Source organism: Salvelinus namaycush, chromosome 4, assembly GCF_016432855.1.
Source record: "Salvelinus namaycush isolate Seneca chromosome 4, SaNama_1.0, whole genome shotgun sequence".
Taxonomy (NCBI): domain Eukaryota; kingdom Metazoa; phylum Chordata; class Actinopteri; order Salmoniformes; family Salmonidae; genus Salvelinus; species Salvelinus namaycush.
The window spans coordinates 20,406,660-20,478,748 of NC_052310.1; the positions used below are offsets into that span (position 1 = coordinate 20,406,660).

Here is a 72,089-nt window from a genome sequence, read left to right on the forward strand (position 1 = left end):
ATGATTTGTGGTGTTGTGTCTGAAGAATGGTATAGCTGAACATTATATTGACAATAACTGGGAATGTAAGAAGACAGTGCTGGTTTCACATACAAACAAAGACTCCACACCTCTTTACCAATAGGTAATTTCAGAGTTGGAGTCCTGATCTAGGATCAGATTCCCCATATCCATGTAATCTTATTCATTATGATCTGATCCTAGATCAGCAGTCCTACTCTAATACGCTATGGATATCGGGCAATGTGCGGTACATAGAATCATAATATACACCAAAGCTGACGTAAAAACATTTAAGCATAATTTTTTGGCATATCTGAGAGATATGTTGCAAGTCAATGTCAACAGCTGAAGGAAACTGTTGATCTGTGAAATGAGAATGCGAGAGAACCCAAAGGCGTTTTTCTGTTTTAGCAAAGTGACAGATCGCTAAACCACACGTCTCAGAAATGTTATTTGGACAATGTGCTTATCATGCCAGACTCTTACAAACAGGAAATGACAACAAGCTGATGAGTAAGCGATGTCATGCGTATGCTATGAGTATCATTATCAGTCAATCAATCAAATGTATTTATAAAGCCCTTCTTACATCAGCCGTTGTCACAAAGTGCTATACAGAAACCCAGCCTAAAACCCCAAACAGCAAGCAATGCACAGTGGCTAGGAAAAGCTCCTTAGAAAGGCAGGAACCTAGGAAGAAACCAAGAGAGGAACCAGGCTCTGAGGGGTGGCCAGTCCTCTTCTATTCTATTTGTCCTTCGCTTCTCCTCTGTCACTAAAGAAAGTAATGTGCCTTACTTGAGTCACGTCTACTGTCGTACATTTATCTCTCAATGTAGCCTACTCTACTTTCATTAATGGACAGCCTAAGTTATATTTATGGATTTTGATAGAACTTGATGGTAGTTAATGTTGAAATGCCTCCGAAAAACATATTTGGTATCGTTTAAATACATATGTACAACAAACCACTACACAAATATTACATCTTCGTCTTGTGACAGTAGAGTCAGCACATGAAATCGTAACATTCCAGAGGAAAGTGAAAGAATCCAATGGGATGCAGTTATTTTAATGATCCTTCAAATGATGCAGTCATTTCAGTGATCCTTCAAATGATGCAGTCATTTCAGTGATCCTGGTTTCCATCAGTCCTTGTTGCCTCTGTATGTGATGTTTGTGAAGGTTGAGGTGGCTCCTTTGTACAGGGGGTTATGGCCCTACAATTCAAAACAGAGAGTTTCAGAATGAATGTTATGGGGTCAACTACAATTCAGCTCAAGTCAATTCAGTTGATGAACTGAAATTAATTTCAGGAATTTATTAAAGTGCATTAGAGTTCAAGATCCACCCATTCCTGAATTGACTTGAACGTGGGTCGTAAGTTGAACGTGGGCCTCAATTCAGGAGCTCTATGACGAGTTCTGAACAGTAGCCTTACTTCAGACACATGGTACATGCCACTCCTGTGGCTCACATGCTGCCCGGCACTCGAGTTACAACAAATTGAGCACATTTAAGCAAGGAGGATTATGGGAGATCTGGCATCCCATGCGCAGGATTAGGGACTCCAGATGAGGTCAGGACGGGACGTCTGATGGGAAGAGTGTGTGTGTGTGAGGCAGCCCCTGCCACTGCCTGTAAAACCTAAGTAGCGTTAGCTAATTTCAGTGCCAACCAAGCCACCCCTGGGGAGTGGAGGCTGCCTTTCATTTCTGTATAGGGAGGAACATTGCAGCAAAAAAAAATCATAAAAAGCATAATGAGAGAGAGAGAGTAGGAGAGAGAGAGTGAGAGAGAGACTCGACCTATGCTTCCAACCAAACAATAGAAGTTTCAACAACACAAATGAACAAATATGTATGATATTCTTGCCTTCTTTAATACATTGCCTTGTATGGTAGGGGAGCAGTAGACACCATGGTATACCTGGTAGTTCATAGCCTTGCACTGTGACACCTTCAAATTCAAAATTAAGTATAGAAAGCTGGCTGATTAATTGAATCCCACATCCGATGAATCTACTTGTGTTCTAAATGGAAGATTGTGCCCAGTTGAATGGTTGCAGCTCCCCAGGACTGGCGTTGTTGGCCACCCATGGGCTATGGGTTGGTTTCAGCCTAGCAAGCCAAGAGTGTGTGTGTGCACAATATTGTGTGTGCATGTGCCCTCTTTTTTTTCTTTCTTTTAATTTAACCTTTATTTAACTAAGCAAGTCAGTTAAGTACAAATTCTTATTTACAATGACGGCCTACTCCGGCCAAACCCGGACGACGCTGGGCCAATTGTGCGCCGCCCTATGGGACTTACGGCCGGATGTGATGCAGCCTCTTACCGTATCCCACTTGGCGCGAGCACGCTCCTCCTCGAACTTGGCGAACTCACGGCGGTCATGAATGGTGACCAGCAGCTTCCAGATGAGCAGGCCGACCAGACCCAGAACCAAGATGGCCCCGGCTACGGACAGCAGCACCACCAGGATGTCTGGACCCTTAGGGCAGTCTGGGGGAAGAGGGGCAACCAAGGGATGTACATTTTATTTATCCTTTATTCAAGTGAAATCCACCCCACACTTTGCTATGAGACTCGAAATTGAGTTCAGGTGCATCCTGTTTCCATTGATCATCCTTGAGATGTTTCTACAACTTGATTGGAGTCAACCTGTGGTAAATTCAATTGATTGGACATGATTTGGAAAGGCATACACCTGTCTATGTAACAGTATAAATTTAGAGCAAGGGGAACCACTACTTCAAGGTCTCAAAGCGAGTGACATCACCGATTGAAAGGCTATTAGCGCGCACCACTGCTAACTAGATAGCCATTTCACATCCGTTACACTCACCCCCCTTTCGACCTCCTCCTTTTCCGCAGCAACCAGTGATCCGAGTCAACAGCATCAATGTAACAGTTTAACTTTAGTCCGTCCCCTCGCGCGAACCAGGGACCCTCTGCACACATCAACAACAGTCACCCACGAAGCATCATTACCCATCGCTCCACAAAAGCCGCGGCCCTTGCAGTGCAAGGGGAACCACTACTTCAAGGTCTCAGAGCAAGTGACGTCACCGATTGAAAGGCTATTAGCGCGCACCACCGCTAACTAGATAGCCATTTCACATCTGTTACATCTATATAAAGGTCCAACAGTTGACAGTGCACGTTAGAGCAAAAAGCAAGCCATGAGGTCGAAGGAATTGTCAGTAGAACTCTGAGACATTGTGTCGAGGCACTGATATTGGGAAGGGTACCCAAAAAATTCCTGCAGAATTTAATGTCCCCAAGAACACAGTGGCCTCCATCATTCTTAAATGGAAGAAGTTTGGAACCACCAAGACTCTTCCTAGAGCTGGCCGCCCGGCCAAACTGAGCCATCGGGGGAGAAGGGCCTTGGTCAGGGAGGTTACCAAGAACCCGATGGTCACTCTGACAGAGCTCCAGAGTTCCTTTGTGGAGATGGGAGAACCTTCCAGAAGGACAACCCTCTCTGCAGCACTCCACCAATCAGGCCGTTATGGTAGAGTGGCCAGAAGGAAGCCATTCTTCAGTAAAAGGCACATGACAGCCCACTTAGAGTTTGCCAAAAGTCACCTAAAGGACTCTGACCATGAGAAACAAGATTCTCTGGTCTGATGAAACCAAAATTGAACTCTTTGGCCTGAATTCCAAGTATCATGCCTGGAGGAAACCTGCCACCATTCCTATGGTGAAGCATGTTGGTGCCAGCATCATGCTTTGGGGATGTTTTTCAGCAGCAGGGACTGGGAGACTAGTAAGGATCGAGGGAAAGATGAATGGAGCAAAGTACAGAAAGATCCTTTATGAAAACCTGCTCCAGAGCACTCAGGACCTCAGACTCGGGTGAAGGTTCATCTTCCAACAGGACAACAACCCTAAGCACACAGCTAAGACAATGCAGGAGTGGCTTTGTGACAAGTCTCTGAATGTCCATGAGTGGCCCAGCCAGAGCCCGGACTTGAACCCGATCGAACATCTCTGGAGAGACCTGAAAATAGCTGCGACGCTCCCCATCCAACCTGACAGAGCTTGAGAGGATCTGCAGAGTTGAATGGGAGAAACCCCCCAAATACAAGTGTGCCAAGTTTATAGCGTCATACCCAAGAAGACCTGAGGCTGTATTCGCTGCTAAAGGTTCTTCAACATAGTAAATATTTCTATAAATGTGATATTTCCATTTTTCTTTATAAATGTGCAAACATTTCTAAAAACCTGTTTTTGCCTCATCATTATTGGGTATTGTATGTAGAATATTATATATTGTATTTTAGAATAAGGCTGTAACGTAACAAAATGTGGAAAAAGTCAAGGGATCTGAATACTTTCCGAATGCACCGTATATCCTTCAAACACCAGCTTCTTAGGCATTATCACTTAAATAATGCACGGTCTAATTCAATGGCTGTGAAGTTCATTCTTTTGTTTGAGCTGCTTTTGAAAGCCAAAGTTGAATCGAAAACATTATGGGCATTGTTGAATTATATTTTCATAACAGTAAACTAGGATTTATGGTTTGGTTAGCTAAACTAGCAAGTCTGTTTGTTTGGTTACCAAGGCAACTACTGTAGCGATCTAGTAAACTTGCAAGTTAGCTACTTCAGTGGATGTTGAACACATTTCTACCGGCAACTGAACACATTTCTAGCAGCAAATGTGTTAAATTATACCCGGGGATAATCAACTCGTGGCTCTATGCGTTCTCTGGAAAATAATGCAACTCCGTGGAAGGTTTGTGCCACTACGCTAGCGCCTCGTGGAACACACCTTCCACGTCGTACATGATTTTCCATAGAACGCATAGCCCCTCCTTGATTATCCCTTACATAGCGAAACGGCTGGTGATGAACATGAGGAAGGGATGACCTATACCAGATGAGTTATACCTACTCTCCCTCATTCTGGTCTCTCGTTTGGGTCCATCCGTGTGTGTGTCTGTGCGTTTGTTTGTGGGTGTGTGTGTGTGTGTGTGCGCGCGCGTTTGTTGCGCAACATTCCCGAGGAAGCAGGCATGGGTGTACTTTTACAGCTACATCAAAGCAACTTCTTTGCTCCCACCTTTCCGATTTCCCTCCCCTCTATGCATCATTCTTCTCATTCTATACCTCCCTCGCTCTAACTTAATTTCCTGTCGCTCTACCTCTCCTACTCACTTCTCTTATCTCACTGCTCTATCCATCATCCCATCTTCATGGTCTAATAAGATGAGCCTGGACATTGTTAGGATATGATTATAGGATATGATTTTAAATATTGGACATAGTTACACTGGTTAAAAGTTATTTTTTTGTTGTGCCGCGTCACGACTTAAAGAAGTAAGTCTTACCCCATTCTAGCATTTCAAGTGTCTTTGTATGGCTTTGAATGGGTGATATGATCCCCGACTCCTCATCAGAATACATTTTGATTCCACAAGTTGGTTTTATTTAGCCTGGTCTCAGATCTGTCTGTGCTGCCTAGTCAACTCCTACACTATTGACATAGGCGTTGCTACACAGCACAAGCAGATCTGGGACCAGGCTCGGGTTTCATTTGTGTCTGTTTATAAAACGTATGAGTCTGTACCGATTGTGTATGGGATGATGTTTCAGATTGTAAACACGCCTTGTTTATGGCAATATATACCGTATGAGTATACAATCTTAGAAAAAAAGGGTTCCAAAAGGGTTCTTCTGCTGTCCCCATAGGAGAACCCTTTATGGTTACAGGTCGAACTGTTTTGGCTTCCATGTAGAACCCTCTGGGGAAATGGTTCTACATGGAACCCAATAGGGTTCTATCTGGAACCAAAAGGGTTCTACCGGTAACCAAAAAGGGTTCTTCAAAGGGTTCTCCTATGGGGACAGCTATAGAACCCTTTTAGGTTCTAGATAGCACCTTTTTGAGTGTACACATAGAAAGTGAAGGATATAGTAATTTTGTGCTAACCAAAGGTTTGTTTATTCTACCTCTGCTTATGTGAGTTGGACTTCAGGAATTCCAGTTCTGGCAGGCCCTACACATCAACTAAACCTAAAACAACCCAAAATACTTTTGACGACTATTTGAGGCAGGTTCAACATGGCTGTTTCTGTTTAGTGTTTTCCATTTTGCTCTCTCTCTCTCTTTCTCTCTCTCCTACCACTACCCCCCCCGCCTCTCTCTCTCTCTCTTTGTCTCTCTCTCCCCCTCCCTCCCTCCCTCTCCCCCACCACTACCCCCCCACCCCACTTCTCTCTCCCTCATCCCTCTTTCCTCCCCAGAGGATTGTGAAGCGTCAGCGAGTTCCTCTGGAGCCGGGTGCTTGTTTACGAGCGCCTTTTTACAAGGTAGGGTCCACACGTGGGTCCACTAAAAGCAGGCCCAGGGACAGGCTTTCTCTGCGGGCTCTGGCTGTTAACAGCTTTTTGCAACCGACGACTCTTTCAACATGGCCGCTTAACAAGCAGATGGATGGATGGGGATGGATGGCGATGGATGGGGGTAGGTGGGATCAAAAGGGAGCACTGATTCAACACGAGGCTCCAAAGAGAGTGGGCCTGGATGTGTTGGTTTGTGGTTGTAGTGTCTTGTGGTGACTTTTACATTTGGTAAATAAAATAATACATAAAAAACATTTGTTTTTTAGGTCAAACACACTTCTACTAAAATCTGAAGTTTAGCATTTTGGAAAAAAACATTTAGCATTTTGTGAGCACAAAAGATGTCCTCAAATATGTGTGTGTGCATGTGTGTGTGTATGATTCTTACCAGGCTCTTTGACCACAAATAGGATGGACTTGCCACTGGCGTCCTCATAATACTGGAAGCGCTCCACACAGTCATCCTCATCCTTATAGGTGCAGTTCACAGCATTTTTATCATGGAACTCTGGGAGGCAGAGAGAAGGAGTAGGGAATCATCTTGATACAATGTCAGCCATCTTGACTGTAAATAGTGTCATGCTAGTGACAATCTCAAGACAGCGTCATGATGTTCATTTGGGTATTCGTGTTGGATATTCAACAGAGGTGGTTTGAAGCGTGTTTTTCAGTCAATGATTTGGTGTCTTATTTGCCTAAATGGACAACCATTTGGCTTTGTTGGTCACATATGCTGTGAACTGTGTGGACTAGCCGGTCATTTGTACTCCAAACTTCGACCTGGCACAGTCAGAGGAGGATGGGCCCCACCTCTGAGTCTGGTTCCACTCATGGTTTCTTCCTTCTAGGGAGTTTTGCCTTACTACTGTGCTGCTGCTTGCTTTGGGGGTCAAGGTTGGGTTACTGTAAAGTACTTTGTGAATGTAGGGATATTTAAATCAAATTGGATTTGAAATGAATTTGTCTTACCAAGGTCGTCCACTAGCTGAATCTCGTCTCTGCAGATGCGGGTGCAGGTGTTGTCATCAAACAGCTTCCCTCGCTTGAAATGTTTACATTCCACACACTCTCTGTACCAGTCCACACACACACACACACACACACACACACACACACACACACACACACACACACACACACACACACACACACACACACACACACACACACACACACACACACACACACACACACACACACACACACACGCGCGTCAGCATCTATTACTCACGTTCTTCTCAACACGAGGCAATTACATTATTACAATTATTCAATGACTCAACTGTCTGTGAGTCAGTTTAGTCTGAGTTGAACTGTGCAGTACTTTTTCTTAGGTACAACACTGTAGACCTTTTCTTTGTGTGTGTGGATACCACACTCACTTCTTCATGGTGCAGGCATCGGGGCAGGTGGGGCACTTGTCGCACGTGGCCCCGTAGGCCCCCGGCTGGGTGCACTCGCAGGCCCCGCACACACACTGGCCCCGGCCACTACACAGCAGGCCAAGGCTGGACATACAGGTGTCAGTACGGCGGGAGCAGTTACAGTTCTCCCCCTGCCAGTCCGAGTCACACTGGCAGAACCCACAGTCACAGGTGCCGTGGCCTGGGGAGGAGAGAGCGAGAGGGAAGGAAAGAAGGAAGTAAGGAAGAGGGGAGGAGGACAGAGAGGATGCAGAAATATGGGTGATGGGGGTGAAGGAAGAATAGAGGGAAGAGAAGAAGAAGAGGGTATAGCAAAGACAGGAAGGTGAGAGAGGAGAGTGGAGAAAGGTGAGTAGGGTTGAGGGAGAAGGAAGGGTGGAAAGTTGAGAGGGGCGGAGAAAGTCAAAACATGGGTAATCGTTCAGGTGACTATAGTCTCAAATGTGTTCTTCCTATAATATATTTACAGAAGTTTATAATATTTCTGTGCACTTTTTGATGAATCCCAGTGAATGTGACATTAGAGATTGGTACGAATGAACACTATTTCTGAACCATGTTGAATACAGTCATTTCATCAACAATCTATTTGCATTTCCAATCTCTTGACAACATATTTGATAAATCATTGATTACATAAGGAGATTTGCCATACATTCCACACACATTGTCTATTTTCCAAATGGCACCCTATTCCCTATATAGTGCACTACTTTTCATCAGAGCCCTATGGGCCCCGGTCAAAAGTGGGCACTGGTCAAAAGTAGTGCACTCAATAGGGAATAGGGTACCATTTTGGACGAAGTGTATTGAACCCTATAAAGCATACTTGGGTGTTATCAAAAATCGCTCATCCACCCTAAATCCGTCAGGGGAAAAAAGGGATTGGAATGGTGAGGAATTCCAGGAATTTTAAGTCAAATACTGGGAAGTAGCAAGTCCTGTTTCTGTAATAGTTGGAGCACTGGAAGTGGAACTAATTCCATTGTTGTATCTCTAGAACATAAAATATGGTGTGTCAGCGGTGTCTGGGTGCTTTTTTAGCCTGTGTGTGCATGCGTGTGCGTGCGTGCATGTATATGTGTGTGTTTTTTTGGACCCAGTGCCAGTAAGACAGTTACAGTGCAGAACATACATCTGCTGTTGTTGGTTTATCACCACAAACCAGACTCCAGATAAACAATAGGACAGGAAAACAATGGGAGCAAGTGAGTGAACCGCCTGGATAACAAAATGACTTGTCAAAAACAAACATTAAGGAAACCACAAGCCTTCCAACCACCACTCTCCTGTCATTATGCCATTCTCTAACTGCTTCTCTCTAAAACTATGTTATGTGGGCATTGTTTCCCACTCTGAACAATACATAACACACACACACACACACACACACACACACACATCAACTGCATTTCCAGCTCGTTACCTCAGGCCCCTTTTACCAGACCAGGTTTATTTTTAGCTCTATGACAGCATCAGCCAATGACAAAGCAGAGAGGTATTTTCTCAATCATCATTGCACTTTGGGGAATAGAGCAAATAAGGTTGTGAGAATTGGATTGGAGAGGGTGAATGTACAACTAAGCAGGCAGGGTACATGTCTTGCAGTGATGATGTTGGTTATGAGGGGATACAGGAATATGGGATACAAGCTAGTGACATAGTGCTTGTGAGTGGATTTCAGTGAATGTAACGCTTTGAATTAAGAGTTATCAGAGCACTAAGTGAATAGATTTACAGTACCCAAAATCCAGCATTACAGAAGGCCTTAATCCACTATTTGACAGGGGCACAGATAATGTAGGCTTTACATGTGTTCCCTGTGTTCAGCAGCCTTGTTGCCTTACCTCACAAGGCACCCACTCTGGCATCGCTTACAGTTAATGACCTCTAGCATTAGAGCGAAACTCTAAGGATGGTCATACACTAGAAATTTGCTTTCGCTGAACCACCCAAACTTGAGCTCAAATTCACACCACACTAACTACTTACTGTAAGAACTACTGTTAACACATTATTTAAAGCTTACTTAAACTTGTGGTGCAGTTATAATGTATACATAAGCATGTAAGACCCCCTGATTAGCCTTATTAGCTAAAACTCAACCCACACTAACTACTTTCACACAAACAATATACCTTTAACTACTTGTTCTTTCTCCGTGACATATGCAAAGTCGGAGCTTGGCAGGCACTTGTTCTATCATTACCTCAGTAGCTCAGCTCAAACACAAACACACCAGTCGAACGCATGTCTTAGCCCACACAGCCGCAGCTCACAGCACAGAGCCACATGTTTGTTGTGAATGGAGCTAGCCCTTAGCCCTGGGCAGAACAGGGGCAGACAGAGAGAGAGAGTCTGGCTGGCTGTTATTGTTGGTAATTCCTCCCATATGAGGTCTTCAGTAAGGTGAGGATTGAGGATGGCTAGTACTGGCCTGGAAAAAGCTCACAGATTTTCCCCCAGAAACTCTGACAGAAACAACTGAATTTGTTTTGAGAAGTTAATCTTGGGGGGGAAAAAGTGTTACAGAAGTTGTCTAAAGGTAATTATTAAAGGTCAGATTGTGATGAAAGATTGTAGGCCACAAACACTGAAATACCTATACATTTATAGAACTTGCCAGAAATTAATTTCCCAGCTAACTGAAATGTAAACACGTGGCCAGACCACACCAGCAACAAGTCTGGGCTGTAGTTATAGGCACTAAGCACTTTGAAAACCCTCCCTCCCTCCCTCTCCTCTCACCTGAGCACAGCTCGCCCTTGTAACGCAGGCAGTTGAAGTCATCGCACTCGCACAACTTGCCCCACACCTTGCCAAAGTCGCTGCTGTGGCACACGCATTGCCCGCACACGCAGTCGCCCCTCCCAGTGCACACCGCTGCCCCAGGACCCCCTGCACCCCCAATGCCCACGGTGGAGGGGACACTACACCGGTCCTGTTCCGTGGTGCTGTAGTCACCCTCGGCACACTCGCACCGCGGCCCCAGTCGCCCCGGGTCACACAGGCAGATGCCACACTCGTAGGTGCCGTTGCCATTGTTACAGACAGGGCTGAGTGGCTCGGCGTGGGCCTGGCACTTGCACTCGCACTCGAAGGTGACAGTGACGGTCAGAGAGTCCTTGAAGCCCACAGGCTTGATGACGAACGTCTTGCGCTTGTCCTTGGGGCAGCCGCGCGCCCGCGCCTCCACGCTGAAGGAGACCTGGGTGGAGGAGTAGAAGGGTGGAGGTGTGGAGGTAGAAGAGGTTAGTGCAGTGAGTAGATGGGTAGCACACAGGAGGAATGTGTAATGTGAATATGTGGTTCTAGAGAAGGGGATGTAGGTCAGTAAAGTATGTGTCTTGGGCAGGGTTTTGGTAGGTTACTTTCTAAATGTAATCAGTTACTAGTTACCTGTCCAAAATTGTAATCAGTAACATAACTTTTGGATTACCCAAACGCAGTAACGTAATCTGATTACATTCAGTTACTTTTAGATTACTTTCCCCTTAAGAGGCATTAGAAGAAGTAAAACATTTATGTTATCAATTGAACCACATCTATTGCAGGATAAATCAATTTTAAGTTTACATAGCTGGCCATATATGGATGCTAAATTTGGAAATATGGATGTATAGATTAGCCAAATTGTTTTACCTGAGCATAACCCCAAAACTAAGGATTTGTGTATTCAGCCAGCCTCTGTTGTTTATGATTTTGTTGTCATGGAGGACAGATTAGGCTCATTGATTCGAGTTGAAAAATAAATGCTGTGCTCATGGAATGGCATGCTTTGAGCACTACTGAAAGTGCTATTTACATGTGAAAAATGAATGCCATATGCTACATTTGCAATAGGCCTGTTGTTAACCTTTTTGTTGGTGACACTTTGATATCTTGATAATATGCAGCTGTTTAAAGGGCAAATCCACAGATGAAACGATAACAAAACGGACACCCTGCCTGTTTTGATAAATGCTGAGGGATGGGCCTGGAGAAATGTAACCACTCAGATTAATAGATAGAGCTATGGATGCAAGGACTGACCATCCATGATATTAAAATGATTGTTTTAACCATGTTATGAGGCTATACAGAGTTTGTTTACATTTACAATGTTTACAAACATTGGAGAAAAACAAGCTTACATTTTGGGTTCTTATGGAGTGTGACAGTTGAACTAAAATCATGAGGCATTTCTAAGTTATATTCTTCAAGAATCAATGGAGATATATATATATATAGTTGAAGTCGGAAGTTTACATACACTTTGGTTGGAGTCATTAAAACTAGTATTTCAACCACTCCACAAATGTCTTGTTAACAAACTATAGTTTGGCAAGTCGGTTAGGACATCTACTTTGTGCATGACACAAGTCATTTTTCCAACAATTGTTTACAGACAGATTATTTCACTTATAATTCACTGTATCACAATTCCAGTGGGTCAGAAGTTTACATACACTAAGTTGACTGTGCCTTTAAACAGCTTGGAAAATTCCAGAAAATTAGGCTAATTGACATAATTTGAGGCAATTGGAAGTGTACCTGTGGATGTATTTCAAGGCCTACCTTCAAACTCAGTGCCTCTTTGCTTGACATCATGGGAAAATCAAAAGATATCAGCCAATACCTCAGAAAAAAAATTGTAGACCTCCACAAGTCTGGTTCATCCTTGGGAGCAATTTCCAAATGCCTGAAGGTACCACGTTCATCTGTACAAACAATAGTACAATAGTACAAGTATAAACACTATGGGACCACGCAGCCATCATACAGTATAAACACTATGGGACCACGCAGCCATCATACCGCTCAGGAAGGAGACGCGTTCAGTCTCCTAGAGATGAACGTACTTTGGTGCGAAAAGTGCAAATCAATCCCAGAACAACAGTGAAGGACCTTGTGAAGATGCTGGAGGAAACATTTACAAAAGTATCTATATCCACAGTAAAACGAGTCCTATATCGACATAACCTGAAAGGCCGCTCAGCAAGGAAGAAGCCACTGTTCCAAAACCGGCATCAAAAATCCAGACTACGGTGTGCACCTGCACATGGGGACAAAGATCGTACTTTTTGGAGAAATGTCCTCTGGTCTGATGAAACAAAAATAGAACTGTTTGGCCATAATGACCATCGTTATGTTTGGAGGAAAAAGAAGGAGGCTTGCAAACTGCAGAACACCATCCCAACCGTGAAGCACGGGGGTGGCAGCATCATGTTGTGGGGGTGCTTTGCTGCAAGAGGGACTGGTGCACTTCACAAAATAGATGGCATCATGAGGTAGGAAAATAATGTGGATATATTTAAGCAACATCTCAAGACATCAGTCAGGAAGTTAAAGCTTGGTCGCAAATGGGTCTTCCAAATGGACAATGACCCCAAGCATACTTCCAAAGTTGTGGCAAAATGGCTTAAGGACAACAAAGTCAAGGTATTGGAGTGGCCATCACAAAACCCTGACCTCAATCCTATAGAACATTTGTGGGCAGAACTGAAAAAGCATGTGCGAGCAAGGAGGCCTACAAACCTGACTGAGTTACATCAGCTCTGTCAGGAGGAATGAGCCAAAATTCACCCAACTTATTGTGGGAAGCTTGTGGAAGGTTACCCGAAATGTTTGACGCAAGTTAAACGATTTAAAGGCAATGCTACCAAATACTAATTGAGTGTATGTAAACTTCTGACCCACTGGGAATGTGATGAAAGAAATAAAAGCTGAAATAAATAATTCTCTCTACTATTATACTGACATTTCTTAAAATAAAGTGGTGATCCTAACTGACCTAAAACAGGGAATTTTTACTAGGATTAAATGTCAGTAATTGTGAAAAACTGAGTTTAAATGTATTTGGCTAAGGTGTATGTAAACTTCCGACTTCAACTGTATGTACAAAAATGGATGTCACAACTACAGATTGCCCCTTTAAGTGTGCGAGTTTGAGCATGTGTCCGTTAGGCCTATGGATGTCATTTGTTTGTCAGCATGAATTAGATTGAGCAATAAAAGCCACAATTTTATTCCATAGGCTGGGTTCCGCACTGTGCATCTGTTGCAAGAGTGTATTTTTCACTGGCTGTCCACTGGTTTCAAAAACAATGATTGATAGGCAGCTTAAACTTCTTGAAATCAACCACTATTGGGTTCAAATACACATTTAGATTTGTGAACAGCTATCCACAACAACCACAATCCGTAAGGGGCAAATAGCTAAATGAGAGAGCAGCAGTGGGATTCACACCAATTTGCAATGTAGATAACAATAATAAGTGATATCCGTATCTCCGTAGACTACACCACTGCTGTCATCCTTACCTCCAAGCGTTTATTCAAGTTGGATAATATTTGGATGCTGACAGCAGTCGTACCATTGGAAGACATAGCTTGGACTGTAGCCTACAAAAGCCTATTCCTGCTCTTTGCCCGCGATTGATCAAACCCATTTGGTGTGTCACTATAGTGGTCTCTGACTTGTTTGAGGAAAACAGAGAAGTGTCAAACCTCCTTTCTGAATTTAAAAGTAATCCTCAAAGTAATCATCTAGTTTTTCAAAAGTATCTGTAATCTGTTTACAATATTTTTGCTGGTAACGTAACGGATTACAGTTACCGTTTTTTTGTAATCCCTTACATGTTATGGATTACATGTAATTCGTTACTCCCCAACCCTGGTCTTGGGTGCGGGACTGAGGGTGTCTATGAGTATATGAGCAGTGTGTACACACACATTTCTTTTTTCAGATGTTTTCTGTGTGCATATGACTGACCCCCTCCACATGTGAGTGTGCGTGTGTGACTGTTCCAAGCTAGACAGTTGGACATGGATCATGAGGCTGGCACGAGTGAGTCAGAGCACTGGGGAAATGTACAGGAAACGGGCTGGTGTCGGGCCCAGACACACACACACAGACACACAGACACACACACCAGTTAGTAACACACCCATCAAAAGAAAAGGCGAAAGAGAGCAACGTACCCCCTCCCTCATAATAGGAATAAACAAATAAAACAAGTAGAGAGAATAGAAGTGGGAAGGAAGCAAGCTCCCTGGAGGGGCGCATGAGGATCCAAAATGACCTCTCAAGAAAATGAAATAATAAGAAGGATGGTGTGATACAAGAGAGTATAGAGGTCCTTGACCCTGTTTGAATACTTAAAAAATACACCCTTCCTTCGTCCCTTCCATGAAGTAATCGTTGATCTGACATGACTAGATAGGTGAAAGTGTTTTAATGGAACCCTTCCTAATCTATCAATTTGTGTTAGATCAGTGAATACTTCAAGGAAGGGAGGAAGGAAATGTGTATTTTTTTAAGTATTCAAACAGGGTAGCCATGGGCAGGAGAGAGAGAAAGAGGAAGAGAGAGAGAGAGAGACTGGCTGTTATTGCTGGTCATTTCTCCCATATAAGGTCGTCAGTAAAGTGGGGATTGAGGATGGCTTAAAAAAAACATCATTTGTTAAGGGCCCCGGTGAGTACCATGTCTCCTATTTGAAGTCGAGAGCAGGAGTGTATAGGCTAGGGATGACCTCTCAGGAAAATGAGAAAAAATAAGGAAAGATGAAGTGATCGGAGAAAAAGCCCTCTTACCGTGTCTCCTATTTTGAGTCCAGAGCAGGACTTTATGCCAGGGATGACCTCTCCATTGAGACAGGTGGCGTTGAAGGAGAGAGACAGCTCCTCAGGAACCCCCTGTGTCTCCATGTCAATCACTGAGCGGATTTTCTGTCCACAGATTTACACACAGATGAAACAAGCCACAAAACACACACATGAAAGATAAAACACTAATATATCTTCATTGGATAAGAATTCAACCCACTGAGTCAATACATGTTAGAATCACCTTTGCAGCTATTACAGCTGTGAGTCTTTCTGGTTAAGACTCTAAGAGCTTTCCACACCTGGATTGTGCAACATTTGCCCATTATTCTTTTCAAAATTCTTCAAGCTCTGTCAAATTGGTTGTTGATCATTGCTAGACAACCATTGTCATGTCTTGCCATAGATTTTCAAGCAGATTTAAGTCAACACTGTAACTTGGCCAGCCAGGAAGATTCACTGTCTTCTTGGTAAGCGACTCCAGTGTAGATTTGACCTTGCGTTTTAGGTTATTGTCCTGCTGAAAGGTGAATTAATCTCCCAGTGTCTGATGGAAAGCAGACTGAACCAGGTTTTCTTCTAGGATGTTGCCTCTGCTTAGCTCCATTCCATTTAATTTTTCTCCTGAAAAACTCTCCAGTCCTTAACGATTATACCAACACCACTAGGGTCGCTAAAGGGTCTTGTGCCACTAGGGTCACTAGGGTCGCCCATAGAAACGCGTACAAGGCCCTCCCTCGTCCTCCCTTCTGCAAATCTGACCATGACTCCATTCTCCTGCATACTGTTTACAAACAAAAGCTCAAACAGGAAGTACCACTGATTCGCGGACAAAGCAGACTCGAGTCTACCATTTTTTTTTTGCTAGTACAGACTGGGATATGTTCCAGGATTCATCTGATCATTTGTTCTTAACTGACTTGCCTAGTTAAATAAAGGTTAAATAAAAAATACATTGAGGAGTTTACCACAACAGTCACGGGTTTCATCAATAACTGCATAGACGATGTCATCCCCACTGTGACTATAAGAACGTGTTCCAACCAAAAACAATGGACTACAGGCAACACCCACTTTGGGCTAAAGGCTATCCACTTACACGAAACAGGACACTGACATGGACGCATACAAGAAATCCGACAACGATCTCCGACGTGACATCAAACATGCAAAAGGACAATATAGGAGGAAGGTGGAAACCTATTACACCGGCAACGATGCTCACCGCATGTGGCAGGGCTTGCAGACGATAAAGGATTAGGAAGGGAAACCCAGCCATGAGCTGACCAGCGATGCAGAACTCCCAAACCTGCCATCCAGGACCTCTATATCAGGCGGTGTCAGAGGAAGGCCCGACAAAAGACTTAAGCCACCCAAGCCATAAACTGTTCACTCTGCTACTGTCCGGTAAACAGTACCGGAGCATCAGTGCTCGGAACAACAGGCTCCAAGACAGCGTCTACCCCCAAGCCATAAGACCGCTAAATAGCCAGACTGCTAAATAGTCAACAGTCAATGAATGGTACCCAAACTATCTGCACTGACCCTACACACATTCACTAGGCATTATATACATACCATATATACATAGACACTCACTCATGTAACGGATGTGAAATGGCTAGCTAGTTAGCGGGTACGCGCTAATAGCATTTCAATCGGTTACGTCACTTGCTCTGAGACCTGAAGTAGGGTTTCCCCTTGCTCTGCAAGGGCCGCGGCTTTTGTGGAGCGATGGGTAACGACGCTTTGTGGGTGTCAGTTGTTGATCTGTGCAGAGGGTCCCTGGTTCGCGCCCGTGTCGGGGCGAGGGGACGTACTAAAGTTATACTGTTACATTGATGCTGTTGACCCGGATCACTGGTTGCTGCGGAAAAGGAGGAGGTTGAAAGGGGGGTGAGTGTAACGGATGTGAAATGGCTAGCTAGTTAGCGGGTACACGCTAATAGCATTTCAATCGGTTACGTCACTTGCTCTGAGACCTGAAGTAGGGTTTCCCCTTGCTCTGCAAGGGCCGCGGCTTTTGTGGAGCGATGGGTAACGACGCTTTGTGGGTGTCAGTTGTTGATGTGTGCAGAGAGTCCCTGGTTCGCGCCCGTGTCGGGGCGAGGGGACGTACTAAAGTTATACTGTTACACTCACACACACACAACACTGTCACTCCCACACAAATCCCTCACACATTCCAACACGACATACACACGCACACACACACACACACACACACACACATACCGACACAACACAAACAAACATGCACACACACTCATAATTTGCTGCTGCTACTCTGTTCTTTATTTTATTATCTATCCAGATGCGCAGCCACTTTACCCTGCCTTTATGTACATATCTACCTCAGGTACCTCTGCACATTGATCTGGTACTGGTATATAGCTGGTACTATATACAGCTCCATTCTTGTGTATTCTATTTTATTCCTCTTGTGTTGATTACTATTTTAAAATGTTGTTATTATTTTTTAAACTCTGCATCATTGGGAAAGATTTGTAAGCAAGCATTTCACTGTAAAGTCTATACCAGTTGTATTCAGCGCATGTGATAAATAACATTTGATTTGATTCTGATTTGATAGCATGATGCAGCCAACACTATGCTTGAAAATATGGAGAGTGGTACTCAGTAATGTGTTGTATTAGATTTTCCCCAAAACATAAAATGTTGTATTCAGGACAAAAAGTTAATTGCTTTGCCACATTTTTTTGCAGTATTACTTTAGTGCCTTGCTGGAAACAGAATGCATGTTTTGGAATATTTGTTTTCTGTACAGGCTTCCTTCTTTTCACTCTGTCAATTAGGTTAGTATTGGTAACTACAAGGTTGCTGATCCATTCTCAGTTTTCTCCTATCACAGCCATTAAACTCTAGAACTGTGTTAAAGTCACCATTGGCCTCATGGTGAAATCCCTGAGCGGTTTCCTTAATCTCCAGCAACTGAGTTAGGAAGGACGCCTGTATCTGTGATTTGGTGTATTGATACACCATCCAAAGTGTAATTAATAACTTCACCATGCTCAAAGGGATATTCAATGCCTGCTTTTTTTTAACCATCTACCAATAGGTGCCCTTCTTTGTGAGGCATTGGAAAACCTCCCTGGTCTTTGTGATTGAATCTGTGTTTAAAATTCACTGCTTGACTGAGGGACCTTACAGATAATTGTATGTGTGGGGTACAGAGATGAGGCAGTCATTACAAAATCATGTTAAACACTATTATTGCGCACAGAGTGAGGCCATGCAACTTATGATGTGACTCGTTAAGCACATTTTTTACTGAACTTATTTAGGCTGGCCATAACAAAGGAGTTGAATCCTTATTGACTCAAGACATTTCAGCTTTTTATTTTTTATTAATTTGTAAAAATGTTTAAAAACATAATTCCATTTCACATTATGGGGTATTGTGTGTAGGCCATTGACAATTTTTTATTTATTTCAGGCTGTAACCCAACAAAATGTGGAAAAAGTCAAGGGGTGTGAATACTTTCTGAAGGCGCTATAGATATAAACACACACGGACTCATGCACGCACCTACCCACATGCAGACACAAACAGACACACACACACACACACACAGGTCCACTCACCGCATAGGCATTTAATATGAGCTGGATGACATTGCCTGAGTCATTGGACAGGGTGCCCACAGTGGTCCCAGGAATCAGCTCACTGTAGTTCTGTCAAACAAAGAAATCATTCAATACATTTGAATTCCATTGTAAGTCAAAACATGTGAACGTGAAAATTGGTGCAAGCTTTCCAAAGACACTGTAAATCAAATGTAATTGGTTGATTGATTGGTTGGTTGGGTGGCTCAATTAATTGTTACTGACCTGGTAGAGGGGCACCACGACACTGGTGACGGCAAAGATGAGGTTGATGTTGTTCTCTGACATCTTCTCTGTGATCAGAGCCAGTGACGGGTAGTCCTGGAAGAGGAAGAGCAGAGTGAGGAGTTTCAAACACATGAGCACACACACGCACGCACGCACACACGCACGCACGATGCACGCACACACACACACACGAACACATACACACGAACACATACACACAAGCGACACATGATCCGCCCACCCGACTGACCATGATAGTAGACATGCTGTACATGTTCTCTGAGTTGAGGTGGCACTTCCCGTCATTGGGCTGCACGATACCCGCCAGGCGCCCATCAAGCGCCACGTGGGTCTTGGCATCGGTGGTGAAGATCAGGAGGTGAGAGGCACCCTGACGCCAACCGATCTTCTCCTGAGGTTGACCAACAGAGGATGGGCGAGTGAACAAAAATGGTAGAAAGATAAAGAGTAAGACACTGTGTGTGTGTGTGTGTGTGTGTGTGTGTGTGTGTGTGTGTGTGTGTGTGTGTGTGTGTGTGTGTGTGTGTGTGTGTGTGTGTGTGTGTGTGTGTGTGTGTGTGTGTGTGTGTGTGTGTGTGTGTGTGTGTGTGTGTGTGTGTGTGTGTGTGTGTGTGTGACGTGACACTGGCCTCACATTACACACGGCAGCCTGTATAATGGCGTCAAAGCCTCCCTCGGGGGCATCTCTGTTCCTGGACACGATTTGTTTCTTCACCTCCTCAGTGAAGCGGCCCACTTCCTCAGTCAGAGACAGCACATGCTTGTAGCCAAACTGGGGCAGGCAGGTGGTGTTGATCCTGCCAATCAATGAATTCATTAAATAATCCATCAGTGAATCAATTAATGAATCAATCCATCCATACATCCATTCACCCCACTGTTCTATTTATACAAAGAGGGAAAAATGGTTTACATTTACATCCGTGGAGGCTCCTCAGAGGATGAAAGGGAGGACCATCCTCAGTGAATGTCATACATTTTTTTAAGTGAAATATTAAAAAGTTATCCTTTTTAGATAAAACTATATTAAGTATATTCATGTCACTAAATAATTGAGTAAAACACACTGTTTTGCAATGAAGGTCTACAGCAGCCTCAACAGAACTCTGTAGGGTAGTACCATGGTGTAGACGGAGGACAGCTAGCTTCCGTCCTCCTCTGGGTACAAAACCTAGGAGGTTCATGGTTCTCACCCCCTTCCATACACTTACACAGTAATTATGACAACTTCCGGAGGACGTCCTCCAACCTATCAAAGCTCTTGCATCATGAACTGACATGTTGTCCACCCAATCAAAGAATCAGAGAATGAATCTAGTACTGAAAGCATAAGCTACAGCTAGCTAGTTGTAACGATGTGCAGTGAGAGTAGGAAGCAAGTTTAGGGAGTGAGTGTTTTAATAAATAAACACAACATAATACAAAATAAGAAACACGAACAACGCACAGACATGACACAGGAACAGAAACAATAACGCCTGGGGAAGGAACCAAAGGGAGTGACATATATAGGGAAGATAATCAGGGATGTGAGGGAGTCCAGGTGAGTCTGATGAAGTGTAGGTGCGCATAATGATGGTGACCCGGTGTGCGCCATAACAAGCAGCCTAGTGACATAGAGGCCTGAGAGGGAGCACAGGTGACAGTACCCCCTCACCGACGCGCGGCTACTGCCGCAGGACGCCGACCAAAATGACGATCCCGGGGATCAGGAGCGGACCGGTCACCTCTTCTGAGGCGCGGGAAACCTGTCAGTCTGGCTGAGACGCGGGAGCATGGCGACCTAGAGCGCCGGAGAGAGAGCATACGTGATGGTACCCCCTCCCCGGCGCGTTCGGCTCCAGCTGCAGGACGCCAACCAAATGGACGATCCCGGAGATCAGGAGCAGACCAGTCACCCCTACTGATACGCGGGAACCTGTCGCTGGCTGGAGTGCGGGAACCTGACAGGCCGGCTGTGGCAGGAGAGCCTGGCGATCCGGCTGAGGCATGAGAGCCTGACGAGCCGGTGGAAGCAGGGGAGCCTGGCGATCCAGTGAAGGTATGAAAGCCCGACGAGCCAGCTGAGGCAGCGGATTCTGGCAATCCAGCTGAGGCATGAGAGTCGGACGAGCCGGCGGAGGCAGGGGAGCCTGGCGATCTGTTTGAGGCATGAGAGCCTGTAGCAGCTGCCAAACACGACGTCATTCCCACCGAAAAAACTCCCTGATGCTTCCCTTAGGTGAGGCGTTATTCTGTAATGATGTGCGCTGAGAGTCGGGAAGCAAGTTCAGGGAGTGAGTGTTTTAATAAATAAACACAACATAATACAAAATAAGAAAGACAAACAATGCACAGACATGACACAGGAACAGAAACAATCTTTTATTTTTTATTTTATTTCACCTTTATTTAACCAGGTAGGCCAGTTGAGAACAAGTTCTCATTTACAACTGCGACCTGGCCAAGATAAAGCAAAGCAGTGCGACAAAAACAAACGTGCAGTCAATAACACAACAGAAAATCTGTATACAGTGTGTGCAAATGAAGTAAGGAGGTAAGGCAATAAATAGGCCATAGTGGCAAAGTAATTACAATTTAGCAATTAACACTGGAGTGATAGGATGTGTAAGTAGAAATACTGGTTTGCAAAAGAGCAGAGAAAAACAAAAAACAAATATGGGGATGATGTAGGTAGGTGGTTGGATGGGCTTTTTACAGATGGGCTGTGTACAGCTGCAGCGATCGGTAAGCTGCTCTGACAGCCGATGCTTGAAGTTAGTGAGGGAGATATAAGTCTCCAACTTCAGTGATTTTTGCAATTCGTTCCAGTCATTGGCAGCAGAGAACTGGAAGGAAAGGCGGCCAAAGGAAGTGTTGGCTTTGGGGATGACCAGTGAAATATACCTGCTGGAGCGTGTGCTACTGGTGGGTGTTGCTATGGTGACCAGTGAGCTGAGATAAGGCGGAAGGAGAGTTTACCTAGAAAAGACTTATAGATGACCTGGAGCCAGTGGGTTTGGCGACTAATATGAGGCGAGGACCAGCCAATGAGAGCATACAGGTCGCAATGATGGGTAGTTTATGGGGCTTTGGTGACAAAACGGATGGCACTGTGATAGACTGCATACAATTTGCTGAGTAGAGTGTTGGAGGCTATTTTGTAAATGACATCGCTGAAGTCAAGGACTGGCAGGATAGTCAGTTTTATGAGGGTACGTTTGGCAGCATGAGTGAAGGAGGCTTTGTTGCAAAATAGGAAGCCGATTATCGATTTAACTTTGGATTGGAGATGCTTAATGTGAGTCTGAAAGGAGAGTTTACAGTCTAGCCAGACATCTAGGTATTTGTAGTTGTCCACATATTCTAAGTCAGAACCGTCCAGAATAGTGATGCTAGGCGGGCGGGCGAGTGCTGGCAGTGATCAGTTGAAGAGCATGCATTTAGTTTTACTGGCAATTAAGAGCAGTTGGAGGCCACGGAAGGAGTGTTGTATGGCATTGAAGCTCGTTTGGAGGTTTGTTAACACAGTGTCCAAAGAAGGGCCAGATGTATACAGAATGGTGTCGTCTGTGTAGAGGTGGATCAACGAATCACCAGCAGAATCACCAGCAGCAAGAGCGACATCATTGATATATACAGAGAAAAGAGTCTGCCCAGAGATTGAACCCTGTGGCACCCCCATAGAGACTGCCAGAGGTCCGGACAACAGGCCCTCCAATTTGACACACTGAACTCTATCTGAGAAGTAGTTAGTGAACCAGGCGAGGCATTTATTAGAGACACCAAGGCTGTTGAGTCTGCCGATAAGAATATGGTGATTGACAGAGTCAAAAGCCTTGGCCATGTCGATGAAGACGGCTGCACAGTACTGTTTTTTATCAATGGTGGTTATGATATCGTTTAGGACCTTGAGCGTGGCTGAGATGCACCCGTGACCAGCTCGGAAATCGGATTGCATAGCGGAGAAGGTACGGTGGGATTCGAGATGGCCGGTGATCTGTTTGTTCACTTGGCTTTTGAAGACTTTAGAAAGGCAGGGCAGGATGGATATAGGTCTGTAACAGTTTGGGTCTAGAGTGTCTCCCCCTTTGAAGAGGGGAATGACCGCGGCCACTTTCCAATCTTTAGGAATCTCAGACGATACGAAAGAGAAGTTGAACAGACTAGTAATAGGGGTTGCGACAATGGCGGCGGATAATTTTAGGAAGAGAGGGTCCAGATTGTCTTGCCCAGCTGATTTGTAGGGATCCAGATTCTGCAGCTCTTTCAGGACATCAGCCGTCTGGATTTGGGTGAAGGAGAAGCGGGGGGTGGGGGGGGGGGGGTTGGTGCCGGGGGTGCAGAGCGTGTTGCCCGGGGTTGGGGTAGCCAGGTGGAAAGCATGGCCAGCCGTAGAGAAATGCTTACTGAAATTCTCGATTATCGTGGATTTATCGGTGGTGACAGTGTTTCCTAGCCTCAGTGCAGTGCGGTGGAGTGCAGTGCGCCACATGATGTTTTTGTGCTGGTCAAGGGCAGTCAAGTTTGGAGTGTACCAAGGGCTATATCTGTCCTTAGTTCTACATTTTTTGAAAGGGGCATGCTTATTTAAGATGGTGAGTAAGGCACTTTTGAAGAACAACCAGGCATCCTCTACCGACGGGATGAGGTCAATATCCTTCCAGGATACCCAGACCAGGTCGATTAGAAAGGCCTGCTCGCAGAAGTGTTTAGGGAGCGTTTGACAGTGATGAGGGGTGGTCGTTTGACCGCGGATCCATAACGGACGCAGGCAATGAGGCAGTGATCGCTGAGATACTGGTTGAAAACAGCAGAGGTGTATTTAGAGGGCAAGTTGGTCAGGATGATATCTATGAGGGTGCCCATGTTTACGGATTTGGGGTTGTACATAGTAGGTTCCTTGATAATTTGTGTGAGATTGAGGGCATCTAGCTTAGATTGTAGGACGGCCGGGGTGTTAAGCATATCCCAGTTTATTTCACCTAACAGTACGAACTCTGACGATAGATGGGGGGCATTCAATTCACATATGGTGTCCAGGGCACAGCTGGGAGCTGAGGGGGGTCTATAAAAAGCGGCAACAGTGAGAGACTTTTTTCTGGAGAGATGGATTTTTAAAAGTAGTAGCTCGAACTGTTTGGGCATAGACCTGGATAGTAGGACAGAACTCTGCAGGCTATCTCTACTGTAGATTGCAACTCTGCCCCCTTTAGAAGTTCTATCTTGTCGGTAAATGTTGTAATTGGGGATGGAAATTTCAGAACTTTTGGTGGCCTTCCTAAACCAGGATTCAGACACGGCTAGGACATCAGGGTTGGCGGAGTGTGCTGTGAATAAAGCAAACTTAGGGAGGAGGCTTCTGATGTTAACATGCATGAACCCAAGGCTTTTCCGGTTACAGAAGTTAACAAATGAGAGCACCTGCGGACACACAGGGCCTGGGTTAACCTCCACATCACCAGAGGAACAGAGGAGGAGTAGGATAAGAGTACGGCTAAAGGCTATAAGAACTGGTAGTCTAATGCGTTCGGAACAGAGAGTAAAAGGAGCAGACTTCTGGGCATGGTAGGATACATTCAGGGCATAATGCACAGACAAGGGCATGGTAGGGTGCGAGTACAGTGGAGGTAAACCTAGGCATTGAGTGACGATGAGAGAGGCAATAACGCCTGGGGAAGGAACCAAAGGGAGTGACATATACAGTTGAAGTCGGAAGTTTACATACACTTAGGTTGGAGTCATTAAAACTCGTTTTTCAACCATTCCACAAATTTCTTGTTAACAAACTATAGTTTTGGCAAGTTGATTAGGACATCTACTTTGTGCATGACACAAGTACATTTTCCAACAATTGCTTAGAGACAGATTATTTCACTTATAATTCACTATAATCACAATTCCAGTGGGTCAGAAGTTGACTGTGCCTTTAAACAGCTTGGAAAATTCCATAAAATGATGTCATGACTTTAGAAGCTTTTGATAGGCTAATTGACATCATTTGAGTGAATTGGAGGTGTACCTGTGGATGTATTTCAAGGCCTACCTTCAAACTCAGTGCCTCTTTGCTTGACATCATGGGAAAATAAAAAGAAATCAGCCAATACCTCAGAAAAACAATGGTAGACCTCCACAAGTCTGGTTCATCCTTACGAGCAATTTCCAAACGCCTGAAGGTACCACGTTCATCTGTACAAACAATAGTACGCAAGTATAAACACCATGGGACCACACAGCCGTCATACCGCTCAGGAAGGAAACGCGTTCTGTCTCCTAGAGATGAATGTACTTTGGTGCGAAAAGTGCAAATCAATCCCAGAACAACAGCAAAGGACCCTGTGAAGATGCTGGAGGAAACAGATACAAAAGTATCTATATCCATAGTAAAACGAGCCCTATATCGACATAACCTGAAAGGCCGCTCAGCAAGGAAGATGCCACTGCTCCAAAACTGCCATAAAAAAGCCAGACTACGGTTTACAACTTGCACATGGGGACAAAGATCGTACTTTTTGGAGAAATGTCCTCTGGTCTGATGAAACAAAAATAGAACTGTTTGGCCATAATGACCATCGTTATGTTTGGAGGAAAAAGGGGGAGGCTTGCAATCCGAAGAACACCATCCAAACCGTGATGCATGGGGGCGGCAGCATCATGTTGTGGGGGTGCTTTGCTGCAGGAGGGACTGGTGCACTTCACAAAATAGATGGCATCATGAGGTCGGAAAATTATGTGGATATATTGACGCAACATCTCAAGACATCAGCCAGGAAGTTAAAGCTTTGGTCGCAAATGGGTCTTCCAAATGAACAATGACCCCAAGCATACTTTCAAAGTTGTGGCAAAATGGCTTAAGGACAACAAAGTCAAGGTATTGGAGTGGCCATCACAAAGCCCTATAGAACATTTGAGGGTAGAACTGAAAAAGCGTGTGCGAGCAAGGAGGCCTACAAACCTGACTCAGTTACACCAGCTCTGTCAGGAGGAATGGGCCAAAATTCACCCAACTTATTGTGGGAAGCTTGTGGAAGGCTACCCGAAATGTTTGACCCAAGTTAAACAATTTAAAGGCAATGCTACCAAATACTAATTGAGTGTATGTAAACTTCTGACCCACTGGGAATGTGATGAAAGAAATAAAAGCTGAAATAAATCATTCTCTCTACCATTATTCTGACATTTCACATTCTTAAAATAAAGTTGTGATCCTAACTGACCTAAGACAGGGAATTTTTACTAGGATTAAATGTCAGGAATTGTGAAAAACTGAGTTTAAATGTATTTGGCTAAGGTGTATGTAAACTTCCGACTTCAACTGTACAGGAAAGGTAATCAGGGAAGTGATGGAGTCCAAGTGAGTCTGATGAAGCGCAGGTGCGCATAACGATGGTGACAGGTGTGCGCCATAACTAGCAGCCTGGTGTCCTAGAGGCCTGAGAGGAAGCACACGTGACACTAGCCCCGCAGTGCAAATGTGGTGAGTAGTTAACTCAAAGAGAAAGACAATATTTAAACAGTTTTGAACAAATACATTTCTTTAAAAATGAAGGAGAAGCAAGAGAGAGAGAGAGAGACCGAGCTAGCTATATTTTGTTGTATTTTTTTCACTTTCACTTTGCTAGTGAATCCAGCTAGCTAGTTAAGCCTACTCAAACACCAGGCTCAAACAGAGAGGGATGCTATGTTAGTTAGCTGGCTATGGCTTTCCAATACTGGAACTCTTCAAGTCAAGGTTAGCTAAACTACTTGCTGACTGCACACTGTACTACATTATTGTAGCGGGTTTCCTAGCTAGCAGCTACAGTGCCTTGCAAAAGTATTCATCCCCCATTGTGTTTTTCTTATTTTGTTGCATTACAACCTGTAATTTAAATGAAATTTTATTTGGATTTCATGTAATTTTGCCAGCAGCATACCACCCTGCATACCACTGCTGGCTTGCTTCTGAAGCTAAGCAGGGTTGGTCCTGGTCAGTCCCTGGATGGGAGACCAGGTGCTGCTGGAAGTGGTGTTGGAGGGCCAGTAGGAGGCATTCTTTCCTCTGGTGTAAAAAATATCCCAATACCCCAGGGTAGTGGTTGGGGACACTGCCCTGTGTAGGGTGCTGTCTTTTGGATGGGATGTTAAACAGGTGTCCTGACTCTCTGAGGTCATTAAAGATCCCATGGCACTTGTCGTAAGAGTAGGGGTGTTAACCCCGGTGTCCTGGCTAAATTCCCAATCTGGCCCTCAAACCATCATGGTCACCTAATAATCCCCAGTTTATATTTGGCTCATTCATCCCACTCCTCTCCGCTGTAACTATTCCCCAGGTCGTTGCTGTAAATGAGAATGTGTTCTCAGTCAACTTATCTGGTAAAATAACGGATAAAAAAAAATGGACATACACAAAATAGTCCAAATTGGTGAAGTGAAATGAAAAAAATAACTTGTTTCAAAAAGTTCTAATAAATAAATATCGTAAAAGTGGTGCGTGCTTATGTATTCACCCCCTTTGCTATGAAGCCCCTAAATAAGATCTGGTGCAACCCATTACCTTCAGAAGTCACATAATTAGTTAAATAAAGTCCACTTGTGTGCAATCTAAGTGTCACATGATCTCAGTATATATACACCTGTTCTGAAAGGCCCCAGAGTCTGCAACACCACTAAGAAAGCGGTACCACCAAGCAAGTGGCACCATGAGGACCAAGGATCTCTCCAAACAGGTCAGCAACAAAGTTGTGGAGAAGTTCAGATCAGTGTTGGGTTATAAAAAAATATCCCAAACTTTGAACATCCCACAGAGCAGCATTAAATCCATTATTAAAAAATGGAAAGAATAAGGCACCACAACAAACCTGCCAAGAGAGGGCCGCCCACCAAAACTCACGGACCAGGCAAGGAGGGCATTAATCAGAGAGGGAACAAAGAGACCAAAGATAACCCTGAGGGAGCTGCAAAGCTCCACAGCGGAGATTGGAGTATCTGTCCATAGGACCACTTTAAGCCGTACACTCCACAGAGCTGGGCTTTACGGAAGAGTGGCCAGAAAAAAAACATTGCTTAAAGAAAGAAATAAGCAAACACATTTGGTGTTCGCCATAAGGCATGTGGGAGACTCCCCAAACATATGGAAGAAGGTACTCTGGTCAGATGAGACAAAAATTTAGCTTTTTGGCCATTAAGGTAAACGCTATGTCTGGCACAAACCCAACACCTCTCATTACCCCAAGAACACCATCCCCACAGTGAAGCATGCTGGTGGCAGCATCATGCTGTGGGGAAGTTTTCATTGGCAGGGACTGGGAAATTGGTCAGAATTGAAGGAATGATGGATGGCGCTAAATACAGGGAAATTCTTGAGGGAAACCTGTTTCAGTCTTCCAGAGATTTGAGACTGGGACAGATGTTCACCTTCCAGCAGGGCAATGACCCCAAGCATACTGCTAAAGCAACACTCGAGTAGTTTAAGGGGAAACATTTAAATGTCTTGGAATGGCCTAGTCAAAGCCCAGACCTCAATCCAATTGATAATCTGTGGTATGATTTAAAGATTGCTGTACACCAGCGGAACCAATCCAACTTGAAGGAGCTGGAGCAGTTTTGCCTTGAAGAATGGGCAAAAATCCCAGTGGCTAGATGTGCCAAGCTTATAGAGACATACCCCAAGAGACTTGCAGTTGTAATTGCTGCAAAAGGTGGCTCTACAAAGTATTGACTTTGGGGGGGTGAATAGTTATGCACGCTCAAGTTTTCTGTTTTTCTGTCTTATTTCTTGTTTGTTTCACAATAAAACATATTTTGCATCTTCAAAGTGGTAGGCATGTTGTGTAAATCAAATGATACAAACCCCCCCAAAAATCTATTTTAATTCCAGGTTGTAAGGCAACAAAATAGGAAAAATGCCAAGGGGATGAATACTTTCGCAAGCCACTGTATGTTGACTATGACGTTATTAGCTAATATGGTGACAACGATGTAGGCTATGCGTAGCAGTTAGCAGTTATGATATGAAGGTTTGTCTTAAAAGTTTTTTTTTTGTATGGTCACGGACAGCTGATTTGTTGTGTACTGAAGTCCACAAGCAAAGGGAGAAGGCAAGAGGAGGAGTGTGTAGATGCGAGAAGGAATTATGCAACGAGCAAAATGTTCATGCTGTAAGTATGTGGCTGCTATGAAAGTGAACTGTGTTTCCGTGTGATCAGAGGTGTATTCATTCCACCAATTCTGTTGATGCAGGCAAGAGTGTGCAAAGCGGTATTAAACATGTCACTCTCTGTCACCTTAATTACTCAAATTGTTTCTCACGACCTGTGCACCTATGTTGTAAACGTTCATTGATATGCTAGGTTGTAACGACCTCATGATGGGTATAGGGAAAATTTGAGTATCATAAACCTATCAATGTGAATGGAATATGAATGACAGTCATCCAATATGCTACAATAGAAATAAGGCCATGCTCATTAATAAAATGGCGTCCTCTATCATCTCATTGATTTACAGTGCATTTGAAAAGTATTCAGACCCCTTGACTTTTTCCACATTTTGTTATGCTACAGCCTTATTCAGAAATGGATTCAATCGTTTTTCCCCCTCATCCAACCAACACAGAATAGTCCATAATGACAAAGCAAAAACAGGTTTTTAGGCATTTTAGCAAATTTATTAAACATACAAAACTGAAATATCACATTTCCATAAGTATTCAGACCCTTTACTCAGTACTTTGTTGAAGCACCTTTTGTAAGTGATTACAGCCTCGAGTCTTCTTGGGTATGGTGCTACAAGCGTGGGAGACCTGTATTTGGGGAGTTTCTCCTATTCTTCTCTGCAGATCCTCTCAAACTCTGCCAGGTTGGAAGAGCAGTGTTGCTGCACAGCTATTTTCAGGTCTCTCCAGAGATGTTCGATTGGGTTCAGGTCCGTGCTCTGGCTGGGCCACTCAAGGACATTCAGAGACTTGTCCCGATGCCACTTCTGCGTTTTCTTGACTGTGTGCTTAGGGTCGTTGTCCTTCAATGGTGCAGAAATGTTTTGGTATCCTTCCCCAGATCTCTGCCTCCACACAATCCTGTCTCAGAGCTCTACGGACAATCCTTTCGACCTCATGGCTTTGTTTTTGCTCTGACACGCACTGTCAACTGTGTGACCTTATCATGTCCAATCAATTTAATTTACCGCAGGTGGACTTCAATCAAGTTGAAGAAATATCTCCAGGATGATCAATGGATACAGGATGCACCCGAGCTCAATTTCGAGTCTCATAGCAAAGGGTCTTGTGTTTTTTATTTTGAATACATTTGCAAAACATTCTAAAAACCTGTTTTTGCTTTGTCATTATCAGGTATTGTGTGTAGATTGATGACGGAAAAAAATATTGTATCCATTTTAGAATAAGGCTGTAGCGTAACAAAATGTGTAAAAAGCACTGTACATATGCACTGTATACAGTACTGTTCTAGTAGAGAGAGAGCGAGATGACGTGTGTGAGAGAGGGAGAGAAAAATAGATGACGTGTGTGAGAGAGGGAGAGAAAGAGAGATGATGTGTGTGAGTGAGGGAGAGAGAGATGACGTGAGGGAGAGAGAGAGAGATGATGTATGTGAGTGAGAGAGAAAGAGAGAGAGAGATGACGTGAGGGAGAGAGAGAGATGACGTGTGTGAGTGAGGGAGAGCGAGAGAGAGAGAGATGACGTGTGTGAGTGAGGGAGAGAGAGATGACGTGAGGGAGAGAGAGAGAGATGATGTATGTGAGTGAGAGAGAAAGAGAGAGAGAGAGATGACGTGAGGGAGAGAGAGAGAGATGACGTGTGTGAGTGAGGGAGAGCGAGAGAGAGAGATGACGTGTGTGAGTGAGGGAGAGCGAGAGAGAGAGAGATGATGTGTGTGAGTGAGAGAGAGAGAGATGACGTGAGGGAGGGAGAGAGAGAGAGATGACGTGTGTGAGTGAGGGAGAGCGAGAGAGAGAGAGATGATGTGTGTGAGTGAGAGAGAGAGAGAGATGACATGAGGGAGGGAGAGAGAGAGAGAGAGTGTGAGGGAGAGAAAAAGATAACAGGAGTGTAAGGAAGCAAAACCTCAAACCAGTGAAAAGTTCAGCTAAACCAGGGTGGAGACAGCCAATCTTGTAAGCGCTCCTTAAACCCCCGTCGAGATCTCTGGATTACTTGTGTCTGACTCCTACACGCTGACTAAGCATCATCACCCACAGAGTCTCAGAATGACTCAACACCAACAGCTAGCTTTTATACATGACAGTTTAAAGGCACAACCTACAATTTCAATAGCCTGACCTTGCCACTGTTTGGTGAGAAGAAGGACGGGGCTGGGGAAACATAACCACTCTCAAGTTTAAAGAGGAAGTCATACAAGGACTGATAGTGTTTGGTGTTTTGTTGAGAGAAGGGTGCAAATGGGTGTCAGAGCTTTCCTTTTCCTTATTGTAAGATATATATTCCCATTTTAATGTCATGAACCTGTTTAAATTAAGGATAAACTAAAACAAAGTTATCCCTAGTTTAATAACCCTGGCTTACCCGTGACAGGGGTTGAGCAGGGCCTCCTTGGGGGAGATGTACATGTAAGGCGACAGTGGCTTGTCCACGAAGGCTCCGAAGCCCATGCGCAGGTTGCTGGTGGTGCGTCCCATTTCCTCGGCCAGGCCTTTCCCCAGGGTGCGGAGGCGGAACAGGTCATCGTTCATGGAGAAGGACAGGTCCATGAGGTAATACAGGTCCACCGGGTAGTCCTCCACCTGGCGCACCTTCACTGTGAACCGCTTGGAGTCATCTGACAGGGGGAGAGGTGGAAATTTGGGATGAGCTGGTCTGAATGTAATAACCTCATCGGGTCTCATGTAATAATATCACCTGGTCTGAGGGTGATGTGGTATCAATCTAATAATCTCACCTGGTCTGAGGGTGACATGAAGTCTCACCTGGTCTGAATGTGTAATAATCTCACCTGTTTTGAGTGCAATAATTCCACCTGTTGTCAGTGTAATAATCTCACCTGGTCTGAGGGTATAATAATATCACCTGGTCTGAGTGTAATAATCCCACCTGGTTTCATTGTGGTAATCCCACTTGGCCAAAATGTAATAGGCATAATCTCTTTTGATCTGAGTGTAATAATCTCACCTGGTGTTGGTCTAATAATCTCACCTGGTCTGAGGGTGATGTGGAGTCTCTGAGGTTGGATCTGCGTGGCGTCGGCCGTGTCTCCGGCTGCCTTGTTGCTGAGGGGCCGGTCCTCCTTCACCTGCAGCTTGCTGGTGGGGAACTCAAGGGCGGCCGGGGGAGCACAGCCCGCCACCAATAGGTTACGCTTCAGGTCACAACGAGACGAGCCTGCCACCCCCTGTCCAAAGTCCTGATGGAACAATCCAAGAAGTTAGTGAGAGAAGCAGGAAGTTTTAATAATCTCTACCCTTCCCTTCAAAAAAGCTAGAAGTAGCAGTTATAACACAGCCTGTGTGTTGTTTGTGGTAGGCCATCTTGTTTTTAGCCAGGCCATGGAGGTGAAAGGGCAAGTCCTGACATGCCCCATGCCATAGAAGGGTCGTTTCACTTTGATATTTGGATTAGAAATGGTGGAGAAAAAAAAATAAAAAAAAGGGGGAAAAAGCCTCTTATAGTAAATGACTTGCTACTTAATATAGACCACATAGAGAATTCCAGAAATCATATTTTTTATATGAATAAATGCTTGCTAAAGTGCCAAAATTCTTCATTTTGACATGTCCCTACGTCAACCTGTATCACTTCTAGGAAGATTTTAACCCACTAAATCCCAAAGTATCTCAACATTTCACATCATTGTAAGGCCCTAGTCATTTTGTTGCTTTGACAAAGTCATTTCTGAAGATTACTATTTATTTCATGTGATTAGTGAATCCATTTAAGTGTGTCCCTCATTTTAAGGTCAACCCTGTTACATGAACTGAACTCTCGTTTTAAAGGGATACTTCGGGATTTTGACAATGAAGTCCTTTATCTAGTTCCCCAGAGCCAGAAACTCATGAATACATTTTTTATGTTTCTGCATCTGGTATGAAGGAAGTTAGAGGTAGTTTTGTGAGTAAAAACTAACTAGCATGCTAGCAGTTACCATGGACTTCCAGTCATTGTGCTCACACTAGTTATCAATTGCGCTAATGCTAGTTAGCAACTTCCTTCAAACAGAGAAATAAAAAATGTTATCCATGAGTTCATCTGACTCTGGGGAAGTAGATAAAGGGCTTCATTGCCAAAATCCTGTAGTATCTCTTTAATACGGTGAAACGATTCCTTTTTAAATACTTTTTTCAAGAGAAACACTGAACATCTAATAATCAAACCATAGAGTAAAAGGTGAGCTATTTTTGGCCATTTCTGATGGTTTGTGGTGTAAAACTGAGTGGGCCGAGCATAGCACGTCAACCCTGTTACTGTCACGTTCCTGACCTGTTTTCTGTTAGTTTTGTATGTGTTAGTTGGTCAGGACGTGAGTTTGGGTGGGCAGTCTATGTTTTGTGTTTCTATGTTGGTTTATGGGTACCTGATATGGTTCTCAATTAGAGGCAGGTGGTTTTCATCTCCTCTGATTGAGAATCATATTAAGGTAGGTGGTTTCACATTGTTTGTCGTGGGTGGTTGTCTCCTGTGTCTGTGTCTATGTACGTTGCGCCACACGGGACTGTTTCGGTTTGTTTGTTCGTTCGTTCGGTTTATGTAGTCTGTTCCTGTTTCATGCGTTCTTCGTGTCATGTAAGTTCTTATGTTCAGGTTCGTCTACGTCGTTTGTTATTTTTGTTAGTTATTCAAGTATAGTTCGTTTTTGTCTTGTTCAATAAATATCATGTCATATCACGAAGCTGCATTTTGGTTCAATCCCTGCTCCTCCTCTTCGGATGAAGAGGAGGAGGAACGCCGTTACAGAACCACCCACCTTACCAGAACCAAGCAGCGTGAATTCGAGCAGTGGCCTGCTACACAGGATTATTGGAGTTGGGAGGAAATATTGGACGGAAAAGGTCCATGGGCACAGCCGGGAGAATATCGCTGTCCCAAAGCTGAGCTGGAGGCAGCGAAAGCAGAGAGGCGGCGATATGAGGAGGCAGCAAGGAGACGTGGCTGGAAGCCGGAGAATCAAGCTCAAGACCGGAGTTATGAAGGTACGCGGCTAGCACGGAAGCCCGTGAAGAAACCCCAAAAATTTCTTGGGGGGGGGGGGGGGCTAAGAGGTAGTGGGCCAAGGGCAGGTAGGAGACCTGCGCCCACTTCTCAGGCTAACCGTGGAGAGCGGGAGTACGGGCAGACACCGTGTTACGCAGTAGAGCGCACGGTGTCTCCTGTACGTGTGCATAGCCCGGTGCGGGTTATTCCACCTCCCCGCACTGGTAGGGCTAGATTGAGCATTGAGCCAAGTGCCATGAAGCCGGCTCTACATATCTGGCCACCAGTGCGTCTCCTCGGGCCGGCTTACATGGCACCAGCCTTACGCATGGTGTCCCCGGTTCGCCTACATAGCCCGGTGCGGGTTATTCCACCTCCCCGCACTGGTCGGGCGACGGGGAGTATTCAACCAGGTAAGGTTGGGCAGGCTCAATGCTCAAGGGAGCCAGTACGCCTGCACGGTCCGGTATTTCCGGCGCCACCTTCCCGCCCCAGCCTAGTACCACCAGTGCCTACACCACGCACCAGGCTTCCAGTGCGTTTCCAGAGCCCTGTTCCTCCTCCACGCACTCTCCCTATGGTGCGTGTCTCCAGCCCAGTGCCTCCAGTTCCGGCACCACGCACTAAGCCACCTGTGCGTCTCCAGAGCCCTGTACGCACTGTTCCTTCTCCCCGCACTCGCCCTGAGGTGCGTGCCCTTAGCCCGGTACCACCAGTGCCGGTACCACGCACCAGGCCTATAGTGCGCTTCGAGAGGTCAGTGTGCCCTGTCCCTGCTCCCCGCACTAGCCTGAAGGTGCGTGTCCTTAGCCCGGTGCCTCCAGTTCCGGCACCACGCACCAGGCCTACAGTGCGCCTCATCCGGCCAGAGCCATCCGTCTCCCCAGCGCCATCTGAGCCATCCGTCTCCCCAGCGCCATCTGAGCCATCCGTCTCCCCAGCGCCATCTGAGCCATCCGTCTCCCCAGCGCCATCTGAGCCATCCGTCTCCCCAGCGCTATCTGAGCCATCCGTCTGCCCAGTGCCGTCTGAGCCATCCGTCTGTCCCGAGCCATTAGAGCCGCCCGTCTGTCCCGAGCCGTCAGAGCCGTTAGTCAGTCAGGAGCCGCTAGAGCCATTCGTCAGTCAGGATCTGCCAGAGCCGCCAACCAGACAGGATCTGCCAGAGCCGCCAACCAGACAGGATCTGCCAGAGCCGCCAACCAGACAGGATCTGCCAGAGCCGCCAACCAGACAGGATCTGCCAGAGCCGCCAACTAGACAGGATCTGCCAGAGCCGCCAACCAGACAGGATCTGCCAGAGCCGCCAACCAGACAGGATCTGCCAGAGCCGCCAACCAGCCATGAGCGTCCAGAGCCGTCAGCCAGCCATGAGCGTCCAGAGCCGTCAGCCAGCCATGAGCGTCCAGAGCCGTCAGCCAGCCATGAGCGTCCAGAGCCGTCAGCCAGCCATGAGCGTCCAGAGCCGTCAGCCAGCCATGAGCGTCCAGAGCCGTCAGCCAGCCATGAGCGTCCAGAGCCGTCAGCCAGCCATGAGCGTCTAGAGCCGTCAGCCAGCCATGAGCGTCCAGAGCCGTCAGCCAGCCATGAGCAGCCCCTCAGCCCGGAGCTGTCATTAATCCAGAACTGCCCCTCAGTCCAGAGCTGTCTCTCTGTCCGGAGCTGCCCTTCAGTCCGGAGTTGCCCCTCTATCCTGAGCTACCTCTCTATCCTGACCTACCTCTCTGTCTTGAGCTATCTCTCTGTCCTGTGCTACCTTATCCTGGTGCTGCCCCTTATCTTGATGTTACCATGTAAATTAAGTGGGTGTAATAGGAGGGTGGTCATTCTAAGGGGGAGACGTAAGCTGGGATTGACTATGGTGGGGTGGGGACCTCGCCCAGAGCCTGAGCCACCACCGTGGTCAGATGCCCACCCAGACCCTCCCCTAGACTTTGTGCTGGTGCGCCCAGAGTTCGCACCTTAAGGGGGGGGTTATGTCACGTTCCTGACCTGTTTTCTGTTAGTTTTGTATGTGTTAGTTGGTCAGGACGTGAGTTTGGGTGGGCAGTCTATGTTTTGTGTTTCTATGTTGGTTTATGGGTACCTGATATGGTTCTCAATTAGAGGCAGGTGGTTTTCATCTCCTCTGATTGAGAATCATATTAAGGTAGGTGGTTTCACATTGTTTGTCGTGGGTGGTTGTCTCCTGTGTCTGTGTCTATGTACGTTGCGCCACACGGGACTGTTTCGGTTTGTTTGTTCGTTCGTTCGGTTTATGTAGTCTGTTCCTGTTTCATGCGTTCTTCGTGTCATGTAAGTTCTTATGTTCAGGTTCGTCTACGTCGTTTGTTATTTTTGTTAGTTATTCAAGTATAGTTCATTTTTGTCTTGTTCAATAAATATCATGTCATATCACGAAGCTGCATTTTGGTTCAATCCCTGCTCCTCCTCTTCGGATGAAGAGGAGGAGGAACGCCGTTACAGTTACCCATAAATAGACAGGCTAAAACTGTTTTAACAATTTCACATTATTTATTTTTTTAGCTTGCATTCAATTGCCACTACCTGCTGCACACAACAAGCTTAAATTCCCCCTGTCACAAGTGGATTCATGGCTGATTTAAGAAGAAATAGTTAACCCTGTTACGGTCAACCCTGTTACTTTATTTGGCACTTAATAGGCACTTACTATAGTATTTTTTTATTTAACATCTTGAGATGTGAAAATGTGTTTTTTATGAGGTTGAACATGTTCTCTTTCTGACACAAAGTAAAAATTTGGTCAATTCAAGTATTTTTGACCCTGTTACACTTCTCAAAAAACATATAATTGGTGGAGCAACCCAGAAATATAATCATAGGGATGAATACATGGAGAAAATTAATAAACATTTCAGGGAGGAAGGGAGTAACACATGCCAAGGAATTGCCAAAGTGCAGTCCCCATCCATTGCCATTGCCCTTAACTACAGTTACAACACTATTCTGTGGCCCAATTTCCTTGATGTCAATCATCAGATTGATTACAACATGTCCAAACAGGAGTCATCTGCATGCCACAAGACTGTGTTAGCCTTCTGAGCTAAGCCTAGGCATTAGCTCAGGGGAGCTAGCGCCCATCTTTAGGTCATAGGCAAACCACCTCTGTTACACAGATCAGTGATCCCTCAGGAAAGGAGAATTGAAGGAGATATCAGGGAGAATTTAGACCCACCTCTTGGGAACACCACGCACAAGTAGGATGTACAGCCAGACACTGCTTACATGTGCTGGCCCCTCGGGATGTACAGATGTTGGAACCTGAAATGACAGTAGAGTCACTCACCAAACTCTACGTAAACATAGCATGTAGACACACATGCACATACGCGCATACGTGCACCCACATATGCATAGTATACATACAGCAATCGTACATATATAAATGTGCAAAGGCACACACGAACAAAAAGTCCTACAGGAATCATGCAGGAATTCTACCCTTTGTGAAGGTGTCCTGCAGGAATCCTGTAGGATTGACAAAATCCCCGATGCTCCTGCAGGACTCCTGCAAGAGTATGACGTCCTGCTGAAATGTTGAAATTCTTGCAGGACCATGACAATTCCTGCAAGAATAAGTAATCTGTGGATCATCTGTGGATCTGTTGGGACAGTATGCAAATTGGAGTGTGTCTAGGGTTTCTGGGATAATGGTGTTGATGTGAGCCATGACCAGCCTTTCAAAGCACTTCATGGCTACATACGTGAGTGCTACGGATCAGTAGTCATTTAGGCAGGTTACCTTAGTGTTCTTGGGCACAGTCACTATGGTGGTCTGCATAAAATATGTTGGTATTACAGACTCGGACAGGGAGAGGTTGAAAATGTCAGTGAAGACATTTGCCAGTTGGTCAGCGCATGCTTGCAGTACACGTCCTGGCAATCCGTCTGGACCTGCGGCCTTGTGAATGTTGACCTGTTTAAAGGTCTTACTCACATCGGCTGCAGAGCGAGTGATCACACAATCTTCCGGAACAGCTGGTGCTCTCATGCATGTTTCAGTGTTATTTGCCTCGAAGCAAGCATAGAAGTAGTTTAGCTCGTCTGGTAGGCTTTTGTCACTGGGCAGCTCTCGGCTGTGCTTCCCTTTGTAGTCTGTAATGGTTTGCAAGCCCTGCCACATCCGACGAGCATCAGAACCGGTGTAGTACTATTCGATCTTAGTTCTGTATTGACACTTTGCCTGTTTGATGGTTCACCGGAGGGCAAAGCGAGATTTCTTATAAGCTTCCGGGTTAGAGTCCTGCTCCTTGAAAGCGGCAGCTCAAGTCTTAAGCTCAGTGCGGATGTTGCCTGTAATCCATGGCTTCTGGTTGGGGTATGTACGTACGGTCACTCTGGGGACGACGTCATTGATGCACTTATTGATTAAGCCAATGACTGACTCACTCTTTTACCTATGCTTCTACCATATTTATTCAGAATCTCATATTTTCTTTCTCCTAGGAATCATATTTTATGCAGTGCTGGTGAAATGGACAATCAAACACACCCGCTGTTCCTGCATTGAATAATAAAACTCCTATGCAATCAGATATCTTATGCTTTATGTCCATTATTTTAAAGGATGAGGAAGGGATCCCACAGGTTGTTCTACAGGAAAATGGCCCTGAAAATATTTCAGAATTACCTTCAGGAATCTTATCTACAGGATATCCAAAAGGATTTTGGGGCCATTTTGCTGTAGAACAATTCCTTCTGGTAGCCCTTCAGGAAAAGTGTTCTTGAAGGACTACCTGCATGATTCCTACAGGAAACTGGCCCCGAAAATCCTACAGGAATCCTGCAGAATATTTATCCTGCAGGATTCCTGTAGGATTTTTCATGCAGGATTCCAGTAAGACTTTTTTGTAAGGGTGTAGATAGCCTACAGTAATTCGATGTGTGTACATGTGTGTGTATGACTTAAGACACCTTTTTAATAAATAGTGATTGTTCTGGGCGATCAATCAAATCACTTTTGGCATGCTTATTGAACCTCAAGTAATGGACACACCTGCACACAGACTCGCATGTACACACACACACACACACACACACACACACACACACACACACACACACACACACACACACACACACACACACACACACACACACACACACACACACTATTAACATGATACAGCAACTTATGACTTATGGTCCTCTTACTAGCAGAATGCTAAGCGTATAATTCCCCTTTGTCATCTCATCAGGTGGTAAGGGGTCATAAGGGGAAAGATGGAAACTAGAGGCCAGTCTCAAACAGTCTGGGGAGAGCACGGAGAGCTACGTGGACATATTTAGACAGATTACAACAAAACGAGTTTGGAGTTAACATTTTTTTATCCATTTATCCAGTTCTGATTAATTTAGTTTAATAAAAAAGATCATGATTTTCTATAATAAAAGCCAAAATGATGATACAGCATCTATTAAATGTCCTTATTTGTAACGATATTACCATTTCATGCGACCATTTAGAAACTACAGTGTCTAACTTGTATTTCTAGCTGTAGTCTGTTTCCTGTCTGAACTGCGTTTTGCGCCCTCTCTCAACAATTATGAATTATTACACCGCTGTTCAAAATGTAGCAACGGCACACCGCTAGAAGTAGCACATTTACATCACATAGTTCAAACTTACCCGAAACATCAGTAACTGCAAATAAAACGAAATAACCTATCCAAAGTTTAGTCCTTTGCGTTATGTGAGTAGGCCTACCCATCTTGGCGTGGGTACTTTGTCAGGACGCACGGCGCAGGCGTTTGGCAAGACATTTATTTGTGACTAGTTTAAATACCCCCCCTCCCTTCCGCCTTCGCTCAGTCTGCGATCTGATACAACTCCAAATAGAGTAAACTCAAAAGCACTGTTTTCCTCTGTCTGGAAAGTCATAGCCTACTGTACAACGAGGTGTGGCGTTTATAAGGGCTTTAGAGCAAAAAAAGCACAAGCATTTTATGCCCTTTTCTTATCCTTAAATAATATTAATTCGAATGTAGGCCTACCAGTCAATATACAATTGTTATACACATTTTAGAACACTATGTTTTCATGTTTAAGCTTTTGAAAGAGTTTTTGTATTGAAAATGTTGAATATTTGTATTAGGCCTATATCATAGCTATAATAAAATAATGTTTCTGATTCTTTGTCTCATCCGCAGCTCCATTAGTCCAGTAGACTTCTATTTAAAGGTGATACAGTTTCCTTTACTACTACAGTATATAATTTGCACTATTTTGTTGCTGTTTTTCATGTAACACACACACACACACGCAGTTCTGCAGTTATATTCAGAACTCTGTCCCTCTCATCTCTCTCCTCTCCTCCCCAGTTAAGACAGAGCCTATAAACAACAGTGAGACTGACTACCACAGAAAGCAGCATTAGACAGTCCTGCAGGCAAAGGTACCACCACACATAGTTTCAGCCTCTCATTTCTCCCTTTAAAATGGAGCCTAACAGACACGCATAGCAGTACTCACAGATGTTGTTGGTACCAGCCATATTAAAACCAACTAGCACCAAGTTGACCATTGCAGACATTCGTTTCCCTTTACACAAATACACATAAGCTGTTCATGTGATGTCACCATTACTCTCACTCTTTTACCTATGCTTCTACCATATTTATTCAGAATCTCATATTTCCTTTCTCCTAGGAATCATGTTTTATGCAGTGCTGGTGAAATGGACAATCAAACACGCCCGCTGTTGCCGCATTGAATAATAAAACTCCTATGCAATCAGATATCTTGTGCTTTATGTCCATTATTGTAAAGGATGAGGAAGGGATCCCACAGGTTGTCCTACAGTACAATGTCCCTGAAAATATTTTTGAATTACCTTCAGGAATCTTAGCTACAGGATATCCAAAAGGATTTTGGGGCCATTTTTGCTGTAGGACAATTCCTGCTGGTTGTCCTTCAGGAAAATGACTATCTGCAGGATTCTTGCAGGATTGTTTTCTTGAAGGACTTCCTGCATGATTCCTACAGGAAACTGGTCCCGAGAATCCTACAGGAATCCTGCAGAATATATATCCTGCAGGAATCCTGTAGGATTTTTCATGCAGGATTCCTGTAAGACTTTTTTGTAAGGGTGTAGATAGCCTACAGTAATTTGGTGTGTACAATGTGTGTTTATGACTTAAGTCACCTTTTTAATAAATAGTGATTATTCTTGTCAATCAATCGAATCACTTTTGACATGCTTATTGAACCTCAAGTAATGGGGCACACCTGCACACAGACTCACATGTACACACACACACACACACACACACACACACACACACACACTCACACTCACACAATTAACATGGTCCTCTTACTAGCAGAATGCTAAGCCTATAATTCCCCTTTGTCATCTCATCAGGTGGTAAGGGGTCATAAGGGGAAAGATGGAAACTAGAGGCCAGTCTCAAACAGTCTGGGGAGAGCACGGAGAGCTACGTGGACATATTTAGACAGATTACAACAAAACGAGTTTGGAGTTAACATTTTTTTATCCATTTATCCAGTTATGATTAATTTAGTTTAATAAAAAATATCATGATTTTCTATAATATGATACTGCATCTATTAAATGTCCTTATTTGTAACGATATTACCATTTCATGCGACAGTTTAGAAACTACAGTGTCTAACTTGTATTTCTAGCTGTAGTCTGTTTCCCTGTCTGAACTGCGTTTTGCGCCCTCTCTCAACAATTATGAATTATTACACCGCTGTTCAAGATGTAGCAACGGCACACCGCTAGAAGTAGCACATTTACATCACATAGTTCAAACTTACCCGAAACATCAGTAACTGCAAATAAAACGAAATAACCTATCCAAAGTGTAATCCTTTGCGTTATGTGAGTAGGCCTACCCATCTTGGCGTGGGTACTTTGTCAGGACGCACGGCGCAGGCGTTTGGCAAGGCATTTATTTGTGACTAGTTTAAATACCCCCCCTCCCTTCCGCCTTCGCTCAGTCTGCGATCTGATACAACTCCAAATAGAGTAAACTCAAAAGCACTGTTTTCCTCTGTCTGGAAAGTCATAGCCTAATGTACAACGAGGTGTGGCGTTTATAAGGGGGGGGGGGGGGGGGGGGTCTTTAGAGCAAATATACAGTTGTTCAGCACATTTTAGAACACTATGTTTTCATGTTTAAGCTTTTAAAAAGTTTTTGTATTGAATATGTTGAATATTTGTATTAGGCCTATATCATAGCTATAATAAAATAATAGCTATTATTATGTCTTGTTATTTTAAATAAAGTTGTTAAATACGATTACAATACATATATGAAACATATGGAGTAACTTGATACTAAGTTAGCTAGGTTTTAAATGGTTGGCTTTGAAGTGGGTGTTGGTATGAGTCACTGACTGTATGACTCTAAAATGTGAATTTTCTTCGGTTTACTCAAGTCAACTAATATTGGAAAGTTATTACCGACAGTGTTGCTACAAATCATCCTAGTATAACAGAGCGCTACTTAGTTAAAAAAGTTTACAGTCAGAACAATATCCCATAGTGAACACAGTCATGAGTTAATTCTGCTGACATGGTCACATTGAGTCAGTATGATAAGGCGTTGATTAGGAAGTTACTTTATATGGCCCATCCAGTTTGGAGCCTGTGGGAAAGGTTGAGACTGAGTAAAATAGGCCCCATCCTCCCTCCAGAATCCCAGTCCTGCAAAAGAAGGCCATCTGCAATGGGAAGAGTCAAGGACTGCATGTAGCTCCAACATCTCAGCAGTCAGGGAAGGCTACTGTTCCTCCCATCCGGAAGCCACTGCAACCCATCCGTACCAAGAGGGATCAAACCTGCGTGGTGAAAGACATCTACCTCCATAGTGCCAAGCCATTGAAGGCAGTCCATGGAGCCAATATGGTCGCCAAGATGCCACTGCCTCCCATTAGAGCCAGAGTCACTGTGCCAAACAATGATGCCAAGAAGAAGCCATTCCAGCCAGTCAGGCCAGAGGGCAGCCCTCGTCCTGCTGCTTCAAAGTACAGAAGGCAGGTTGTGAAGAAACACGTTCAGTTCAAGACTCAGACCCTAACTGTACAAGATCTATCGCCATGCCGTGATAAGAGGGTATGGGTTGTCTTCAACTTGGAGGCTGAGCAGGTGATGGCATATCTGAAGGCCAAGCTGATCAGTGTCACCCAGGAATTAAACCTGATCAAAGGTGGGGCCAAGATTGATGCTCAGGCTTTGGAGGAGAGGAAAGCAAAGGAGCAGTTCAAGGTCAAGGTGGAGAAGTTCATTCAGGAGATCTGCCTGATGAAGGTGGATTCTGACCTATGGGAGATGATCAGAGATAACGAAGAGGAGGAAGAGAGGAAGAAAGAGGTGATGGAAAACGTAGGGGAAGAGGGCAGCATAGCAAGTAAGCCAAAGCAGACAGCAGCCAGGAGACACGTGAGCAAGGACAGGGTCCAAGTTGAGAAAAGTGTGAAAGTGGAGGATGAGAAAATGAAGGACGGAGAGGTAAATTAGTGTACTGCTGAACTAGTTCATTGTTGTGATCATGTTTTAGGCTTATTTGTATTATATACTGTATATTGTATGTATTTTTCCAATTTAATTGTATGTAAAGTGCCTTTAGAGTGCCCAATGTACCATCTGGCATGAGCTGTGCAATCATGTGTCCATCTGATAACGAGGAGTACCACAACGGAAATGTCTTTTGACTTAGTGTTTTTTATCCTTGTGAATTTTAATGTGAGTAGTATTGTATTCACAATGGCTGAAGCAGCTCAATGTAGCCTATTTTAAATTTGCCACATAAATAAACAAATTAATTCCTTCATTCAGGTGGTGTTGAAACGTCGATTTGGGATGAGTGCAGCCAACTCCAAGCTGAAGCAGTGTGAGCACTGCGGCCGGTGCTTTGATCCTAGTCGCCTGGAGAAACACAGCGAGATCTGTGCCAAGCTCTCCTCCAAGAGCTCTAGACGGGGGTCTATGACTCCACCAAGCACCGGCTCAAAGGCACTGTACTGGCTGGCTACGTGACGCAATCCGTGGTGTGATGCACCAAGGGACCTGGGTCTGTCTGGAAATTACCACTCTTTTTGATTGAGCAGACAGACAGGACAGACAGACAGGAGGAGCTGGACAGAGCGGATGAGCGGTGGGGCTGGGATTCGAGAACACGCCAAAACAGACATAGATGGGCTGTGGGCATCGGCGGTGACTGCTGTAGACCAGTGTCAGACCGACCGCTAGACCGCCTGTTGTTCAAAAGATGACCTCTGCCTTGGAATCGGCGACAGTTCCAATAAGAGGCAGTACTACTAGGAGGCAGTTTTGTATCCGGAAACGTCTAAACCAACAGTATTCAGCAGTTCCTCAAATCCACAGAAACACCTGTAGTTCTCCAATATAATAAGGAATCCCAACAACTCTTTTTAAATGTTTCAGTCAGATTTGTTCCAGGAAGGTCAAGGACATTCAATGTTATTGTGCAGTATTCCTTTAACAACTCACGCTCTCCATACCTGTGCATTTTCACTTCCTTGTCACTTGTGTGCCTTTATGTGACCAGTGACCCATGACCCAACATATAGCGCTCTCTAGTGCAGCGTTTCCCAAACTGTTTTGCTTCGTGACCCACCAGTTAAGGGGTCTATGGAGTCGTGACCCACCGTAAGGGTTGAGCGGTGAAAGCACAAACTAACACCCAAAAAAATCATACTAATAATGAACCCTCTTATTCAAAACATCCAACTGAATGTAGATTTGAGGGTTTTGAGCACCTTTTTTGTAACAACCCACAACACAATTCATCCTCTGTATCTACCTGGACCGCTGCTGCTACCCACGTGTGGCCCCGACCCCACAGTTTTGGAACCACTGCTCTAGTGTATAAATTAAGTGGAATATACAAGTTCTTTGTAGTAGTTGAGAACGGACTGGAATGAAATGGGACAGTCAGAAACGGGTAACAGTTCAACGTTTTTATTTCACTTCAGGCAAAGTCAGTGAAGCCACAAGCCAAGTTAACATTGACCAACAAGCCAAAAGTAGCCAGAGAAAATAACACATAACACAATAAGAGACGACAATAAAAAATCCATTTTAAACACACAAAAGGATTGGTTAATGGGTTTGAGTGCATGGAATTTTGATGTAAAAAAAAATCTAACTCAATTGAGACTAAAAGCCTATTAAGTCCTTTCTGTGACAAACTAACACATTTTTTTTAACAGCCAACAACATGGCCAATTGCTGACTAACCCTAAAAGACTAACCATAATCCTCATAGAAAATAACTTCTCTGTTAGATTTACATGACTTCTCAGGTCGAAGTTCAAGTATGAAAACATACTTGGGTCTTCCACCAAGCTAGTCCAATTCAGGCTCTATGAAGTAATTGCCTTTGAATGTGTTGGGAGCACACCCAAATACTCAATGGCTGCATTTACACAGGAAGTCCAATTCTTTTGACCAATAAGATCAGCTCTTTTGCGAATAATTGGGCAAAAGATCAGAATTGGACTGCCTATGTAAATGCAACCAGTGGGATGAAGACTAAGATCATGACGCGTCAGTGACTTCATTTCAACAGCAGGGGGCAGAAGTAGACCTTTTATTCTTTAAGTCAAATGTCAGTGAAGGGCCATAAATGTTAACTGGATTTCTATTGTGGAAATTGTTAGCAATCTTCCTCTCCCACTCTTTCTCCCTTTCACTTCTCCCATTAAAAATACTATTTTCTTTATGTGTTTTTAATCTAATTTTATTGTTTACTTCCTCACTGTTCTGATCCAATCTTTCCCCTCTCTCCTTCTCCTCTTTTTAAATACAGTTTGCCTTCTCACTATTCCAACATCCTCTACCTCTTCCTCTCTTTTTGAATTCCGTATCTTCCTCATCATCTATTGTTTACTTTCTGACCTCATCTCTTTTAGACTTTTACTCATCCTAGTCTCTTCCAACCTCTCACATCCTCATCCTCCTCCTACTTCCACTACTCTCCCTCCCCTCCCACCTCTACCCACCTTCCTCCTCTCCTTTCCTCCTCCTTCTCCTCTATGGCTTCCTGGCCTTCACAAAGAACACGCCCGTCACGTCGTCCACCCCCACCATCATGCCCTGGGGCAGCGTGTACACCTCCAGCCTCACCAACGTGTACCCACTGGCCCTCACGCTGGCACACACCTGGGCCTCATCCAGGGGCACCACAGGGATGCGCACACCGGGCCCCCCCATGTAGTAGCTCTCACCCAGGGCCCCGATGAGGAGCAGGTGGCCCCCGGGCCGGAGAAGGCCCCTGATGTGGCCCAGGGCCCGGTTGAAGGAGGCCAGGTCAGGGCTGACGCTTTCCAGGCAGAAGCAGGACACCAGGCAGTCGGCGCCGGCAGTGGGGAGCTGGGAGTCAGGGTGCAGGGGGCGGGGGAGGTGCACGTCGATGGGGAGAATGTCGGAGACAACAGAACGCAGGCGCGCGGCTTTCTCGGTCCACGCTGAAGGGCTGATCAGGACAATAAAACAACAAACAATACAAAACAATTAACAGCAATAAACATACATTATTTCATGTCTGTCCTCAAAAGCCAGCACTTACTTGACCAATCAATATATGCTAGGAAGTCAGTCCCCGCACCTGGTTTCCCAGGTCTAAATCTGTTAGAGAGTTTATAGGCAAGAGTGAAAACCAGCAGACTCTGTGGATGCGCCCCTCAAGGAGTTGAGTTTAACTCCTCAAATCATATTCATTAGGCACCAAATGGAAGAAAACTGACTCAAACAGCAAGGGACAACCTGTTCAACCTGTTTAACTTGTCCAATATGAAACGCTTGTCTTTGTTTTCCGTTGCAAAACGTTTTGCGACGATGCGCACTAATGAGTTCGACCCTGGTCTACCACTAACATCAGCACCCACCGTCGGCCCTCCAGCTTGCAGACATGCTGCAGGTAGGGGGTCCAGTCCAGGCTGCTGTAGCCCTCGCCCTGCAGCCAACGCCTCAGCTCCTGCCTGTTCACCTCCAGGAAGTCTGTGAGAAACACAGTGTCGAACACCTCACAGCCGCTCAACACCTGGTATAGAGTGGGCCCTGAACCCACGTCCACCAACACGTCACCTCCCACGTCACCTGACAGAGAGGGCGGGGAAGTGAGGGGGAAGAGGAAAAGAGATTGGGGATTGGGGGAAGGGGGGGGGGGGTAGAGAGAAGGAGGGGGAGAAAGGGAGGTAGAGGAGGGGGAGATAGAAAGAAAGGGTAGAGAAAGGGAGGGAGAGCCAGAGAAGGGGGGTAGAGGAGGGTAGAGATAAGAGGGTGGGAGAGAGAGGGAGAGGAGAGTAGGGGAGGGGAGGAAATAGAGAGAGTAAGGGTGGGGGAGAGAGAGGGAGAGGACAGGGAAGTAATGGTGGGGGAGAGGGAGATGACCGAAGGAGTCGACAGACAGAGGTGTAGAGAGAGAAGTGATACAACATTAAACATACTCACCCTTCCCATTTACAAGTCTACTGTACATACACAAAAACACAGATATTGTACATATTTCAAATATCACACCCTCAGTGAAAAATGTTATTCATACAGCCGCTCATAGACAGACAGACAGATGCACACAAACGCAAGCACACGCACACACACACACACACACACACACACACACACACACACACACACACACACACACACACACACACACACACACACACACACACACACACACACACACACACACACACACACACACACACACACACACACACACACACACAAGAGTTGAGTTTAACACCTCAAATTGTTTCCATTCGGCATCAAATGGAAGAAAACTGACTGAAACCGTTTTCTTCCACACACACAGACGCAAACACGCACGCACACACGCACGTGTAACGCAGTTAAGAACGTACCGTCAGGTCTTTCCACAGCAAGCTTAAAATGTCGAGGAGCTATCGAATTAGATATTTTTTTCAATAGCTCAAACCGTTGCAACGTTGTCAAGGAGAGTGGTCACGTGTGTTTGTGAAGCAGAGGATCACTGGTTTGAGCCCAGTATGGGGCAGTCGGAACATGTAGGAAGCTGTTCGCAACATGCTGACCCCCTGTTACAGACAGTGGTACCGTGGCCCGGCTTGGCAGTTGGGCTCAACTCAACGGCTGGAGTAGCTCACTGTGTGGCGAGTTAAGAAGGGGTGAGTGTAACGGAGTTAAGAACGTACCGGAAGCTCCCTCCACATCAAGCTTGAAATGTCACGGATGGAGCTATCCAGATAGATTATTTTTCTGTAGCTCAAACCGTTGGAACGTTGTCAAGGAGGGTGGTCACGTGTGTTTGTGAAGACGAGGATCACTGATTCGAGCCCAGCATGGGGCAGTCGGACAGTAGAGTAAGCTAAGCTTACCCACTGCCTCCAGGTCATCTACAAGTCTCTGCTAGGTAAAGCCCCGCCTGGTCACCATAGCAGCACCCACCTGTAGCACGTGCTCCAGCAGGTATATCTCACTGGTCACCCCCAAAGCCAACACTTCCTTTGGCCGCCTTCCCTTCCAGTTCTCTGCTGCCAATGACTGGAAAGAACTGCAAAAATCACTGAAGCTGGAGACTCATATCTCCCTCACTAGCTTTAAGCACCAGCTGTCAGAGCAGCTCACAGATCACTGCACCTGTACATAGCCCATCTGTAAATAGCCCATCCAACTACCTCATCCCCATACTGTATTTATTTATTTATCTTGCTCCTTTGCACCCCAGTATCTCTACTTGCACATTCATCATCTGCACATCTACCATTCCAGTGTTTAATTGCTATATTGTAATTACTTTGCCATCATGGCCTATTTATTGCCTTACCTCCCTTATCCTACCTCATTTGCACACACTGTATATAGACTATTTCTACTGTATTTTTGACTGTATGTTTGTTTATTCCATGTGTAACTCTGTGTTGTTGTATGTGTCGAACTGCTTTGCTTTATCTTGGCCAGGTCGCAGTTGTAAATGAGAACTTGTTCTCAACTTGCCTACCTGGTTAAATAAAGGTGAAATAAATAAAATAAAAAAGCTGTTAGCAGCACACTGATCCCGTTAGACACACACACTCTCACTCACCCTCGGTAAAAGCTCTGTGCAGACATCCTAGTTTCCAGGGTACGATGCTGTCTTGCCGGTCAAAGTCCGCCCGCGGTGGCATGTAGTTATACTGTAGATAGGCTGCTGGATCAAAGCCTTGGTAACAAGCTACCATCGCCGCCACACCCTTCTCTCTCTCTCTATCGTTCTCTTCTTTTTCATTTTTCGCCTCCCTATCCATGCCTTTTTCTCTCTAACAGAACCCCTCTTTCCCACTCGTTCCACTCCTTTCCTGTTCTCCCTTTTCTGCCTTTCTATCAGTGGGTCAGCAGGTGAGTGGAAAACAGTCTCTGTCTCCGCCAGTATTAATACATGTGTGTGTTGTGTTGTGTTGTGTGTGTGTGTGTGTGTGTGTGTGTGTGTGTGTGTGTGTGTGTGTGTGTGTGTGTGTGTGTGTGTGTGTGTGTGTGTGTTCAGTCTGTGCGTGTGCTTTGTCTATGTCTGTCTGTGTTCCTAAGCTTTGGGGTAGTCTCTCTCTCTCTCTCTCTCTCTCTCTCTCTCTCTCTCTCTCTCTCTCTCTCTCTCTCTCTCTCTCTCTCTCTCTCTCTTTCTTATCAGACGAGATAGCGATCCCCTCTGCCTCTTTCTCGGACGGTGTGACCACCTGATACCTTTGGGCCATCCACTATTCCACTTCTCCTAGCACGAGGTACTGATACCATCATACAGAGGGCTTTCTCCCCAAGGAAATCCACTAATGGCTGCCCACACAAGCACTTCAAGGCCCTCAATCCCTGCTCTTATAGACTCTCTTATCTCCCCCATCGCAAAAAAGAGCTCTCAGGCAAAAACAAACATAGAGGTTTAATCACTGTGAATTATCAGTCAGATGGCCATTTTGTTTTGTTGTACAGGGGGAGACCGAGAGGAAAGTTGGGCTGTTTGGAGAGATATTGAAGTGGAAGGCAAGGATTGTTGTATGGATGAGGTAAGAAATGTCACTTAAGACTTCTGTACTAACAAAGACAGCTACAACTCAAATGAAAAATGTCTAGAGAAATGTTGTGTCCATTTAACCCTCATCCTACCAACATATTTTACATACATGGATTACTAACTGGGGTCATTTTGACCCGAAGAAGAAACTATTAGAAAAAGCAACAATCATAGCAAAATATTAAGACCAGGTTAGCTGGTTTCTGTACTACAAAGTATTCATACCACTGACACATTTATATTTACATTTACATTTTAGTCATTTAGCAGACGCTCTTATCCAGAGCGACTTACAGTAGAGTGCATACATTTTATTACATTTACATACTGAGACAAGGATATCCCTACCGGCTAAACCCTCCCTAACCCGGACGACGCTATGCCAATTGTGTGTCGCCCCACGGACCTCCCGGTTGCGGCCGGCTGCGACAGAGCCTGGGCATGAACCCAGAGACTCTGGTGGCGCAGCTAGCACTGCGATGCAGTGCTCTAGACCACTGCGCCACCCGGGAGGTCCTGAGGTCCTTTATATGAGCTGTTTTGACTGCAACAAAGCATATGTAAGGTAATTTGAATTTTGTACAGGTTAGGCTCATCATTTTTTATTTATTTTTTACCAGTTATAACCATAACCATACCATAAGGTGCTCCATCTCTGCAGGTGATCTGTCTATGTGGTCAAAATCACAGATACAGATCCCTCTCCACCCTCTGGTGGTATGTATAACTTTTAACATTATGTCTCCAGAGAAATATGGATTCAAATAAATACTTATATTTTTATTTTCCCTAGAATAACTACTTTTCGGAAAATACACACAAATACAGCGTTCTATGTACAGTGCCGTAAAAAAAAGAATTTGCCCCCTTTCTGATTTTCTCAAATTTTGCATATTTTTGATAGTGAACGTTATCAGATCTTCCATCAAAGCCTAATATTAAATAAACGTTACGTAAGTTTACAAATAGCAACAGCAACAAAAATACTTATTTTATTTATTTAATTAACAAAGTTATGCAACACCCAATTCCCTTGTGTGGAAAAGTAATTGCCCCCTTACACTCAATAACTGGTTGTGCCACCTTTAGCTGCAATGACTACAACCAAATGCTTCCTGTAGTTGTTGATGAATCTCACATCGCTGTGGAGGAATTTTGGCCCACTCTTGCATGCAGAACTGCTTTAACGAAGCAACAGTTGTGGGTTTTCAAGCATGAACTGCTCGTTTCAAGTCTGTCCATAACATCTCAATTGGGACTTGCCTAGTTAAATAAAGGTTAAAAAAAAAAATACAAAAATAAATTGAGGTCTGGACTTTGACAAGGCCATTCCAAAACTTCAAATTTGTTGCTTTTTAACCATTTTCATGTAGACTGATTGTTTGTTTTGGATCATTGTCTTGCTGCATGACCCAGTTGTGCTTCAGATTCAGCTCACAGACGGGTGTCCTGACATTCTCCCTAGAATTCTATGATACAGAGCAGAATTCATGATTCCTTCTACTAAGGCAAGTCGTCCAGGTTCTGAGGCAGCAAAGCATCACTCAGGTTCCCTTTGTCTAATATTAGGTTTTGGTTGAAGATCTGATAATATTTCGTTTCAAAAATATTTAAACAAAAGAGAACATCTGAAAAAAATGGCAAATACTTTTTCACAGCACTGTAGATTTGGAGTGTATCTGAGTTCTGTATTGCAGTTCTATCAAGTAATTATACAATTTACAGAGTTTGTATACCATAAGCAAATTTTTATATGACAAAAAATTATGTAATTTTGGTTTTGTACACTGTCATGTGATATGTGCTATAGAAAAAGTACAATCTTAGGCGAGTACATGGGGAGCTATATCCAGTGGTGGACAGTATTTAAGTAAAATACTTTAAAGTGCTACTTAAGTTGTCTTTTTGGGGAATCTGTAATTTACTTTACTATTTATATATTTTTTGCAACTGTTACTTTTACTCCACTACAGTTCTAAAAAAAAAACATGTTATTTATACACCATACATATTCCCTGACATCCAAAAGTACTTGTTATATTTTGAATGCTTAGCTGGACAGGAAAATGGTCCAATTCACGCACTTATCAAGAGAACATCCCTGATCATTCCTACTGCCTCTGATCTGGCGGACTCACTAAACACACATGCTTCATTGGTAAATGATTGTCTAAGTGTTGGAGTGTGCTGCTGGTTATCCGTAAAAATTAAAATAACAAGAAAATTGTGCCGTCTGGTTTACTTATATAAGGATTTTAAATGATTTATACTTTTACTTTTGATACTTAAGTATATTTTAAACCAAATACTATTTGACTTTTACTCAAGAAGTATTTAACTGGGTGACTTTCCTTTTTACTTGATTCATTTTCTTTTAAGGTATCTTTACTTTAACTCAAGTATGATATTGAGTCATTTTTCTACCACTTGTTATATCTCTGCAGATTATCTGTCTGTCTGGTCTTGGAAGGAATAGAGAACTGCACCTTTCTATCAAATCATTATGGGCGCAATTAGGTGTTGGGCGTAATTAAGTGTTAGGCGCAAAATTACCCCAAAGGTGACTGGTTGCATCACTGCCTGTTATGGCAACTGCTTGGCCTCTGACCGCAAGGCACTACAAAGGGTAATGCGTATGGCCCAGTACATCACTAGGGCCAAGCTTCCTGCCATCCAGGACCTCTATACCAAGCAGTGTCAGAGGAAGGCCCTAAAAATTGTCAAAGACTCCAGCCACCCTAGTCATAGACTGTTCTCTCTGTTACCGCACGGCAAGCGGTACCGGAGCACCAAGTCTAGGTCCAAAAGACTTCTCAACAGCTTCTACCCCCAAGCCATAGGACTCCTGAACAGCTAATCAAATGGCTACCCAGACTATTTGCATTGCCCCCCACCCCCCTCTTTTACTCTGCTGCTATTCTCTGTTTATTATCTATGTATAGTCACTTTAAAACCTCTACGGGATCGGTGTCCCCCCCCCCACGGGATGGTTGAGCTAACACAGGCTAATGTGATTAGCATGAGGTTGTAAGTAACAAAAAAAAGACATATCTGATATGGGCAGAAAGCTTAAATTCTTGTTAATCTAACTGTACTGTCCAATTTACAGTAGCTATTACAGTGAAAGAATACCATGCTATTGTTTGAGGAGAGTGCACAGTTATGAACTTGAAAATGTATTAATAAACCAATTAGGCACATTTGGGCAGTCTTGATACAACATTTTGAACAGATATGCAATGGTTCTTTGGATCAGTCTAAAACTTTGCACATACACTGCTGCCATCTAGTGGCCAAAATCTAAATTGCGCCTGGGCTGGAATAATACATTATGTTTTTTCTCTTGCATTTCAAAGATGGTATTATCTTTTACCAGATCTAATGTGTTATATTCTCCTACATTAATTTCACATTTCCACAAACTTCAAAGTGTATCCTTTCAAATGGTATCAAGAATATGCATATCCTTGCTTCAGGTCCTGAGGTACAGGCAGTTAGACTTGGGTATGTCATTTTAGGCGAAAATTGGAAAAAAAAGGGTTGGATCCTTAATTAAGAGGTTTTAACTCGACCTACATGTACACATTACCTCAATTACCTTAACTAACCGGTGCCCCGGCACATTGACTCTGTACCGGTACCCCCTGTATATAGCCTCGCTATTGTTATTTCACAGCTGCTCTTTAATTATTTGTTGCTTTTATTTCTTATTTTTTACTTATCTATTTTTTACTTTAACATATATTTTTCTGAAAACTACATTGTTTGTTACAGCATGTGCTTGTAAGTAAGCATTTCACTGTAAGGTATTGTATTCGGTGTTCGGGTATTCTGTTGTATTCGGTGCATTTGACAAATACATTTTGATTTGATTTGATTTAATTAAGAACAAGTCGATTGAAAATTAATGAAAAAATGTAAGGTTTGAATAAACACACTACCTCTGGTGGTATGAGGGCTAAATACATAATAGAAATGGGTTTTCCTCTGAATCAGAGAGGTGCGGGGGGCTGCCATAATCGACATCCACGTCTTCGGCGCCCGAGGAACAGTGGGTTAACTGCCTTGCTCAGGGACAAAACAACAGTTGTGTCCTGTCAGCTCGGGGATTCGATCCAGCAACCTTTCGGTAAATGGCCAAACGCTCTTACCACCAGCCTACCTGTCTTTGTGTGTTTATAAGTCTTTCGAAAGGGTTGGGATAAAGAAGAACTGTAAGGAAAATCCTGTAGATGAATAAAGTATTTTTCAAAAATTTAAAAAAGCAGTAGTATTTATTTTACAATCTACCATTACAGCTTCATTGACATTTTTTTTGCTAATTTTGTTTATAGTTTTTGAAATATCAATAGTGAAAAATCTACATTGAAGTAATCTATGTCAAATATGGTGGTGTCCTTGGTAATAAAATGATGTGGTGCATTTGGTATTTGGTGATAGCAAGGCTACGGTAAAGTGTTCCATTTATTCTACATACTGTAGAGCTTTGTCAGTCATTATGAGAGAGGGGATTGTAAGGTTCTGCAAAAAGATGATTCTGAGATAATTGGTTTTAAAGTTCCAAACCCTCATAACACAATCCCAGTCCCATCCAATAACTACATCATAATAAAGCTACGGTCTGGGTTTTGGGAAGCTGTTCAATCATCCTTGATATTTACCCATTTATATTTTGAAGGATATAACTCAACTCAACTCATGAGCTTAGTTTAACCATCTATCTTTATCATAAACCAAAATATAAGGTTTTATTCATTGTTTACAAAGAAGAGGACTGTAAACATACAATATATAGCCTCAAAATATGGTTAAAACTATAATTACTGTGATCTCATGGAAGCACAGCACAGGCTAGCCCACACCAAGCCCACACCAGCCCAACACGGGCTAGCTCATCACAGGCTAGCCCACACCAAGCCCACACCAAGCCCACACCAGCCCAAAATGGGCTAGCCCACACCAAGCCCACACCAGCCAAACACGGGCTAGCTCATCACAGGCTAGCCCACACCAAGCCCACACCAGCCCAAAATGGGCTAGCTCATCACAGGCTAGCCCACACCAAGCCCACACCAGCCAAACATGGGCTAGCGCATCACAGGCTAGCCCACACCAGCCCAACACGGGCTAGCTCATCACAGGCTAGCCCACACCAAGCCCACACCAAGCCCACACCAGCCCAACACGGGCTAGCTCATCACAGGCTAGCCCACACCAAGCCCACACCAAGCCCACACCAGCCCAACACGGGCTAGCTCATCACAGGCTAGCCCACACCAAGCCCACACCAGCCCAACACGGGCTAGCTCATCACAGGCTAGCCCACACCAGCCCAACACGGGCTAGCTCATCACAGGCTAGCCCACACCAGCCCAACACGGGCTAGCTCATCACAGGCTAGCCCACACCAAGCCCACACCAAGCCCACACCAGCCCAACACGGGCTAGCTCATCACAGGCTAGCCCACACCAAGCCCACACCAAGCCCACACCAGCCCAACACGGGCTAGCTCATCACAGGCTAGCCCACACCAGCCCAACACGGGCTAGCTCATCACAGATTAGCCCACACCAAGCCCACACCAAGCCCACACCAGCCCAACACAGGCTAGCTCATCACAGGCTAGCCCACACCAAGCCGACACCAAGCCCACACCAGCCCAACACAGGCTAGCTCATCACAGGCTAGCCCACACCAAGCCCACACCAAGCCCACACCAGCCCAACACAGGCTAGCTCATCACAGGCTAGCCCACACCAAGCCAAACACGGGCTAGTCCATGCTGGTTCAACGGTTATGGGGCCCTCATTGGACCATGCGTGCTGGGTAGAATAGCATCGTCCCAATGGGGGAAAGTGTTTTATGCTGTTCCACTCACTTGTAGCGGTCGGGGTTAATTCAAATTATGCACCAGTCACTAAGAGTGTTCCAGTTTAAGTTTTCTGTTGTATGACGCCAGTAAATGTTGAATGCTTGTACACTGCCATTCTAAAGCTTTTTTAAAATAGCTAATATGAACGCATGTGACATTACAAACGTACGTTGCTAGGTAGTGAAATTCAAAGGCTCGTAGATGTTGCAATTTATGAATTACTGTTACAGTATTTGAATAAACTTGCAATAAATGCATTTAAAGCAATGAATAACACCTGCTTCCCTCTCCAATCTCATCGGCACTGAGACTGTCTAAGATGTCTTTGTCTCACACACACGCCAAACACACACACACACACACACACACACACACACACACACACACACACACACACACACACACACACACACACACACACACACACACACACACACACACACACACACACACACACACACACACACACACACACACACACACATGGACTCTATTGACATTCATTTAGCAACGCTATGAAAGACAACAGTGCGAGTGTAACGGATGTGAAATGGCTAGCTAGTTAGCGGGTATGCGCTACTAGCATTTCAATCAGTTACGTCACTTGCTCTGAGACCTAGAAGTAGTGTTGCCCCTTGCTCAGCAAGGGCCGTGGCCTTTGTGGAGCGATGGGTAACGATGCTTTGTGGGCGACCGTTGTTGATGTGTGCAGAGGGTCCCTGGTTCGCGCCCGTGTCGGGGCGAGGGGACGGTTTAAAGTTATACTGTTACATTGATGCTGTTGACCCGGATCACTGGTTGCTGCGGAAAAGGAGGAGGTCGAAAGGGGGTTGAGTGTAACGGATGTGAAATGGCTAGCTAGTTAGCGGGTACGCGCTACTAGCATTTCAATCAGTTACGTCACTTGCTCTGAAACCTAGAAGTAGTGTTGCCCCTTGCTCTGCAAGGGCCGCGGCTTTTGTGGAGCGATGGGTAACGACACTTCGTGGGTGTCAGTTGTTGATGTGTGCTGAGGGCGCCCGGGTCGGGGCGAGGGGACGGATGTAAAGTTATACTGTTACACGAGGCATCAAAGCACGACAGGAAAAATGTGCACAGCTTATTCAATTTGCACCACAGTCAACGAGGGTACTGTCTCCACATTTTCCCGTTACTCCGAAAATCCCCTCAGTCAGATGCCACAGAGATCCAATTTAAAGGGCTTACTCTGGGCTTCAATGGTATGAGGTCAGATCATAGAGAGGTCAGTGCGTGTGCATCATTTTTGTATAGATTGAGTGTCCTGTCAAAACATGAAGCTTACATAGATCCGGGTATGAAACTAGCCATAAACATACTGTAGACAAGGGGCAGAGTGAAAGGAGTGCTCATACACGTATGCACAGGTACACAAGCACATTTACATCTGTTTGATATGAAGGTTTTCACAGCCTGAACAGTGGAAAACACAGATAGACGATTGAATCCAGCCCAAAGTACACAACAGTTGAGAGTCATTAGGCATAAATGCAGGCTTTCTCCAAAATCTGTTTCATATATCAAAGAAGAAGTCCAGGGTCGTATTCATTAGGCACCAAACGGAAGAAAACATATTGAAAGAAGGAAGGACTACCTGACCAACTGTCGTATCCCATCACAACCCAAAATATAATCTTGATCTACTCTAATGTTAGTTCACAATGTAAACACACACTGTATAGCCTGAAAACATGGTTAAAACTCTAATTTTGATAGCATGGATGGTCAGTGCTTGCATCCATAGCTCTGTCAATGAAATTGAGAGTGGTTACATTTCTCCAGCCCCATCCCTTGGCTTTTCACTAAAACTGTGGTGGGGTGCCCGCTTTGCTATTGTTTCAAGTGCAGATTGCCACTTTAAGAAACGCTTGTTTTCATTTTGCGTATATTTTTTCTTCTTCTATGTTTCGCTACGTTGTGCACTAATGAATATGACCCTGGTTAGTTCCTCTAGCTCAGGGATGGCAAAATTTGTAGAATTGCATGAAATTAGTTATAATTGCGCCCCATGAACATTTTTGTAGAACTGCAGCAAACTTGCTTTAAAATATCATTTTTTTCTCTCGTCGCTCTCAAGAGGGGAGCCGCTAAAATGTTTTGCTCGCAAGGTGGGGTGAGCCGCAACAACATTTTGATTAGGGCCCCCAAAAGGCTAGGGCCGGCTCTGACTGCATGTGTGGGTATGGATGCAGACCCACAAACCACAGCGGCTCCTCATGAGTTTTTGTGGCCCCCACCCCCTTCAGAACTGCCCATCCCCGATCTAGCTCCTATACTGTGTCCATTCTAGGACACCCGCAGCATACCGTTTATAGAATGGTAGTTGAATTGGCAATTTATATTAAACCAGTCTCAGCAAAGTAGTTCTAACACCTCTCTCATCCTTAGTGTCTGACCCAGAATCTGTGCTGGGATAAGCTATATGGGATAAGCTTCTATCAAACACACCATTGAATGTCTCAATGAACACGTCCAAATGTGCCACAGCCAGCGTCCAATCAGGGCATGCCATTTTGGGCGTGTCGGGTGGAGTTCGGAACATGATGCTAGATGATATTAGGATACTTAGTGTAGGATCACAATACTATTTGAATGGGAGAGGTACGGTTTTAATGAGAGCTGTATTATACATTTTGCTTTTGAATCCATATTTACACAGCCACCAATTCAGGGCCGGCCCTAGCCTTTTGGGGGCCCTAAGTGAGATTTGGTTGCCCCCCCCACCTGGTGGGCTAAACCTTTTAATGGCCCCCCTTCATTTCCTGCAATTCCACACATTTAGCTATGGATGTACAGAAAATGTTTGTTTTAAAGCAAGCTTTTTACAATTCTACCCATTTTGCCATGGGGGTGGAGAGATATTTTTGCAGTTTTAAAATGATTTTCCTGCAATTCTACACATTTTGCCAAGACTTACACCATGTTGAGCGACTGCCCCTAAAAAGCAACTTCTTGTTTTCAAATGACCTACGTGGCATCGATATGAGTCAGAAACATTTATTCTAATGTCAAAAATTGACTACAAAATGTAAAAAGTATAATTTTGGTCATAAAGTCAGTCTGTCACGTAATGAAGGGCACCGTAACAGTTTTCCTTGGGTTGGGTTTATTTCAACCTGCTCACATGCCCACAGCTGGCAGTGGCAGCACCCAAGTAATCATCAATTCGGAGCACAGCTGCACGCAACCCGAATGTAATGCCCATGGTCAATTTGGTTAGGAATTCAATATCCCTATGGGGCAAGTTAGGGACCATCAGTTAATTACACAATGTACAGTGTGTGGTCTGCATATAGGAAGCAGCAGTTCTGCACACACACACATGCACACACGCACACACTAACAGAGCCAGGTACGAGTTGGGTTACCCTTAGGACAGAGGGAGATGGAGAGATAGACAGCGAGCGGTAGGGAGGTAGAGAAAGGAGGAAGATAAGAAACAGGCAGACAATGAGAATAGAGCAGAAATGGACAGATGAAAAAGAGAGGGCAGATAAAGACATAATGGACGTTAATTAGACTCCATGACCTGAAAGCAGACGTCAAATTCATTTCTGAAAGGGATTGTGCAGCTCAATGACTTTGAAATTACTTTGAGATGATTTGGGTATGTGTTATGGGATTTTTGTGTTTAATGACTAAAATATGTATACATTTGACTTAGAATTATAACTCATAAATGTTGAATGTTATGTGTTCCTTGTGAGAAAGAATGGGTTTATCTTCAGACAGGCTAGAATGATGTCTCTACCCAGGGAGGGGAAAGACCTTGGGTTGGTTGTAGATAGTTTAACAGGTGGCAGACAGTAATGAGAACTCGAACTGTATTGCCATTGTATCCGAGAGGAGGTTGGACATTAAAACCTATGACATCATCTTTATTATATAACCTGATGTAAATTGTACTATGATTCAGTACTCTCGAGAATAAACGCTATTGATTGATTGATTTTAAGACTGGTTTCTGTCCATTAAATGCTGATAATTATCTTACAAATTCTTATTTATGGGCAGAGTGTTTTAATTGAATTGGTTGATAAACAGGAATTAAAATTCCTTTAACAGTATGAAATGTAACCCATGCTAACCAGTGGTGTAAAGTTTAAGTAAAAAAGTACAACTTCAGTAGTTTTTGGGGGTATCTGTACTTTACTATTTATATTTTTGACTACTTTTACTTTTACTTCACTACATTACTAAAGAAAACAATGTACTTTTTACTCCATACATTTTCCCTGACACCCAGAAGTACTCGTTACATTTAGAATGCTTAGCAGGACAGGAAAATGGTCCAATTCGCGCACTTATCAAGAGAACACCCCTGGTCATTCCTACTGCCTCAGATCTGGAGGACGCAAACAAAATGTTTAGTTTGTAAATGATGTCTGAGTGTTGGAGTGTGCCCCTGGCTATCTGTAAATGATGTCTGAGTGTTGGAGTGTGCCCCTGGCTATCCGTACATTTAAAAAACCAAGAAAATCGTGCTGTCTGGTCTGCTTAATATAAGGAATGTGAAATTATTTATAATTGTACTTTTACTTTTGATACTTAAGTATATTTTAGCAATTACATTTACTTTTGATACTTAAGAATATTTAAAACCAAATACTTTTACTTAAGTAGTATTTTACTGGGTGACTTCCACTTTTTCTTGAGTCATTTTTGTTAAGGTATCTTCACTTTCACTCAAGTATGACATTGAGTCATTTTTCCACCACTGGCTATATCTCTGCAGATTATCTCTGCAGAGTTTCAGTCCCCGGAGTGAACATAATTGTACACTCGTAAAACCGACTAAAAACGAGGGCTAAGGGGCTTACGTTGCAAACTTCCCTTGCTTGGCTAATCATTTAGACCACCCTCCAAGATGGCGAGGGCATAAGGCAAGGGTAAGTGGACGAGGGTGTCTTTTAAGTGTTTGGACCGCAGCCCTTGTGTCCAAAGTCTGAATCAATCCCTGATTAGAGAGAACAATGGCCGTGGTGAAATTTCCCCTAGGTACAGATCTAGGATCAGCTTCCCCTCCACCTATCCTAACCTTAAACATTAGTGCGGTGAATGAACCCAAGATCAGTGTCTAGGGGTAACTTCACCCTACACCGAAAATCATCTGCACTGACTTGAGAAGAGGGGGAGTATAGTGTCAATCATTTGTCCTGCTACTGTCCTAGACTGACATCTAGTGGCCAACAGTGATATCGCACATACTTTGTACTGTGAATGTAACACATGCACACGCACACACGCACGCACACACACATATTAGTATCATAGTAATTGTACTATTAACAAACATGGGAGTATCCATATACTTAAAAAATGCAGGCAATGCACATGGTTAAACAAAAAAACTAACTTTTACTTTTCTTTAGTACCATGCGCAACACGCTACATGCTAACTGTTTCATCAACGTTACAATAAATAGTACTTCCACACATCAAAGCAGACGAAACTAGCCCTCAATGTAGTGGTCACGTTCCAGGCTGTGTTTATTGCATGCACCGTGCAGAATATCAGACCTTTTCCAAGTGAAGACAAGCTTTATTGCGGGAAACAGTCCTAAAGCAAACCATTCTTGAAAAGTGCTTAATCAGTACTAATGTACAATCCTACATGTTTATAGCAATCACCGCAATAAAACGTCACAATGGCAGACGAAAGTTGCTATCAAAAGGTTATCACAGTAATACAAAATAAGAGGCTATAACAGCTCAAATCAGCTTTTACCTGCCAATGTTGTACATCATAAAAATAAGCTAAACCTTACTATATAAAAGGCTGATTGTGTATTGCAAGTAACTGATACCCAATCTTACAGTAAACCAATATACACTCTTCAAACAGATGCAGGCTTAAACCCTTGAACTAAGTGGTTGGCACGGTACAACTGCATATCTGCCATTTTTAGCATGGCTGATAAGGCTCTAAAGCTCCATCTGCAAAAACATTGCACTTGCATAACATGGGACAGCTGTGCTAGTAGTGTATTGCCTTTGCTCATGGCAACTGTAAATACAATAAACAAACAGTAGGCTTTTTTTAATCACCAACCCACATTGAGTGTAATGATACGTTCTGCTACATACATGATACTGTACCTTCTAACATAAAAAAAAAGTCATATATATGTATAAAAATGTGTGTAACATCGACCTTTTCTCTCTCTCTCTCTCTCTCTCTCACTCTCACTCTCACTCTCACTCTCACTCTCTCTCTCTCTCTCTCTCTCTCTCTCTCTCTCTCTCTCTCTCTCTCTCTCTCTCTCTCTCTCTCTCTCGCTCTCGCTCTCGCTCTCGCTCTCTCTCTCTCTCTCTCTCTCTCTCTCTCTCTCTCTCTCTCTCTCTCTCTCTCTCTCTCTCTCTCTCTCTCACTCACTCTCACTCTCACTCTCACTCTCACTCTCACTCCCACTCTCACTACTTCTGCCTTCTCTGTCTCTTTTTTATCCATCATCCTTCCACTATCCTCTCTCTACCTCATTCACCCTCTCTGGGTCTCTCGGGACACAACCCGACCCAGGGCCCTGGGGAGTTTGGTGAAGCCCACCGCGGTGGACCATACTGAGGTTGGATCTATCCTGACCCCCACCCCCACTGTGGCTCTTTTCAGCCCACTGATGAAGCACACCACCTCCTGGGGATGCAGGGGCCCTGGTTGTGTGCTGCCCCTCAGGCAGATCTGTGGGGGCCTGAGTTGCATTGTGGCCTCCTGTTGCATGGTGCCTGAGAGGCAGTTCTGCCTGAGGGGCATCGTTGACTCCTGTTGCATGGTGCCTGAGAAGCAGCGCTGGAGCAGTCTGCGGGCCTCCCACTGTCTGGAGAGGGACTGGCGAAGGGAGAGATCCATCTCGCTCACAGTTTGTCTGCAGGGGGGAGGGTATATGGAACAGTACAAATCTGGGTCTATAGTGAAAATGTATTTGTATTTTTTGTATTTATTAAGGATCCCCATTAGCTGCACCCAAGGCAGCAGCTACTCCTCCTGGGGTCCAGCAACATTAAGGCAGTTATATACAATTTAGAATATTACATGACATGTCATAACACTGTGGGGTTCAATGCACATTTCTGTTGACCACTTAAATGCTTAGACACAGCATAGAGAAGATTCACTGTCTTCTATCAAAGACTACCCCCCCCCCCCCTTCTCCCACAGTGGTGTAGCCATAAATGTGTTAGTTGGGTGGGCCTGCAGAAATGTGTGTGGCTTTTATAGCTAATCTCATGCTATTCTACACATTTTGCCATGAGGCTTAAATAAAATGTTGCCATTTTAAAGCAAAATTCCTGCAATTTTATACATTTTGCCATGGGGCAGAGTGGAAAATGTGCAGTTTTATAGCTCATCTCATGCTATTCTACACAATTTGCCATGAGGCTGAGAGAACATTTAGCATTTATAAAGCTAATTAAAGCTAAAATATACAGTAGGTGTGTTGACTGTGATACAGGCACTGGATTATGAGCTGTCTTGTTGTCTAAATGAACAAATGAAGTAGTCAGTGGAATGGTGCATATAGCCATAGAAGCACAGTGACATATGCCTCAATACGGTTATATTTGTGGCTTATTGGGGGTGTGGCTTTCAGTTAGTTATTTTTGGCAACCCATCCGGTGAGAGTGAAAGTCATTCCAGGTCATCTGTTCTGTTATATTTCATCAAGTCTGACTAACCCAGTGCACTGCTTGCTATGAATTCTATCTGATGGTGTTTGAATGTTTAGGTAAAAATACAAATAATGTCCTATTTGGAAAACTGACAAGTAAAGAGCATAACATTTATATATAAAAACATGAGTGGGTGGGCCTGCAGATACCTAGTCAGTTGTCAAACTGAATGTATTCAACTGAAATGTGTCTTCCGCATTTTACCCAACCCCTCTGAATCAGAGAGGTGCGGGGGGCTGCCTTCATCGACATCCACGGCACCCGGGGAACAGTGGGTTATGCACCTTGCTCAGGGGAAGAACGACAGATTCTTACCTTTTCAGCTCGGGGATTTGATCCAGCAACCTTCCGGTTGCTGGACCAATGCTCTAACCACTAGGCTAGTGTGTGTGCATGGAAGCTGCCACTTACCTGTCCTGTGGGTGCGAGATGAGGCCGAGGCTGTGCCAATGAACGCTGTAGCTCCGACCTCTCTCCCAGTCCTCCTCCTGAACACTGCAGTCCAGCTCGGTCACCCTCACACTGCCCCCTGCCTTACCCATCAGCATGTTGACGCTCTGCATCCTTCCACTCCGTCAATCTGTCTGTCTCTGTCTGCCGGTCTGTCCGTCGGTCTCCGTCTGTCTGTCACAATGTCTGTCTGTCGCTCAGTCTGTTCATCTGTCCTTCCGTACGTCCGTCTGTCTCTTTGTCTCTGTCTGTCGGTCTTTCCCTAGTTCTTGCTGGCCGGTTGGCTATATACCAATTTTGCAGCAAGTGCAATGTTCACTTGTGCTCTCTCTGTCTTCCTGTCTAGCCGTCTTGCTTTCTTTTGGCTCATCTGATTATCTTCTCCTTTCCTCGTTTCTCTTCGTCTATCTGTTGGGAAGCAGCTTCCCTCTCTCTTGGTCGAGGTGGATATAAATGTGTGGATGGAGAACTTTGTCAGCTGTGTGTGTGTGTGTGCTAGCTATGAGTACTGAGAGGCTTATATATATACCCCTCTGCTGCTATTTTAGAAGGGCACAATGCACACCCTGGGAGTGGTGACACTGTACACCAATTTAAAAAGTTGGAACTCACACACCAGAGATAATAAGAGAGATGTCGGGGAAAGGGGAAACCAGCAAAGACGGAGAACTCGCTGTCATACGCATGCACGCACACACACACACAAACACACACACAAGAGATGACAATGGGGGAGACCAAATCCTTCCAAAATACCCTCCAGCCACAGTACATTACAACCCTGCATTAGTGCCCTGTGGTATACGGTCTGATATACCACAGCTGTCAGCCAATCAGCCAACCAACCACCCAGTTTATAACAGACCGTATACCACAGGTATGACAAAACATGTAATTTTACTGCTCTAATTACGTTGGTAACCAGTGTATGAAGCAATAAGGCATCTTGGGGGTTTGTGGTTTATGGCCACAAGGGCTGTATCCAGGCACTCCGGGTTGCGTTGTGCATAAGAACAGCCTTTAGCCATGGTATATTGGCCATATACCACACCCCCTCGGGCCTTATTGCTTAAATATCCTAAATATTTAAAAAATGGTTGGGCTCCCTAGTGGTTAGGGGCACTACACACAGCGCTTAGTCTGCCTATAGGAAGAGGAGGCTCTGTGCACACACACACACACACACACACACACACACACACACACACACAGAGAGCCAGGTACGAGTTGGGTTACCCTTAGGACAGAGGGAGATGGAGAGATAGACAGCGAGCGGTAGGGAGGTAGAGAAAAGAGGAAGATAAGAAACAAGCAGACAATGAGAATAGAGCAGAAATGGACAGATGAAAAAGAGAGGGCAGATAAAGACATAATGGACGTTAAATTAGACTCCATGACCTGAAAGCAGACCGAAATGTGTTGTGCAGCTCAACAACTTTGAAGTTACTTTGAGATGATTTGGGTATGAAACGTAACACATGCTCACAGGTGGGACATTGACTTAGTGGTTTATGATTAGAACATCCTAAATATTAGCAGTTGCTGGCGGTTACTTGTTTTGCAAAACCAATTGCAGTCTCTCCCTGACTATAGGTAAGGAAACAAATGTGTAAATGTGTAATTTGGCTGAATTATTCCTTTAATATCACTGATTGGCCAGATTCCAATCACATAGGCAGCTTTATACAGGTGCAAGTTCAAGGCAAGGTTTTATACTGTATGAGAGGCAGGCAGCCCAATTATTATATTTTTCCCCACTAACTGGTATTTTGACAAATCACATCAGATCTTTTTCAGAGCTGATCTGATTGGTCAAAAGACCGATTTGTGAAAAAGCATGTCAGAATTGGGCTGCCTGTGTGAACGCAGCCCTGGTGTCCCAGGTCTGAATCAGTCCCTGATTAGAGAGAATAATGTCCCAGGGTGAAGTTTCCCCCAGGTACATATCTAGGATTAGCTTCCCCTCCGCTAATCCTAACCTTAACCATTAGTGAAGTAAATGCAAAACTGACCCAAGATCAGTGTATAGGGGCAACTTCACCCTACACCGAAAATCAGATGCACTGACTTGAGAAGAGGGGGAGTATAGTGTCAATCATTTGTCCTGCTACTGACGTAGACTGACATCTAGTGGCCAACAGTAATATAATACAGACTGTGCTGGGAATGTAAAGCACCCACACCCACACACATTATAGTAACATAGAAATTGTATTATTAACAGACATTGGAGTATCCATATACTTTAAATATGCAGACATGGTTAAACAAAACATTACTTTCACTTTTCTTCAGTACCATGCACAACACGCTAGGCTACATGCTAACTGTGCACAGAGCATGCACTGTGAGTTCAGTACCCCTTTCATCAAAGTTACAAAAAAAATACAACTTCTACATATCAAAGCAGATGAAACTAGCCCTCAATGCAATGGTCGCGGTCCAGGCAGTGTTTATTGCATATGCACTGTGCAGAATATCAGACCTCACAAAGCCTGGAGAAGGGTCTTTCTTGAATTGCGTCAGGCATTTGTGTCCCTCGCGTTTGCAACCACGAAAAACACTTTAAAATGTCAAATAGTTACACATCATACATGTTTTTTTGTTTATCTTGAACTGTTTATCAATTATAAACATATACTACATTCGGAAAGTATTCAGACCCCTTGACTTTTTCCACAGTGTTATGTTACAGGCTTATTCTAAAATGGATTAAATAAAAACAATTCCTCTTCAAACTACACACAATACCCCATAATGACACAGCGAAAACAGGTTTTTGAATTTTTTGCAAATGTATAATTAAAAAAAACACAGAAATACCTTATTTAAATAAGTATTCGGACCCTTTGCTATGAGACTCGACATTGAGCTCAAGTGCATCATGTTTCCATTGATCATCCTTGAGATGCTTCTACAACTTGATTGGAGTCAACCTGTGGTACATTCAATTCATTGGACATGATTTGGAAAGGCACACACTTGTCCATATAAGGTCCCACATTTGATAGTGCATGTCAGAGCAAAAACCAAGCCATGTGGTCGAAGGAATTGTCCGTAGAGCTCTGAGACAGGATTGTGTCGAGGTACAGATCTGGGGAAGGGTACCAAAAAATGTCTGCAGTATAGAAGGTCACCAAGAACACATTGGCCTCCATCATTCTTAAATGAAAGAAGTTTGGAACCACCAAGACTCTTCCTAGAGCTGGCTGCTTGGCCAAACTGAGCAATCGGGGGAGAAAGGCCTTGGTCAGGGAGGTGGCCAAGAACCCGGTGGTCACTCTGACAGAGCTCCAGAGTTCCTCTGTGGAGATGGGAGAACCTTCCAAACGGACAACCATCTCTACAGCACTCCAGCAATCAGGCCTTTATGGTAGTGGCCAGACGGAAGCCACTCTTCAGTAAAAGGCCGATGACAGCCCGCTTGGAGTTGCCAAAAGGCACCTAAAGGACTCTCAGACCATGAGCAGCAAGATTCTCTGGTCTGATGAAACAAGATTGAACTCTTTGGTCTGAATGCCAAGCGTCATGTCTGGAGGAAACCTGGCACCATCCGTACGATGAAGCATGGTGGTGGCAGCATCATGCTGTGGGGATGTTTTTCAGCGGCAGGGACTGGGAGACTAGTCAGGATCGAGGGAAAGATAAACGGAGCAAGGTACAGAGAGAGATCCTTGATGAAAACCTGCTCCAGAGCACTCAGAACCTCAGACTTTGGCAAAGGTTATCCTTCCAACAGGACAACGACCCTAAGCACACAGCCAAGACAATGCAGGAGTGGCTTCTGGACAAGTCTCTGAATGTTCTTGAGTGGCTCAGCCAGAGCCCGGACTTGAACCCGATCGAACATCTCTGGAGAGACCTGAAAATAGCTGTGCTTTGACGCTCCCCATCCAACCTGACAGAGCTTGAGAGGTTCTGCAGAGAATAATGGGAGAAACTCCACAAATACAGTTGTGCCAAGCTTGTACCCAAGCCGACTCGAGGCTGTAATCACTGCCAATGGTGCTTCAAAAAAGTACTGAGTAAAGGGTTCAAATACTTATGTAAATGTGATATTTCAGTTTTTTATTTATAATACATTTGCAAAAATTTCTATAAAACAGTTTTTGCTTTGTCATTATGGGGTATTGTGTGTAGATTGGTGAGGGAAAAAACTATTTAATCCATTTTAGAATAAGGCTGTAATGTAACAAAATGTGGAAAAAGTCAAGGGGTCTGAATGCTTTCCGAATGCCCTGTATGCATTGCTTAGTTAGGGCAAGCAAATTGTCTTGTCCCAGTAGCAATGAGTAGAGTAGTAGTGACATGTTTTGGGGATTTAGAGATATCTATCAATTATTTTAAATGCTAGAAAGTAAACAAAATTATTTCATATATTGTATAGATCAATAAAAACAAAGAATATTTCATTGGTGTTACCGCCTTGAAAATCACTCATTACAAAGATATACAAGAACCTTGAGCATTCCCTCCAGTGGCAAACTGTTATTGGGGGAGGGGTCTATATTAAAGAAAATTATTAGCTAATCACACCCTTTTAGTATGTCATACATTTGAGGATTTGGTGTGTCTAAATACCAAGTGTCATTGGTGTTAGTAAAAGTAAATAAAAACATTGAATTGTGAGCAAAACGATTCATCTTACCACTTTAGCAAACAAGAGTGATCTCCAGTGTTCTGGAACAGAACCCATGCTTTCATCTCTTGAGAACCGGTTATTATTTTTTGTTCCAAATAGAGTATATTCCTAATGTCTAGTGTAGAATTCGTAAGTCAGTGAAGTGATGATGCCTGTAATAGACTAAACACACTCCAATTCACGTCATGTCATGGTGTTCAGTGCTTCAAGCAATACCCCCTCCAGGTCCACCCTTTTCTCTCGCTCCCTCTCCCCACCCATGAAATATTAGTCGCTTCTCATGCCTGCACTTATCTTAATAATCAAACATGTAAACAACTAGTTTACCTGTTCCATAGCAAGCAGCTCAATTCCGTGCTTATTGGTGGAGTAAATGAATGAGTGGGGAAAAAATGGGAAAAAAACACCACACATCCCTCTTCTGGCACAAATGCAATGAATTCCGGGTGTAACCCCGCCCGGGAATCAAACCCATGTTCAGCGACTGTCAAGCCAACACCTTAACTGTTAAATTGTTGGCTTAACAATTGCTGGACCCAGGTTCGAGTCCCGGACTGGGCCACCCCTCAAATTGGCTACAATTTACTTCCATGGTTGGTTAAATTGACTAGTTCCCTTAACTGATCAATTTTTAGCTACAACTTCCGAGTCCATTTGAGAGAATCACCTTAAGCAAAGTGAGGTGTAGAATTACTGATCTACAAATAGTATTCCCTGACAAATAATAGGTTTTGTGTGATTGAGATTCGCAGAGCCACGCCTCCCCTGGCTCAGGCGATCCCCTGCCAAACACACATGCACAACCAGACATTGATTGGTTGATTGATTGGAGACAGCTTGTGTCAATTATAGAACATTTCCTAGGATTTTCTACCTGCAACAACTAGTGGATAATGCTGGGAATACCGGTCAAATCACAGTGCCTTCATTTCCACAACAAAAAGCATGGACCTAAGGCGCAGTGCGCCTGCAAAAAACTACAATCTGGAACGCGCTCAATGATAAGCATCGTCTTCCCTCCGTGGCTGCACAGCCACCAAGACTGTTCCTCAGACAGTGACGTCTGCAATCTGGAATTCATAAGGAAGTACTGTCTGGAACACTACCATTCAGCTTAAACACTTTAGAACTCTCTCTCTTTTTCTCTCTCTCTCTCGTTTTATTTCTCTCACTTTCTCACATGCATACAAACACACACACAAAGATACGCATACGTACACACACACACCAGTGGCGGTCAGTGCCGTTTAAGATGAGGGAGGACGATTTATTTATATCACAGCAAATTGGATGACTCTCGTTCATATTCCATTCACCTAGTTCAATGTAACAGCGATAGGTTTAGGCCACTACGTGATACTAGAATACTTTTCCCTACACCCATCATGAGGTTGCTACAACCTAGCCTATGAATGAAAGTTTATAACGTAGCTGCACACAGGTTGAGAGACAAATTTGAGGCAACAGACAGTGACATCAATACCACCTTGCACACTCTTGACTGCATCCAGCTGATATAGGGTGTAATCATTAGTCCAACAGTTGCAAACGAGAGTTTCTATTGGACAAATTCAGGTATGTCTATCCCCGTTTTGTTCCGTTTGCTTCCGTTTAATAAACATTTTTCACCAGAATCGGCAGAATGAATTACACACGTAAACACAGTTCACTTTCATAGGAGCCACGTTGTAGTCCGCGCTCTCCTCCTCTCACCTTGTCCCTTCGCCTGTGGACTTCAATGCACAACAGTATGTGACCAGGCGAAAAAACCTTTCCAAGCCGAACCGCTACACACAGCCTACATCGTTGTCACCATATTAGCTAAAGTAGTGTCATAGTCAGCATAGTTAATAGAACCAACCCATTAGTAAACCCACTACAATCACACAGTAATGTTAGTGTACAGGGCCCTGGTGGCAATAAATTAGTAACACTAAAAGCTTACCTTGACTTGGAAGAGTTCCAGTGTTGTATTGGATAGTCATAGCCAGCTAGCTAACATAGCATCCCTCTGTTTGAACAGTGTGTTTCAGTAGGCTAAATTAGCTAGCTGCATTTGCTAACTAAGTGAAATTGAAAGTGAACAAAAAATGACAAAATCTCTCTCTATTTCTCTCTTGCTTCTCCTTCATTTTGGAAGAAATACATTTTTTCATACCTGTTCAACTATTGTCTTTCTCTCTCTTTGAGTCAACTACTTACCACATTGTATACACTACAGTGCTAGCTAGCTGTAGCATATGATTTCAGTATTAGATTAATTATCTGATTCTTTGATTGGGTGGACAACATGTCAGTTCATGTTGCAAGAAATCTGATAGGCTGGAGGATGTCCTCCGGAAGTTGTCATAATTACTGTGTAAGTCTATGGACGGGTTGAGAACCTCGTGCCTCCTGGGTTTTGTATTGAAGTCAATGTACCTAGAGGAGGACTGAAGCTAGCTGTCCTCCGGCTACACCATGGTGCTACCCTACAGAGTGCTGTTGAGGCTACTGGAGACCTTCTTTGCAAAATAGTGTGTTTTAATCAATTGTTCGGTGAAGTGATTGTATTTAGTATAGTTTTATCTAAAAATACTAACTTTTTTAATGTTTTACAATTTACATTTTTATGAAATTCACTGAGGAGGATGGTCCTCCCCTTCCTCCTCTGAGGAGCCTCCACTGACAAACACACACACATGAATGCAAGCAAGCACACACACAACTGCACAAACGCACGCACGCACGCACACGTATTTCGATATTTTCTCCACGCTCTTTATATAATAATTAGGAAACATCACTCTGGATCGTCAATCATCTTTTGCCGCAGAATCTGAATCTCCTCTCTGTAACACACAGCGCTCTGTTATTCTCCCTTCTTCTTTGTCCTCCTTGGTCCACCTTTTTCCCTCTTCTCCTCGTCATCACGCTCCTCTTCCTCCTCTCCGTGTGGGACTCTCAGGTGAAGAAAGTGGGCAATTCTTCCCTCTGAATTGACCCTTGACCCTGGGAAGAGGAAGAGGCTATTGTTAAAGGTGTACTGCCAA

At 44.2% G+C, this 72,089-nt stretch overlaps 2 protein-coding genes across 2 annotated transcripts; both read right to left on the bottom strand.

Annotated features, from left to right (window-relative positions):
* Window positions 1–645: 645 nt before the first annotated feature.
* LOC120046295 (integrin beta-3-like) lies at window positions 646–40,129 on the bottom strand. Its single transcript, XM_038991384.1, has 15 exons — window positions 40,019–40,129; window positions 37,565–37,650; window positions 32,377–32,584; window positions 31,750–32,002; window positions 19,884–20,046; window positions 19,479–19,640; window positions 19,226–19,321; window positions 18,980–19,069; window positions 15,362–15,496; window positions 10,532–10,991; window positions 7,742–7,964; window positions 7,329–7,429; window positions 6,748–6,867; window positions 2,339–2,505; window positions 646–1,223 (listed from the first exon to the last, which is right to left on the bottom strand). The coding sequence occupies exons 1-15, from the start codon at window positions 40,098–40,100 to the stop codon at window positions 1,152–1,154; spliced, it is 2,418 nt and encodes an 805-aa protein (XP_038847312.1). The 5' UTR covers window positions 40,101–40,129; the 3' UTR covers window positions 646–1,151.
* A 6,286-nt stretch (window positions 40,130–46,415) lies between these two features.
* Window positions 46,416–49,651, bottom strand: LOC120045776 (phenylethanolamine N-methyltransferase). Its single transcript, XM_038990706.1, has 3 exons — window positions 49,450–49,651; window positions 47,270–47,480; window positions 46,416–46,857 (listed from the first exon to the last, which is right to left on the bottom strand). The coding sequence occupies exons 1-3, from the start codon at window positions 49,649–49,651 to the stop codon at window positions 46,416–46,418; spliced, it is 855 nt and encodes a 284-aa protein (XP_038846634.1).
* Window positions 49,652–72,089: the final 22,438 nt, after the last annotated feature.

Excerpts from the sequence above, each read along its gene's own strand:
- LOC120046295 (XM_038991384.1), bottom strand. The coding sequence starts at position 40,100 with ATGGGTAGGCCTACTCACATAACGCAAAGGACTAAACTTTGGATAGGT. Across the intron at positions 32,003-32,376 it reads CCACATCACCCTCAGACCAG|ATGACTCCAAGCGGTTCACA; the intron begins GTGAGATTATTA and ends TCCCCCTGTCAG. Across the intron at positions 10,992-15,361 it reads GACTCAAAATAGGAGACACG|GTCTCCTTCAGCGTGGAGGC; the intron begins GTAAGAGGGCTT and ends TCCTCCACCCAG.
- LOC120045776 (XM_038990706.1), bottom strand. The coding sequence starts at position 49,651 with ATGGATAGGGAGGCGAAAAATGAAAAAGAAGAGAACGATAGAGAGAGA. Across the intron at positions 47,481-49,449 it reads GCACAGAGCTTTTACCGAGG|GTGACGTGGGAGGTGACGTG; the intron begins GTGAGTGAGAGT and ends CCTCTCTGTCAG. Across the intron at positions 46,858-47,269 it reads TGCAAGCTGGAGGGCCGACG|CCCTTCAGCGTGGACCGAGA; the intron begins GTGGGTGCTGAT and ends TGTCCTGATCAG.